Genomic DNA, 72,089 nt, shown 5'->3' on the forward strand with positions numbered 1-72,089 from the left:
CTTGATTTCTTTCTCATCCCCCTCAGCTCTCTCACCCCAAAGTCCCAACCACCCACCCATTCCACTGTGCTTTCTGGAATGCCTGTTCCATAAGCAACACAGTTTTCATAATCCTAAATCTTTTACTAATCTTTCCATCTTTTAGTGATCACTGAAACCTGAATTCCCCCAATGACAGTTTCCCTGGCCACCTTTTCTAGCAATGGCTACATCTTTACTTAATATCAGAAAACCAAAGTGCCACCATTTTATACTTTTTTGCAGGTGCCTTCTGCTATAGGTCTAAGTGTCATCTTCCTGTTAATTATGCTATTTTAATGAAATGCTGGGGAGTTTAAGCTTCATCCGATTGGCTATGTTAACTTCACATTTTGGTATGATAGTGTAGACAAGGAGGCAAATGTACTCAGAGCATCAAATATTTTTCCCCAACATTCTCCAGGTAGATCTTACTTTTGATTTGCGAACTATTGCCATCAACAGGAGGCTGTTGGAGTGTCCTAATTAATAAATATTATTAGAAACCCTATTGGAAGAAACCATTGTGTGGGTCATCCAGAGAGAGAGAGAGACTAAACACACACCAACATGTGATGTACGTAGACACAGTTTCACTCGTTCACAGGTAAGTCCATAAAATGTCCCAATAAAATGTTCCTCTTCACCTCACTAAAATGGCAGATGGGTTCACGTAGAAACCATATACAACTTCAGTTCAAAACTTCAAAATGTTTTCATCAGTAATTCATTTCACTCAATCAACATTCATCAAACAATATTAATCAAATGAGTACCATGTAGAAGGTACAATGCGGAAAAAGAAAAAAGAAAACGTCTTGCCCTCTAAGAATTTACATTCTACTGAGGGAAGTGAGAAGGATGATGATAAGACATAAATGGATAATAAATGTGGGGTAAGTACAAAGTTACCCAAAGCAATTTCAAAAGAAAGAGAGCATTAACTACTGCTAGACCTCAGGAAAGGTTACCCGCCTAAATTGTGGCACTTATGCCTTGAAGGAAGCTGGGGATTCTAAGAGGTAGAAGACGTGGAGAGATGTGTTCTAGCTGTGAGGGATCAGCCATGCAAAGACCTGGAGACAGAAGACAGTTTTACTCATAAATACAATATTTCTCTTATCAGATTGCAACAGATAACACGAGTTAGAAATCAAACTGTTGTTGAATTTCTTTTCTTGTGACTCACAGATTGTAATCTGTAAAATAAGAGGTTGGATGAGATTGACTCTGGGGTTCCTTCTGTTTTTAAATCTATGATCCTTTGTCAAGAAAAACTAAAGAGAATTACATGCTCCTTATTTTCTCCCCTCCTTGCTGAACACAGAAAAATGAGTGAGAATTAAGACTAACTAGACGAAACTCTGGTTTGCTCTTTGGTCTTTGTGCTAGAGGGCAGTTGGTAGATGGGAAATGGCCCTGGCTTTGAACTCAGAGGGCCTGGATTCAAATACCACTTCTTTCCATTCGGGATTTAAAGACCCTTAATCTGGGCTTCAGTTTCCTTATCCGTTAAACCAAAAGGTTCAAGAAGATTAATTCTTAGGGATCTTCCAGCTCGAAATCCATGTTCTTAGGATTCACCTCAAAGTTAGTGCTTGCTTGGTTAAGAGAAGGGAGTGATGTATGTGTCTTTGGACTTTGTCAGGACAGTGCCACAATGACCACTCTGAGGTGAGTCTTCTTGGCTTCCCATGTCTACTGTATTTATGATGTCATGGACATTGTGTATGCTACTCTTTGAATTCTGCTTTCTTCAATGTTAGTCAACATTATTGTGTGTGATTCTCTCCTCTGTGCACCTCATTTTTCTCTTCTGGAGGGGTGAATGACTTCCAATTTGCCTTGCAGATTTAAATCCTACGTTGCTGAGCCAGGGTTTACCCTAGGGTGGATATCCCTTTGTGGGCTGATTTTAGACTCAATTTCTGCCAAGATCTTATTAATTTCTCTTCTACCAGTTAAAGCTCTTGAGGTCTGAGGTTCACCAGGCAGCTGGATCCCAACAAAGGAAACACCAGTATTTAAGAAGTTAATCACTTTTATGCTTCCCATATTTAAGATCAGTGCAGGGATACCAATTCTGTTTTTCTCAGAAGAGTTGCAGAACCCGAGGCTTTCTTGGGAAGAGAAAGAGTCCAACTTCTTCATGATATGCATAGGAAGCTATGATGCTTGTAGGGAATCTCCTTAAGGAAGAGAGATGATCTTTCCTCCTGTCTTCTAGGTTCTGAGCAGGCACCTTGAGTTCTCTCCCTTTGAAAGAGTTAAAGAAGAGTAGTGAAGAATTCCCTCAGAGCTGGGTTCCACACGTTTTGGATAAGTGGAATTTTATATTATAGTCGATCATTAAAGAAGAATGGGCAAAAAGCAATACCTGATACTCTTTAAAATAAGTAGTTCTATCCAAGTGATGGAAGTGAATCTATAAGACACCAAGCACTAGACTTGACTAATAATTATAATTTACATTTATATTGTGATGTCAGCTTTGTAAAGTGTCTTATATTTGTTTCTTATGTCAACCCTGTGAGGTACGTGCTACAGACATACTTATCACCATTTTACAGATGAGGAAAATGAGGCTGGGAGAGGTTAAGTGACTTGCTCAAGGTTACATCATAATTGATGCAGAATTAGAAACCACTTCTTCCAAATTGTCAATCCAAGTCTTTATGCCTCTACCTATACTTAGATTTGGAAGGAATCTTAGATCTTATCTAATGTAAGCCTGTCATTTTCTAGAGGAAGAAACAGAATTGCTGAGTGGTTTTAAAATGATGGAGATATCAGCCCTCCCATGGAGAAAATGCTTCAATTCCAATCTTTTGATGGAGAGAAAAACACTCTCTGTAATGGAGAATGACACAAGGAGAGTCACAAATTATGCAAGCCATCCCATTTTCTGCAAATGGAAATGTGCTCAGATTAGAGTTGAGTCACCTGAGTTCAAGTGAATTTTCTATGTCTTGTATCTTGGTTACTTTGGGTGAATCATGTCACTTCTATAGGTCTCAGTTACCTCATCTGTAAAACAGCATAATGCTGAGGTGTTTGACTTGATGGTCTCTCAGGTTCTTAGATACCTTAGAACCTTAAAGTTAAATGCTTATTTGTCACAAAAGTTCTATTTCAAGGATGCTATTACCAAGGATTTCCTCAGAGGATTGACCAAGAAATTATTTCTGGCTCGCATTTTCAAGTGGTCTATTGTCCAATTACTGATGGGCACACTTTGGGGACTCTGATTCTTTCAGCAGATGTTGCTATGTCCGTGTTCAATTATAGGTTGGGGTAGACTAGATGGCCACTGGGGCCTCTTCCAACTCCCAAATTCTGTAGTTCTGTGTCCCTTTCTTTCATTCCCACAGTTTTTCTTTCTAGTGAATTGCTTCCTTCTTTCAGTAGTGAGTTGGAAAACAAACATTTCCTTGAAATTTAGAGCTATGAAAGTATTTGATGAGTTTTCATTTTATTCTTTAAATGTCTTAAGTTGAATTCTAGAATTTTTTTCGGGAGACTTTGAGTTTGGTTATAGAACATGTAGAGAAATGAACAAAACTATGACTTTGACTCTTAAAGGAGAAGTAACATTGCATAGAAAAGAGATTCCTGACCACTGAGTCAGGAAAGCCAGGGTTCACATCCCATTTCTGATACCTATAAGCTGTATGGCCCAGGGCAAGGCATTTTAACCCTTAGTGCCTCAGGAAACACTCTAAAACTATCTTGATATCCAGGAATAGAGGGATTTTCCTCAACAGCATTTCCCCATGCCTATGACATCATCCTATGACATCAACAAATCAAACCTCTGACATACACATAAAAGGCTTCTTCCTAATCCCGTGTGTCCATGATGAGCTTCTCTCTGGAATTGTGCCATTAGAGATTCACTGCTTTGATTAAACCTTCTAGGTATGGGAAAGCAGAGAAAATGTGTGTGTGTGTGTGTGTGTGTGTGTGTGTGTGTGTGTATCATACTGTGGAGTAGTGAAAGGAACCTTGGATTGTGCCTCAGAGGTCCCTGGGTTTTTTTTTTCAGCTTCGACACTAACAACGTGGCTTAAACCAAATCACTTCATCTCTTCACCTCCGAGACCCCCGTTTACTCCTCTATGATATGGAGATCATAGTGCTTGTGTTTAGTTTGGAGCAAGCCAGTCTAGGAAGGATGTTGAAAACCTGGAGGATGACAGAATGGAGGATGATCAGGGTGATGAGAATGCTTGAGAACTTAACATATACTGCTTAGTTGAAGAAATCGGGGTTGTTTAATCTGGAAAAGAGAAGATTTTGGGAGACAGTGGCCATGATGACAATCTTCATGCGTTTGAAGGGCTATTTGTGCAAGTATGATTGCAGGAAAATTAATTTTAATATTGTTAATATCAAATGTTATATTCCCTTCTCTGTCAAAAGGCCTTCCTGACAGTAAGAGAAGCCCTTCCCTCTACAGAATCCTAGGGATGTCATTGCTTTCCTGCTGTTAAGGCACTTTACTCTGGAGAAGTTGGACTGGATTACACCCTGGGAATGTAAGCTCTGTTTATCCAGAAAACAAAACCTAGCTTGGGCTAGTCATGCTTACTCAAAGTGACTCAAGTGTCCTTGTACTCTCTCATTAGAATTTGGAATAATTTGGATCATGAAGGAGAAAACGACTACAATGAAATGGGTCTTCTTTCTCAGATTGTCAAAGGTGGCTGGGATCTCATGACCAAGCTTTGCTCCTTATATGATTCCTGCTTCTGTTTTCCTCCTGAATGTATAAAAACTTTCTATAAGTTTTCTTGGGGGACACCCATGTATTCACAATATACACATTCACAAATATTCATGATACATGGGTAACCTAGGCTTACAAACTTCTTTATCTGGATTAAAGATGCATTTTCCTCTCTATTTTATTTATTTTGAGTTTGATTTATTTCAGAACTCGACAGTGATTACATTTGCTCTGTTTGGCCCCAGGGGAGAACTAGGAATAATGAGTGGAAAGTCCAGAGGTCCAGATGTCAACTTGAAGAAAGGAAATCTTGCCTTTTTGGCAAGTAGGTGATGCTGTGTTGGACTTTGAGTCAGAAAGTGAAGAGATCAAATGTTGCCTAGACATTTACTAGTAGAACAGCCCTAGCCAAATCATTTAACCTCTGACTCAGTTTCCTAATCTTTAAAATTGCAATAATCATATTACCCCATGGGGTTGTTGTGAGGATCCAATGAGATTATATCGGGTAAGTGGTCTTTAACCTTCAAAAAATTTAAAAGTTATTTAAATGCTACTTTCATTATTATTACTAATAAGAAGTGTCTCAAAGGTGCATGGACTGCTTCTAGGGATGGCAACTTCCCGCTCACTAGGTAACTTCAGTTGAAGGCTAGATGACCACTTGTCAGGTATGTGATAGAGGGAATTCTTGTTTAGGTATGGATTGGAGTAGAACCTACTGAGACTCCTTCCATCTCTGAAGTTCTGTATCCTGAGATTTGCTATACTGTGAAGAGAAATATTTGACTATTAGAAATGGGAGCATTTTTCTTCTTGAGAATGGGATTGGAGTTTCCTAGTACAAGATGGCTCAGTGAAAGGTTCTTTTTTCTTTGGTTGAGGTATCATTGGGCCATTCACACCTGGGTATTCCATTTGCCAATGTATTGAATAAATAGGGGCTCTGCAGAGATGGGATGAGTCTGTCTGGGAGAGAGGCAGGGATTATTTGACTTATATTTCTTTCTAAATGAAGAAACCATCTGTAGCTATTGTGGTTGAATTCTGGCCAAAATTAAAAAAAAAATAAAACAGTGTGATTTAAGGGTTCCAATCTCTCAGCTTGTGTCTTCTCCATCTCTAACACCCCCACCCCCTAATTTTACAGAACACAGGAAACCAATAAAGCAATTTAAGCTGAAATGTCGCCAGCTGACCAAACCTTCTTTTCTATATAAATATGTTTGCAAAATCTGTCCTCACAACAACCCTGTAGGACTGAGAGTTGTTCAGTCATGTCCGACTCTTCCTGAACCCATTTGGGGTTTTTGTGGCAAAGATATTGCAATGGTTTGCCATTTCCTTCTCTGGCTCGTTTTCTAGATGAAGAAACTCAGACAAACAGGGTTAAGTGTCCACGGTCACGCAACTAGTTAGTGTCTGAATCCAGATTTGAACTTAGGAAGATAAGTCTTCCTAACCCCAGGCCCAGCACTCTATCCACTATGCCACTTAGCTGCCCAGGGGACAGGGAAGATGGATACTTTTATTCCCTTTTAATAGACTTTAATAATATTCCCCTGAATAAAAGGATTTGTTCTATAAAACTTGGACTCAGTCACCCAAGGACCTAGGAGGCCACAGTTTCCCCACCCCTGGTGTAGACCAATCAGTTGGGTGACTTTGTCCAAGAGAATAGAGAATAATGTAAGTCATCACATTTCTGGTAAATAACATTGAGCTACATGACGAACAAAAATCGCACCTATGTATACATGCATACTCACACAATACGTGGATACATACACGTATGCACACACATGTATTTTGTTGTTATTCTCGTACATTCATGAGTGAACAAGGCAGAGTGTTGGGGTTGGATGCAGGAAGCCCTTTGTTCAAACTCCTTCTCTAATGTTGACTAGGTCTGGGTCTTTCCATAGGTGACATTACCTCTATGTTTCAGACAACTCCTTAGGATTCTGGCAGCGTAGCATAGTGAAAAGAAGGTTTGGGTAAATGGCCTGGATTGAAGTGAAAGTTCTGGCCCTTAGAATCTGTGTGACTTTGGGCAAATCATTACATCTCTCAGAACTTCAGTTACCTCACCTGCTGAGGTGTTTGACTTAATGGTGTCTAAGTTCCTTTATAGCTCTAAATCTCCCTAGGGAGATATAAACGCTACACAGTTAAGTGTGGAAATAATGCCGGTTTTGGAGTCCAGGGGGTCTTGGCTAAAATTGTGCCTCTGGCGTTGGTGGTGACCTTAGGCAAGTCATGCCACTTTGTTGAGCCTCAGTTTCCTCAAATGGAAAGTGAAAAGGTTGGTCAAGATGGTTCCTAAGGTCCCTTCTATCTTTATATCATAGACAGTATGGACTCTCTTGGTGGAGAGACTTCCTACACCAGGAGGTGAACTCTGCTTAGGAAATCATAGAGCCTCTTGTATTTGCCTAAGGTAATAAAACAAATAAGTGAGAATCAATGAGTTATATAAGAACACTAGACTGAGGGATGCAAATGTTATGTCTGAGTTCTTGTTCTTTCCTCTGTTTGTTTTGTGACATATTTGACTCTCTTGACCTTAATTTTCCAGATATGTCAAATGGGAGTGATACTCCTTGTTTTAGGTGCCATATCCATGTGTGTGTGTGTGTGTGTGTGTGTGTGTGTGTGTGTGTGTGTGTGAAGTGCTTTGTAGACCTTACAAAACACTTAAGCCAGAGATCTTTTAATCAAGAATCTGGTTAGATGTTAATGAAGATAAATATTTCTGACTGAAATAGTTTGAAGCTGTCTATTTTCTACATACTGTTGGGCATACGTAAGGAGACTACTTGTTTCTTTCAGCAGTTACTATCTTGCCTATCTGGGTCTTTGTTTACAAGGCCTACAGCACCTTTTCTTTTCCATGGGACTCATCCCATTGACCTGGTTAATTTATGGGCTTAGGAGACTAGAGGCTGCTGAGGTCCCTCCCAGCTCTCAGGTTCTATGGTTCTGTGACCCTGTGTTTCAGTCTCAGTTCACTTAGTCTTTGACTAATGAGTTAGGAAAATTGTCTTTTCCCAAAATTTGTGGCTATGAAAAATATATGCTATCTCTAGTATTTTATTATTTAAATATCTCAATAGGTTCAATTCCTTTTCTTTGGGGGGGGGGTGAATATTTACAGAACATGATGTGAAATGCACAAAACAATCAAGAAACTATGACCCTTAAGAAAGAAGCAACATTGAACAGAAGAGAGAGCATGGTCATTGAGTCAGGAAAGCCTGGTTCAAGTCTCACCTGTGATTCAAGGACTCTGAGCAAGGCATTCTACCCCTTAGAAGCCCAGAAAGTTCTTTAAAACTGTCCTGATCTCTGTTATTGTGCTATGTTGGTGCCTCATCGTGTTGACACTGAGAGAACCATCAGTCACTTAGTGATAGGATTTGCCCTACTGAGAGCAGATGTCTCAAAGGGAAGTGTTCTATTAGCCTCAGCCTTCCCAGCAACAAGCATTATAAGTTTGCACCACTGTGCCTGGCAGGGGATCTTTTATGAACTAGGCAAACAAGACGCACAGAGAAAGTTTGGTTTAGAAACACATTAAGTTCAACTGAAAAGTGTTGGGAACAGGGAGAAGGGGGGAGGGACTTAAAAGGGATGGAAGAGGTGGGGAGGGAATGGTCACAAGCTAAAAGCCAAACCAAACTTGAATGTAGATGGATTGTAAAGGTGGATCATAAAGGAGGGATTAAGAGGAAAGAAAGGAAGTAGGAGCCAGTGATCTGGGGCTTAACTGGGGGAAGTAGAGAAGGGCAGAAAAGGAAAATTAGACCATTTCAAGTATGAATTACTAGTATTGAGCCTATTCTCTCCCTCACCAGCTCCATCATTGTAAAGCGCTGGGAGAGTAAGGGAGGAAAAATATACATAGCATATGATGTGGAAAAGTACAATTAACAATAACTACCATGAATATGAATAGGATAAACTTATTAGCCATTGGCAGAAGGTGCCTGAATCAGAACACAACAATATATTGTTTATAAGGAAGACACTGGAAAAATGAAGATTCACATGGTTAAAGTGAAGGGCTGGAGCACGTCTCCAGACAGTTAAAAACAATAACAAAGATGAAAAGAAAACAAAACAATGGTGACGTTTAATCTCAGACAACACAATAGTAAAAGTAGTCATGGAAACAGAAAAAATTGCATTACATTTACGGGCATCATAGATCATGAAGTATTGTCAAATTTTTTTTGGGAGGGAGAAGGCAGGGCAATTGGAGTTAAGTAACTTGCCCAAGGTCATACAGCTAGTAAGTGGGTCAAGTTTCTGAGGCCGGATTTGAACTCAGGTTCTCCTGACTCCAGGGGCAGGTGCTCTACTCACTGTGCCACCTAGCTGTGCTGTCAGTTTTTAATATACGTGCACATAGGACCGTGCTAGGTGGCACAGTGAATAAAGACTGGGGCTACAACTGAGTTCCAATCTGACCTCAGACACTTGTCAGCTGTGCCACTCTAGGCAACTCACTTAATGGCTGCTTGCTTCAGTTTCCTTAACCATAAAATAGGGGTAATGATAACACCTACTTCCCAGATTGTTGTGAGGACCGAATGAGATAATAATTGTAAAACAGCACCGTGCACTTTCTACATTTGTCTACGAATGACAGAGCAATCGCTGTACAAATATTAGTTATTATTACTGTTATTTAAAGTGAAAGCTAATGCAAGCAGATGGGAAAATAGTATTATCAAAATAGCTGGGAGCTCAGTGTACCCATTTCAGACCTTGACCAGTCTCCTAAAGGTATAAACAAAGTAATTAAGAACCTGAAATGAAATTTAAATATTAAATATCTCTGATACATGCTAAATGAGAGTCAGAAAGAATATACATTTAAATGAGCTTAATATGGCGCATTTATTATAAAATGACTATGTTTGGCTGCAAAAATTTATAAATACAGAAAGAAATATTAAACATTCTTATGATAAAGGGCTTCATAAAGGATTCCACCTTACTTGAGACCAAATAAGCTTGAAGGATCTGTATAACAATGAACAAATTATAGAAACAAGAAATAATTTTATCAGAGAATATTACAAGTTAATATACCAGTAGAAATGACATCAAAGGAAAGGATGTACCATCTGTTTTGTTGCTACACCATGAGACCTTTCTATCTGATTTGCCACTGAAATCTTCCATGATGTCTTGTCTCTTCCATTAGAATTGGAGCTCCTTGACAGCAGGGGATGTGTTACTTATCTGTTTGAATCCCCAGTGTTGAGACTAGCCCCTCATATACAGTAAGTGTTTAATAAATGCTTCATTCATTAACTGATTCATATATGCACCATTACATATTTTGCATGTTTTAATAGACTGGATGAGTAAAATGATTCTGATACTCTGTTTTGTCACAGGATGTTGCCACTCCTCCAAGGTAGCCAGCCTAGCATGATTTTTTTTAATTTTCAACACACATATTTTTATGACATTTATGCTAATTAATAAATGAGGAAAACTAAAACAAATATTACAAGGCTAGAAGATGTCAACTAGTTTTAAGTAATAGGACAGTTCAGAAAAAGAGGTATTTTCTCACAGACTGCTTTCTTGGTTTTCCCCCAGAAAAACTGATAATTTGGGGAATATAAGCATTTTAATTAGTTGGGTGTTTTTAGAATTATGAGTGACTTGACCAAGATAAAGGGTTTAGAGTCCACGGATGGGGAAACTTTGGCCAGACCACATGTGACCATTTAGGTCTTGAAGTCCAGCCCTTTGACTGAATCTAAACTTCCCAGAACAAATTCCCTTAATAAAAGGATTTGTTCTGTAAAATGTAGGCTCAATCAAAATGCTGCACCTAAGACCTGGAAGGTCGGATGTGGCCTCAAGGCCTCAGCTGCCCCACCTCTGACCATAGCCTTAATATCCTATGTGGCAAATGTCACAGTAAATCTCAATGTCAAGGCTGGGATTGAAACATAGGATCTTAGATTTAGGGGCAGAAACATCTTAAGAGAATATCTATCTTCTTATGTTACACATGAGGGAACTGGGGACCAACAAAGAGTAGTTACTGCTTTATTACAAAGGAAAGCAGCATGGTATAGTGGAAGGATATTTTACTAGATATACTGCCTGTACAGTAGGGCTATCGCTTAACTTGGCTGAGCATTAGTCCCCTCACCTTGAAAATGAGGATACTGCTTAGAACTCTCTACTTGTAAAAGTTGTTACAAGGAATATATATATGTATCTATATATATATATAGATATGTATATATACATATACACACACACATATATATATATATATATATATACACATATATATGTACATATATTAAACCTTAAAGTTCTATTGCAATGGGAGCTATTATGGTGGACTGAATTGAGTATTAGAGATGCTGAATGACCCCGAGAGACTTTGATGCATAGGAATTTGCACATTCTAAGAATGGTTCAACAATTAAATAAAAATAATCCCTACAGTTAAAGAAAGGAAGCATTGCATTTTCATATTAAATGGAATCCCTGTAGACCAGTTTAAGTTATGAAGATGCTAAGTCTCATCTAATTAGTTTATTGCTTAATAGCATAGCTCCAAGAGAAGGAGACACTTGAGGGAGATTATCTCCCCAAGATAAAGGGGATAGAAGTATGCTTCTTGGTAAGAAAACTGCTCCCTCTTTTTCCCAAAGAAGTTTTACAATTCTGCTATGAAATTGGCTCTTCTCTGTGATGAGATGGTAGTGGGTGAGGACTAAAGGGTGAGGGAGGAAGGGTAAGAGAGAGACTTCTGAGAAAGAGAAGGCAGAAAACATTCGGATCACCTCTTGCTACCTTGAAAGGGGAAAAATCAAGAACATGTAAGTTGAGATATTTTTAATTTTTCCCTTCTTTACACATTTTAAGAAAGTCAAGGTGTTCACTAGAAAATAGTTGGACTTAACAAGGCATCCTTACCAAACTAAGGCATTCACTAATGAAGAATAGGGACCACAGGCAGCAAAAATGTGACCATCTTAAAGTTAATAAGCCACAGCATAGTGTTCTTTATTGGCCACAACTTGGTTTGGTCATAGCCTGTCCAAGACTACTTGTGGTTCAATTACTGATTTATTTCATTTCTCTCGATGGGCTTGGTTATTTAGAGTGAAGAGGGATTTTTTAGCCATGATGTTGGTGGGGCAGAGAAAATGCTGGGTGTAACTCCAAGTTTGCAAGGATAAATGCCTCTGAAGCACTGGGTGCTTTAGAAGTAGATAATGGAATTTTTTAGTTGAACTATGTAAAGTTTATCCACATGTTAGCACAAATCTACCAGCATCCTTCTTTTTTAACCCATCCAATAAACTATCCCTTTTGAAGGCAATAGAAAAAGCAAACTATCAGTATCCTTGAGATGTATGATAACAGGATGTCAGATGAACAAGCACTTATTAAATGCCTACTATATGCCAGGAACTATGCTAAGCAAAGGGGAGACAAAGAAAGGCAGAAACAGTCCTTACTTTGAAGGAGTTTACAGGGAGATGACATGCAAACAACTATATACAAACTATATGTATATGTGAATTGGAGATGATTTGAAAGGGAAATTCTTAGCATTTAGTGGGAAGAAAGAAGCCAGAGAATCCAGGAGATGGAGGTGAGTGGGAAGAAAATTCCAGGCATGGGGTACAGGCAGGGGAAGGAGTCACTACTTTAAAATCAACTTTACTGCTTTGCTTTTTTGGTGAACAAAATAATTTTATTCACGTAGTCATACGGTATATATACTTTCCTGCCTAAAGAGAAAGCATACACTTTAATTCAGGAATAGATGGATATCCAGTAAACATGCAATACATTCTCTCAGACCAGGTTAAATTCTGCTTTTATACATCTACCTTGAGGTGATAATGGTCAGGGATTTCATGCTGTTTTGCATTTTTACAAATGAAGAAACTGAGACTTGCCCAAGTTGATCCCACTGGGAAGTGTCCAATTTGTATTTGAGTCCAGATCTTATCCTCAAGTCCAATTCTGCCAAGCTATGCATCGGCTGCGCTGTCCTATAGAGGGCAGAATTTCACGTTTCAAGGAGCCTAGTTTCACAGTTTAAAGACTCACTCATTCACCATTAAAAATGCAATCTACCACAACATCTCTCCTTCGTAGTGGGACTTCCAAATAGGAAAGGCAGCCATCTATGCCTCTGCCATCTTCACCTGTCTAGGTGAAGGACAATCAACTGTGGGAGAGCTGTCGGAATGTTTCAAAGGAATGGTGCCAATAGAAACACTGAGATATAATATCCACAGGTAGAAATCTGGAACTTGATTTCAGGTTTCACCAGTAGAAAATGCTGCCTGAACATGACTCCTTGAAGTACAAGGACCTAAGTAAGGGAGCTGATAGTGCCACACCACTTTTTTGTGTTTGGATCCTGTGTGAAGTATCATAATAAACTCTGGGGTCCCCACTTTAGACAAGACAAACAAGAGACCATAAAGGGCAAGGTAAGGACCTTTTTTGTGTCTTGGACTCCTTTGGCAGCCGGGAGGAACCTATGACTTCCTCAGGGTAATATTTTTACGTACCTACAACAAAATATATAAAATTCACAAAAGGAATTTCAGTTATTTTGAAATAGTCACACACATATATGACACATACACAATAATTTACATAAAACACATTCACGTACCACTAGTTAAGAATTCTTGGATTAGATAAGGATCTTTCTGACTCTGAAATTCTCATTCTGTGACCTGGGATACATATGGATCGGTGATCATGCTACATAAAGATTGGTTGAAAGAAATGGGAATTTTTAGCCTAGAATCAGAGACACGTTCAGTGTCTTCAAGTCTTTAAAGGGCTCTCATACGTTAGAAGGATTATATTTGTTTTGTTTGACTCCAGAGGAAAGTTCTAATAGTAATGAGGGGAAGCTGCAATGAAGAAAAACCAGGTGTGCTGTCAGCAATTGAAAATCTCACAAACTGGGAAGTAGAAAGGTGCCCCTTCGCTGAAGGTTTCCATGCAGGGGCTATTGAGTAACCACTCATGAAGTGTGTGTTAGGAGGAATTCTTTTTCAGGTATGGATTAGACAGGGTATCTGCTGAAGTTCCTTCTGTTTTTTGTGATTTTGTGATTCTTGGAGACAGCATATGGAAATTTTTCACATTTTCATTAATGAGGAGAATGAATGGCTTTCAATGTTTCAAAGAATGTGTCTGTAATCACCATGCTTAAGATGCTGCACCTCAATATTTTAACAGGTGGTTTTTGAGAGTTCCTATGAGAGTTCATGACTCTGTGACCAATTTGGTGATGATGCCTATCCCTAATTAGCTAGCCTGGGCCTGAGTGGCCAGATGCACAGTCCATCCCTTGGCTTGTACTTAGTCTTTGCAGCTTGGAAAGACTTTCCAGAAATTGTCCTTTCACAGTAAAGCCTTACAGGAGGAATAGTAGGGCAGGTGAATGTCCTCAATGAAGGACAGATAACAATAATTATAGGTGAAATTTTGGGAGTGTTTTAAAGTTCACAAACACTTTACAAACATTACAAGCCTCACAGTAACCCTGTGTGCAGATACGACAGCTGTTGTGACCCCCATTTTAGAGATGAGGAAATTGAAGCTTTGAGAAGTTAAGTAACTTGCCCCTGGTCACATAGTTAGAAAGTTTCAGAAGGAGGATCCCAGTCTTGATGTTCCCTAAGCAAAGTCAGGAATTCTCTCTGTTGTGTCACATCATGTCCTTTAAAGAAAGAGACTATGGCTTTTTTAACAAAGGACAATAAAACAAAAACAAAATGCTTTATGTCCTCAGGGCCTGCAACAAAGCTCATGTTAAGTAGAATTTTTTAAAATTAAATAAAATATAATTGAATTGACTTGAATTAAAAATTTATTGGCTTGGTCAATAGAAGTGCACGCTACATCACAATTGCTTTGCTACTGCTTTTTCTCCCTCCCTCCCTTCCTCCCTTCCTTCCTCCCTTCCTCCCTCCCTCCCTCCCTTCCTTCCTTCCTTCCTTCCTTCTTTCCTTCCTTCCTTCTTTCCCAGTACTTTTTGATCTTTTGATTTTCACAGCAGAGACAACAGGTGCTCTCTTTTGCTATGAAATACACGTTCTGTGTAACTGTGTATCTTTTTTTAATAAACTTCATAGCTTCATTATAATTTCCCAAGGAACTTGAGCCTGTGACAGCTTTTCCCTGGGCCCAGATTTTGCACCAGTTTTCCTCACATGAGGGTCATTAAATTAGTGCTTCCTTTGGAGATGAGTGCCAGTAAGCTAAAGTAAAATCTGATAGACAGCAGGGAGGCTTCTTTACTCTGTAGAGTTGCTAAGGTGGCATTCCTGAAGCTCATGCGTATTCTGTCACGTTTTCCTCATCAAGGTCTAGTGCCTCACGATTTGCCTCTGGGATCAGTACAGGATACCACATAGGGGCACTTAAGAAATATTTATTTGATTGATGGGCTGCCTGAGGACACAAAACAGGTAAATGACTTACCTGTGCTTGTACTACTAGCTTATTTCAGAAGCAAAAACCTCTTTTATGTGAGAAAAATTCGCCCATTCTACCTCCTCCTTCCCCCTTCTCCCTGTGCATCCTTCTTTCTCCCTCCATTTTTAAAAAAGCTCATGCCAAAATAATTGACTCACACTCATGCCCTCTGTCTACATAGACTCCCACTAACTACCCTAATAATGATCAAGTTCTCAGGAATTACTCGAACTCAGGCGTTCTTGACTCTAAGTAAGGACTTCCATCACTCACAGCAGGCTCCCTATTTGCAGTTTTAGATTTTTGGAATTCCAAGACAAATATAACACGATCTCACATTGCTATAGCATTCTAAGTATATGTTGATCATAATAACCAATGTTTACCTAGCACTTTGCAGTTTGTGAAATAATTTTCATCTTATCTCATTTCAGCCACATAAGATAGGTGCTATTATTATCCCAATTTTACAGAGAAAGAAAGTAAAGCTGAAAGAGGGGAAGTTACCTGCCTAAGGTCACACAGATAATGCATGTTTGAACTCAGGTCTTCCTAGTGCTAAATCTGGCCCTCGCTCCACTACACTCCCTGTCTCATAAAAAAGGCAAAAAGCACTTTCTTCACAACAGCACCATGAAGTAGGCATATAAGTCCCATTATCCTCATCTTACAGAGAGGGAAACTAAGCCTGAGAGTGGTGTTGGGCTATTCTCTAGGTAAGGAGGCTAGCAAGTACAAGGGCCAAGACTCCAGTCTAAGTCTTCTGACTCTAAGACTAGTGATTTTGACTCTTTCCTGCACCATCACTCTTGAAGGATGCTGCTTTCTTCTTATGTGTTGTGATTTTTTGGAAGCCATTGTTCTCACCAGAGAAGTCACTAGGGTGGAATAATTGGTGTTTTGTTCCAGTGCATTAGCATTTCTGTCTTTTTTCATTTTATTGGCATATACCACACTCATTTTAAAGAACTGTTTGTTTTTAACATTCGTTTTTTTAAAAATTGAATTCCAAATTTTCTCCCACCCTCCTGCTCTTCCCCCACCCACTGAGAAGGCAAGCAAAATGATATCAATTATACATGTGAAATTACACAAGACATTTCCATATTAGCCATAATTCAAAGAAAGCAAAATTAGTCCTATGTTTGCTTTTGCTTGGTCTAAGATCATGAATGCCACCCCTGCCTTTTTTACTTCACCTGAAGCATAATAGATTCTGTTTCAGTCCACTATTTTAACTCTGTGTTTATCTTGTAAACAATATATAGTTGGATTCTGGTTTCCACTCCATTCTATTCTCTGCTTCCATTTTATGAGTGAGCTCATCTCATTCACATGTATGAATACTAATTATGTATTTCCCTCCATCCTATTTTCTTCTGTTTATCCTTCTCTTCCTCTTTTTATCCTATCCCTCCTAAAAAACCTGTTTTGCTTCTGACCACAGCTTCCCTTAATCTGCCTTGCTTTTTATAATCTTCCCTTATAAATCTTATCCCTGTCCCCTCTTATCCCCTATTAGGTAAAAGAGATTTCAATACCCAACTGTGTGTATACATATTGGTGTGTAAGTATATATGTGTATATGTAACACACACACACACATATTCTCTTTCTGAACTAGATCTGATGAGAGTGAGGCTCAAAAATTACCCACTGCCCCCTCCCTATTTTTTCATCCACTATAAAAGCTTTTCCTTGAAAACCTCTTTTTTTGTGAGAAAAATTTCCCCAATCTAACTCTTCCTTTCCTCTTCTCCCTCTTTCTATCTTTTTTTAAAAAACATCTCATTCCAACATAATTGACTCACATTCATGTCCTCTGTCTCTATAAATTCCTGTCAACTGCCCTAATAATGATCAAGTTCTTAGGAGTTGCATTACTCATCTTCCCATACAGGAATGTAAACATTTTAACCTTATTGAGCCTCTTGTAATTCCTCTTTCAGGCTTAACTTTTAATTTTTCTCTTGTGTCTTCTGTTTGAATGTCAGATTTTCTATTAAGCTCTGGTCTTTTCATTAGGAATGCTTAAAGGTCCTCTTTTTCATTGTATATCCATTCTCCACACCCCCTGCAAAAGACTATACTCAGTTTTGATGAGTAGGTTATTCTTAGTTGTAATCCTAGTTCCTTTGTCTTCTGGCATATCATATGCTAAGCCCTCTGCTCCTTTAACACGGAAACTGCTAAATCTTGTGTGATTCTATATTTGTCCCTGTGATATTTTAATCATTTCTTTCTGGACACTTGCATTATTTTTTTCCTTGACCTGGGAGCTCTGGCTATAATATTCCTGGTAATTTTCATTATGGGATCTCTTTCAAGAGGTGATCAGTAGATTTTTTCAATTTCTATTTTTCCCTCTGGATCTCGGATGTTAGGGTAGTTTTCCTTGACTATTTCCTGAAATATGTTATCTAGGCTTTATTTTTTTTTTGTATCGTGGCTTTCAAGTAAACCAATAATTCTTAAATTATCTTTTCTTGAACAATTTTTCAGGTTAGTTTTTCCTATGAAATATTTCAAATTTTCTTCTGTCATTCTTTTGACTTTGTTTTATTGTTTCCTGATGTCTTCTAGAGTCATTAGCTTCCTCTTCTCCAGTTTGGCTTTCTAAGGAATTCTTTTTTTTCAGTGAGTTTTTGTACTTCTTTTTCCATCTAGCCAATTCTACTTTTTAGGCAATTCTGAGTTAGGTTGGACAGAAAGGCAGTGTGGAAGACAGGAAATAGGCCCTGCATTTGGAGACTAGAAATTGGAACTCAATATCAGTTTCTCATTTAGTAGCTGGGTATTCTCAGGCAAGCCACTTCCCCTCCCTGAACCTCAGTTTCTCTCCTTATAAAAAGAAATGTTTGGATGAGATGGTCTTGAAGATCTGACTATAGATCATATGATACTACAGCTTTGCACAAACTACTTTGGAAAAAGTACAATAATTGAATTTTTTGACATCCAATAAACTTTACAAATTTTTACACCTAAAAAACATTTTAATATGCAATATGTCCTTTTATTATACTTACCTGTTTTGAGCTGATCTGACATTAGACTTACAATATTTTAACATATATTCTTCAGTTCAGCATGAAATTGCAATTTTACCATATTATATATTAAGCTCCCTGTGAAGAACAATACATATTCCCAAGTACACACTTGATAATGGTCCATAGGCTTTCAATTGGAAATTGAATTCCTGGCCAATGACAAATAATTTTTATTCTTCCATTGGATATATTTTTTAACCTTTTATGATATATAGTATGCTAAAAGATCATATTACAATATTTGATCCACATTTATCAATCTCTATAATTTTGAAACAATTCTGCTTTTCAATACATCAACATATTTAGCAGAATTTATCATTCCCTCACTATGGGACAAGATTTTAGCCCCAGGAGAATTTCAATAAAATATTCCTGACTGCAATGTATAGTCTGATGAACATGCCTATATCTAATAGTTTCAAATAGACTTCTTTGACATCAATTTTTATAGCCTTGAAGGAAAAAGTGAGTTTTATGTGGAAAAAATGACCCCTTTTCAATCTTCTGTAATCTAGTCTCTTAATTTTCTTGCCATTTGATATTTGATATCCTGCCCATCATAACAGTGGTTAATAACTCTTTTGTTATTATTATAATTGTTCTTATTGTTTCACTGTCTTAAAACTTTAAGAAGTTCATGTCATGTTGAAAAATTGTTAAAAACCACTCCGTTTCCATAGTCCCAACCAATGTCTTCAGTTATTTTGTGGGCATTAAATAGACTGCTTCTTGTTAGCCTGTCAGGTTTTGCACTTTTAATGATACATTCTTTTTGCTGAAGTGTAACTGCTCTGGTCATAATGTGGTTTTGGGTGATTCTTGAAATACTTGACTTTTCAAACCCATAGCCATGACAATATCTCTAATAGTCACTGAAGTGAGGTCTTGAAGAGTTGTAAACTTTGCATATCATTTTGAAGTAACATTCATTCTTAAAAAACACACAATTTAAAACACAACAAAGGAAATCCATAAAACAATGGTGCATTTCATGAATTCCAAACTGAACCGATAGAGAACTAAGTAGCTGTGGACAAACCAGCTCAATCTACTTTCATTTGGCTAAGGTCAAATAGCTTTAGTCAACTTAATCTCAATACAAACACATGCATGTTACAATTGCTATGACAAAATGAAATCATAGCCAAATCATTGCTTGTCTCAAGTAATTCACACACTACAGTAATTTTGGAGTTTGGAGAACTGAGCAAGATGACAAATTCCTTTGGCTTTTCTAGCATTAAATCAGTTGTTCCAAATTAATTATCATTTATCATCCTTCTTGTTATATTCAAAAAAATTAATGTAAGTACTGACTCAACTTTGACCTCATAAATTTGCAACGCCAGAGCTGGAAACACCACCTCTACCACCATCACCACCGTCACCACCACCACCATTGTTACCACCATCAGTACCATCACCATTACCACCACCACCACTACCACCACCATCACCCCAACAATTATGACAATGCCAACAGCATCAACAAAGCAAAACAAAACAACTCTCTCTTCCCGAGTGATGGTGGATATGTCTTCATAGATATACATTCATATGATTGAAGCTGTTGATTCAAATGACAGGGCAGTAGAGTGGGTTTGAAATTAAGGTTCCTAGATTTAAATCTTGACTCTTAATTATGTGATATTAATGATCATAAGCCTCAGTTTCCTCATCTGCAAAGTGAAAGGATTGAATTAGATGAGTTCTAAGGTGTTATCCAGCTCTACAATTTGAACCATAAGATCCCTCCTACCTCAAAATCCTAAAGCCCTATGATCATATATGTTTATCTTTCCCTCAGCAGAAAGCACCAGGAATAAATGGCCAGTGGAAACTACACCAGAGTCACTGAGTTTATTTTTGTGGGCTTGAAGTATCATCTGAAGTTGCAGATCATCTTTTTCCTTCTGGTTCTACTTTTTTATCTCATTAACATGACAGGCAATTTGGGAATGATCATCCTCATACGAGTGGATGCCCACCTTCACACCGCCATGTATTTTTTTCTCAGCCACCTGTCTTTTGTGGACATGAGCTTCTCTTCCACAGTTGCTCCCAAAATGCTTAAAGACATCTTTGAGGAGAGAAAAACCATCTCTTTCCTGGGCTGTGCCTTGCAGCAATGGTTCTTTGGGCTTTTTGTGACCACTGAATGTTTTCTCTTGGCATCCATGGCCTATGACCGCTATGTTGCTATCTGTGATCCACTGCTTTACCCCATTGCAATGTCCCAGAAACGTTGCAACCAGCTGGTGGCTATCTCCTATACTGCTGGGTTCATAAATACCATGATTCACTCCACTTTTGCTTTCCGTCTCCCCTTCTGTGGCCCAAATGTCATCAATCATTTCTTCTGTGACATCTTTCCCCTTTTCTCCCTCATATGTGCTGATACCAGCATCAATGAGTTATTAGTTTTCGCTATTGCTGGAATTGTTGGTGTCTTCAGCGGCCTGACCATCCTTGTCTCCTACATGTACATCCTCACAGCCATCCTGAGGATCCACTCTGCAGAAGGAAGACAGAAAGCCTTATCTACCTGCTCTTCCCATCTCACTGCTGTCACCATCTTATATGGGACGCTTTTCTTCATTTATGTGCGGCCTAACTCAAGTTTCTCCATGGACACCAATAAACTTGTCTCTGTGTTTTATACTTCAGTTACCCCCATGTTGAACCCCCTCATCTATAGCCTAAGGAACAAGGAGGTCAAAGATGCCATTCACAGGACCATTGCTAAAAGGAAGTTTTGTATTAGAACATGAAATTTCTGGAATGGGAAATTGAATATCATAAGATTAACATGACAGACATATAAGAGAGGTACAAAATTAAAAAAAAAAACAACTTATGGGGTTCAAGTGTGAGGTTAGGGCATCACTATCAAGAAATGATTCTTGAATGATCATAAAACCACAGAACACAGATCTGGAGCTGGAAGAGACCTCAGAGGTTATCTGCACATGTGCAGATACAGATGCTAAAGTCCAGAGAGAGTAAATGCTTTGCTTAAGGTCACAAAGGTAGTAAATGGGAGTTTGAGGATTCAAATTTAGATCTTGTGATTCTATGTTCAGAACCGGTGTCACTTGAGTTGAGGTTTCAAGAATATATAGACATTCACCCGACAAATAAGTGGAAAGCAAGACATTCTAGATGTTAGGCATTTTTTGAATAAAAGGGGGTCACAAAGTGTGTTGGGGGTGGGACCCAGAACAAACCTGAAACAAAGAATGCTTGGAGGAGAGCAATATAAGACGAGCCTGGGAAAGTCGCATGCTTCCAGATAGTGAAGGGCCTTAAATGCAAGATAAAAAGTTTAATTTTTAGTTTAGTAACACAAGCAAGGGGAAACCAGGCGGCACAATGAATAGAGTGCCAGGCTTGGAGTCAGTAGACTCATCTTCCTGAGTTCAAATCTAGTCTCAGACACTTACCAGCTGTGTGACCTTGGGCAAGTCATATGTATATATACACACATATCCTGGAAGGGTCATGGAAGATGGATTAGAATTTAGGGGGAATAGGGGCTAGAATGGAAAAAGGAATACCTGTAAGGAGGATATAGTAAAAGTCTAGGTGGGTAGTAATGATTGTAGGGGAATTGAGAAAAGGAACCAAATTTAGGCACGTTGCAGCGGTGGAATCAACCAGAACTGGTCATTGATCAGAGAGGATTTGAGGGAGACATAACTTCATCATTTTAAATGTGGGAGACTAGATGTATTTATGACAAAGTTGGAATTAATACGAGGTGACTGGGACTTTGCTCTAGATTCTGATTGAGGGAATGCAGTCTTCCTGTACTTGGGGATGAACTTTGTCACCTCTCCTCCAAACCCTATCTCAGTGCTAGACCTTACCAGGCCCAAGCTGCTCTTCACCTCACTCAGGTCCTATATTTATATCTCTGGGTGCCTTTTCACTAATGTGGAAAGGTTACAAGCACTACCTTCTCTCTTTTCAGAGTCATATAGCCTAGAAATCCACATAGATTGGGAGGTTTAAGTTCAGCAGCAGCTGTGAGGTCGGCAGCAAAGGCAGATGGTCCCTGGATATAGGCTCCTGCTTCTCCTTCCCATCCATCAAATAGTAATCACAAACCTAGACCTATCCAAGGCACTATGACCTTTGACCTCAGGGAATCTTCCTCTTTTGTGGTTCAGGGGAATGAACACTGGATTTATGGAAAAAGGACCTGAATTTGCTTGCTGGTTCTGACACTTTCTACCTATGTGTCACTAGGCATACATGATTCTAACCTTTTCATTTTTATGTAACTTCATTCCTGAGAATTGGCCCACGTATACCCCAACTCCATTTATCCTGATTAATAATTTTCTCACTTGGCCACTATTTCAGGAAGGTCTCAGTTATTCTTCATTTCATTATTTCCTCCTTGGCCATTCTTTTCCACCACAAAAAGACCTTCTATAAATGTTTTTGTATACATGGGTCCTTTTCCTTTTCCTTTGTCCTCTTTCGGATTCAGACCCAATAGTGGTATTGCTGCCTGAAATGGTATGCACAGTTTTATAGCCCTTGGGGCATTGTTCAAAATTCTCCTCTAGAATTGTGGGACTAGTTTAACTCTACCAATAGTGTGTTAGCGTACCAGTTTTTCCACATCTCAAGAATTTGTCATTTTACTTTTAACCAATCTGACAGGTATGAGGTGGTGCCTCCGAATTGTTTTAATTTGCATTTCTCTAATAGTGACTTAGAGCATTTTTTTTCTAGTAGACACAGATAGCTTTGAATTCATCCTCCAATAACTGCTTGTCCATATCCTTTGGGCATTTTTTAACTGGGGGATGGCTCTTTAAACAAACGGAACAGCAACCTCTATATTTGAGAAATGAGGCCTTTGTCAGAGAAATTTAATGTAAATTTATTCCCGGTTTCCTGTTTTCTTTCAAATTCACTATGTTTTGCGTAAAATCTTTTTTAATTTCATGAAATAAAAAATTATCTGTTTACCTCCTGTGATCTTCTCCGTCTCTTGTTTGTTCATAAACTCTTCCCTTATCCACAGATTTGAAAGAAGCATTTTCCCAGACTCCTCTAATTTAATTATGACATCACCCTTTATATATGAAGCATGTACCCATTTTGACCTTATCTTGGTATATGGTGTGAAATAGCGGTCTATTCCCATTTTCTGCCAAATTGCTTTCCAGTTTTCCCAGCAGTTTTTGTCAAAAAGTGAGTTCCTTGCCCCCAAAGCTTGGATCTTTGGATTATCAAACAGTAGATTACTATGGCCATTACTATTGTGTATCATGTACCTAATTTGTTCCACTGATCCACCATTCTATGTTTTAGCCAGTACCAGAACTTTTTGCTGATTATCATGTTGTAATATAGTTTGAAATCTGGAACCGCAGCTAGCTTTCTTAACATTTTTTTTCATTGATTCCCTTGATATTCTTGACCTCTTGTTTTTCCAGATGCATTTTGTTATTATATTTTCTAGCTCTATAAAATAACTATTTTTTTTAGTTGGATTGATATGGCACTAAATAAGTAAAGTAATAGGTAGAATTGTCAGTTTTATTTTATTGGCTCAGCCTACCCATGAGCAATGAATATTTCTCCAATTATTTAAATCTGTGTTTACTTCAGTGAAAAGTGTTTTGTAATTGTATTCATATAATTCCCTGGGTTTTTCATGACAATTCAATTCCCAAGTATTTTACATTGTCTACAATTATTTTAAATGGAATTTCTCTTTCTATATGTTGCAGCTGGTTTAGCATATTGAAATGTTGATGATTTATGTTGGATTATTTTATATTCTGCAACTTTGCTGACATTGTTAACTGTTTCAACACTTTTTAGTTGATTCTCTATCATCACATTATCTGCAAAGAGTGATAGTTTTGTTTCCTCATTGCCGACTTTTATTCTTCCAATTTCTTTTTCTTCTCTTATTGCTATAGATAAGATTTTTAGTACAATATTAAATAATAGTGGTGATAATGGATGTCGTTTCTCCACCTCTGATCTTCCCCAATAGGGAAGGCTTCAGGTTTATCCCCATTACAGTTAATGCTTGCTCGTGATTTTAGATAGATACTATTTATCATTTTATGAAATGGTCCCTTTATTCCTATTCTTTCTAGTGTCTTTCATAGGAATGGGTGTTGTATTTTGTCAAAGGCTTTTTCTCCATCTATTGAAATAATCAAATGATTTCTGTTGTTTTTTTTTAATAATATGGTCAACTATGCTAATGTCTTCCTAATACTGAATGAATGCTGTATTCCTGCTATAAATCCTGCTGTATGAGCTCTGTGATATGTACTGTAATCTCCTTCCTATTAATTTATTTAATTTTTTATTCAGTAAGGAAACTAATCTCTAGTTTTCTTTCTCTGCTGTCACTCCCCCTGGTTTAGGTATCGAAACCATATTTGTGTCATAAAAGGAATTTGAGAGGACTCCTTCTTTACTAGTTTTTCAAAATAATTTATACAGTATTAATCCTAACACTCTAGTAGTAAAGAAGAAATAGGTAAAGAAGGAGTCCTCCGAAATTCTTTAAGTATTTGGTAGAAATCACTTTTAAATATATCTGGTCCTGGGGATTTTTCCTTAGGGCATTCATTGATGGTTGGGCCAATTTCTTTTTCTAAGATAAAATTGTTAAGGCATTGTGTTTCCTCTTCTGTTAACCTGGGCAATTTATATTTTTGTAAATATTCATCAATTTTATTTAGATTGTTAGATTTATTGGCATACAATTGGGCAAAATAACTCCAATAATTGCTTTAATTTTATCTTCATTGGAGGTGTATTCATCTTTTTCATTTTTAATATTAGTAATTTGGTTTTTTTCTTTCTTTTTTAATCAAATTATTCAATGGTTTATCTATTTCATTGTTGTTGTTTTTTTCATAAAACCTGATGACCATTAATTGGAGAATTTTTGAACAAGCTGTCATAGAATGGTGATGGAATACTATTGTGCAATAAGAAACGATGAGCAGGAGAGTTTCAGAAAAAACCTGGGAAAGCTTATGTGAACTTATGCAAAGTGAAGTGAACAGAAAGAGGAGAATATTGTATACAGTAAATGTAATATGGTAAGGATAATCTAGTGTGAAAGACTTAGCTTCTCTGATCAAGAAAATGATGCAAGACAATTCCAAAGGCCCCATGATAAAAGATGCTATCCACCTTTAGAAATGGAACTGCTGAACTCTGAGTACAGATTGAAGCTCACTTAAAAAAAAAAACAACTTTATTTTTCTTGTTCTGTTTCTTTTTTCTGTGATTTCCTTTGCAACATAGCCAATATGGAAATGTTTTCTTTGACTTCACTTGCATAACTGATATCAAAATTTTAGCCTTCTCAAAGAAGGGGGCAGGGTGGGATGGAGGGAGAGAATTTAGATCTCAAAAATCAAAAACAGATGATTGTTAACTATCTTTTACACTTAATTGTGAAATATTTAATGAAATAAAATATATTACAAATAAAATAAAGCAGAACAGAAATGATATTACTGGCACTGCCTCAGAAAATTATGAGGAATATGTTTAGCAAACCTTAAAGTAAATGTGATTGGCAATCAGCATTATTATTCCTGCATAATTCTTAAGTAATTTGAAAACACAATAAGCCTCCTCTGAGAATCTCAGCTCCAATTTTTCAGGAAAGCAACTAATGATGACTGTTTCATTTGAACTTTCTTCATCCCCTGAGACCAGAGATGCCCAGGAGAGCAGGTCCCAATGCCAGCAGGTTGGTTTATGTGTCCCCACATTTGGAGCACCTGAAGAGATGCCATCTTAGGATGTCAGTCAGCCTGGAGTTGATGGAAACAGGACACCTCTGAATAATATAACTTCTCCTAAAATGAAGCCAATTTCCCATTATTTCCAAAGAACTGTATATGTTTAATGTCTTGGAAGAGAAGAAGAGCCAGGAGGAAGAGTGTCAGAGGAATAGAGGGGCTTGTTCTGAGGCTGGGCACAATCCTTTCACCTAGGAGGCTCTGCTGAAGGGGTGAGTAGCAGGACTTCTGACATTGTTGAGTTACCAAGTGACCTGCTGGGGAATGGATACATCACCCCTGGGAGTCAGGGTTCTTGGAATCTATAGCTAAAAGGTGCTGATAGGGGATCCAGTCCATCCTCTTCATTTTGCAGGAAAAGAAACTGAGGCAGCTAGTTGGCTCAGTGCATAGACTTCTAGACATGGAGTTCAATTGGCCTTATACCCTTACTAGCAGTGTGATCCTAGGCAGCTCACGTAACCTCTGTCAGCCTCAGTTTCCTCATTAGGAAAATGAGGAGAAAAAAGAAAGATATTCCCTTCCCTCTTATCTTCCCCCATATAGGTTTTGGAGATGGGTCTAAGAAAAGCACAGACCCTGTGGCAGACATGCCCTTCTCTTAAAGGTTTCAACATCCATTGGGCAGAGTAGTAGGAAATAATGCAAAGAGCACTGAACGGGGTGTCTGGACACCTGAGTTTCTCTTCCATGTCTTCAACTGACTCAGGACTGAGAGCACAGAGAAGGTTACTGTGACTTTGGACAAGTCACTCGACCTCCCCAGGCCTCAGCTTCCTCATCTGTGACTCAGAGAGGCCGGGAAAGCTAGCTTCCATGTCACCTTTCATTTGGGCCATTCTACATCCCATGGTTTAGGGGCCCTTTGTTCAACTCTAACATTGTACGTACTAAGGGCCCGGCCAGCTCTGACCTTTAGACTTGGCTTCTTTGGATTCTGCCAGCTTTGAAATTGTGTGCTTCTCTGAAGACAAATGCCCCTTCCAAACTCATTGTTTCCATCTATTCAGAGCTACCATGCCAGAGTGGATATCTGGACATTTTGGGTTCATGTCTTACCTCTGACACATACTGGCAAAGTGACCCTGCACAAGTCACCTTACTCTCTCACTGCTCTCTGCAAATCTCCAAGATTCTCCATTGCAGACAAAGTGCAGACCTGCATTGACAGAGGGAGTTTTCTCACCTGGGCTACCCTTTGTCCAGTTTAATCACAAAGCCCATCCCTACTGAATCAACCAGCCTTGATTAATCCCCTACTGAGCACCATTGGTGGGAGTAACCCGTTTTAGAAATTTGAGGGGATTTGGCCTGTGAGAAGAATCAATGCAGTAAGTGGACTGAGTTGCATTTTCTGTTCTCAAACTAGAAAAGGAAAGGTACAGGGAATATACTTATTGTTTTCCAGACCCACCTTTTTTCACTCAGTAGGAACTTATCCACTAAGATCCAGCCACCCGTAACTAAGTGGCTCCAAATAACTTTTATATTCTAAATGTTCAACCCTCCTGCAAAGGGGGAAAAGGAGATTTTCCACCATTTAGTGGTAGAGATTCTAGAGATAATTGTGATCTAGAAGAGCAATCACATCTGAAGAAATGATTGATGATTGAAATAAGTGTACCAGTTTTTAGAGGCACTTCTGTGAAGGGGAGAGATCTAATTATAATGTGTAATTCCTGGTATATTTGCAAAAAAGTAACTTCTGGATAACATCAACAGAGCTCCACTGTAGAGATTTGTAGTTCTGGTGTAAGGTTCATATAAGATCCCTCTTCAGAAACTCGAAATCCTTAAGAAATATCTTTGCCCAGGCCATCGAAGTATTGAGAGAGTCAGAGATCCTGAACCAGGTTACCTAAACATAGATTGGTGATCAGCCTTAAGCACAGCAGGCTATATACGATTTCTAAGAGAAAAAGACAGACTTAGAAGCGAGAACGGCAAGATTGGAAATATATTTAAGGAAATGAGGAAGCGTGGCAGGTAGAGTGCTGGGGTTCATATCTGGCCTCAAACACTTAACTGTGTGACCCTGGAAAAGTCACTTAACCTCTGTCTGCCTCAGCTTTTTCATGTATAAAATGGGAAAATAATCACATGTACCTCCAAGGCTTATTGTGAGGATCACCTCAGCACATGTGAAGAGCTTTGTAAAACTTAAAGCACTGTGGAAATGCTAGTCATCACTGGTGATTTGGACACAGACAATGTGGCCATTTGGTTTGCTTGACTCTGAATATTTGTTGAAAGAGGCTTGTTTGGTTGTTTAATTTAGAAGTAGTGTGAGAGTGGAAATAAATGCTTGTTTATTGAAAAAAAATTAAATAAAGAATAGCATTTACATTTGATAATGACATTTAGAACTAGGAGAGGCCTTAAGGAAGGATCCGTCAGTCTAACTCATTCACTTTATAGGTGTGGCCCCATTGCAGCTGTGGGCACTGCTGGGGAGTGAAGATTTCCTAGCCTGAAAGAGGGGGTGAAGGATTAACTAGCTGGGATCTGTGTGAGTCTGCTGAGAGGGGACACAGAGGGAGGAATAATGGGAAGGGCTGACCTGATCCCAAGGGAAGGACTTGGCTTCTCCAGATTGACCAGCATAAAAAGCAGCTGGAACCTCGCCTTGCCTCCAGATCCATTTAGGGAGTGATATGCTAGGGTACACCTTCCTGCTTTCATCACTGTACCTCACAAAGCTGTTGAGACTTGCTGAATGTAACCACTCTCCATTTCTTCTTCATTTTTCACTAAAGATAATATTTGTGAAGTCTTTAGCACAGTGTGTGGCACATAGTCAATGCTATATAAAAGTTTATTCCCTTACTCCTTCCTTCTTCTCTCTTCTCATATTTATCTTTGTTACAAGAAAAGGTTCTTTGGGCAGAGGAGGGAGGATGCATATATTCCTAAATGAAGTTAATGTAAAAATAAAGTATCAATAAAAATAAAATTATTTAAGATTAAATCATCATGGTAGGAAACTAAAGGGGATTTTCTTTTTTTTCTTTTTTTTTTTTTTGCAGCAGGGAAGGCAGGGCAATTGGGGTTAAGTGACTTGCCGAAGGTCACACAGCTAGTAAGTGTGTCAAGTGTCTGAGGCTGGATTTGAACTCAGGTCCTCCTGACTTTAGGGCTGGTGCTCTACTCACTGTGCCACCTAGCTGTCCCTAAAGGATATTTTCATTCCCAGTCATGGGTGCTTATAATTTTGTCTTTGTCCTTCTTTTTGCCTCTTTCATCTGCAGATCTCATGCTAGTCATGACACAAGGAAATGGCACCACAGGGACTGAATTCATTCTGCTGGGATTTTTTGTTCAGCAAGAGGTGCAGTACGCTCTTTTCCTTGTGTTTCTCATCATCTATGTCATCTCTCTAGTAGGCAATGCTGGAATGATCCTCCTCATCAATATTGATTCTCGCCTTCACAGCCCCATGTACTTTTTCCTACAACATTTGTCTTTTGTTGACCTGTGTTATACATCTGCTATCACTCCTAAGATGTTACTAAACTTCTTGGTTTCCCACAAGTCTATCTCCTTCTCAGGATGTGTGTTACAATTAGAGGTTTACGAAATTTTTGCCAGCACTGAATGCTACCTTCTCACCGCCATGGCCATAGATCGGTATGTGGCCATCTGTAAACCTCTGCGCTATCCAATGATCATGTCCCGAAGAGCCTGCATGCAGCTGGTGGCTGGATCTTATTTCATGGGTTCTGTTACTGCATCCATTCAAATTGGCTTTCTCTTTTCCCTATCTTTCTGTAACTCCAACATAATCAATCACTTTTTCTGTGATGCTCCCCCACTTCTTGCCCTTTCCTGTTCCAGTATTGATATGAATGTCATGACGTTAATTATCATTTCAGGCTTCAACCTGTGATGATTGTATTCTTCTCCTACATGTACATCCTGTCTGCAATCTTGAAGATGCTCTCTGCCACAGGGAGACACAAAGCCTTTTCCACCTGTGCCTCCCACCTGACAGCTGTCACCATTTTGTATGGGACTCTTTTTTACATGTATTTACATCCTTCTTCCAGTGAGACCCAGGAAAACGACAAAGTAGCCTCTGTATTTTATGGCATCATCATCCCCGTGCTAAACCCCCTCATCTACAGTTTAAGAAACAAGGAAGTCAAAGAGACGGTGAAAATTCTAGGGAAGAGTTGCTCATGATTCCAGCCTTCTGTTCCAATGGCTCAGTTCAGAAAAGCATCCAGAGAAAGACTATCCTAACTCCTTTCTTTAAAAGATAGGCAACATCTCAGCTTTGGGGGATGTGACAAATTAGGGACAGAAGTTGCAAAGATCCAAACAGAATTAACCTTCGAATAGCTTATGAAAATAATCAAAGAATTTTCAAAATTCTTAATATAATTATAATAGTTAGTAGCCTTATTGATGGATACAGTGGTGATAGCAGTGGTTCTGGCTTTCTTTTATTTATCGCTAAGATGCTTTCACATTTTAGCAAAGGAGGGAGACTCAAAACAGCAAGGTAGTCAGTGTAGAAAACTCCCACAGGAGAAACTGCCTCCAGTGACCTCCCCTAGAGCAGAAGATGAACTTGTAACATTTCTGACACTACTGGTACATCACACAGTTTCTGGGGAACAATGAGGAGTTTAGTGACTTGTCCATTGTTGCACAACTGGAATGTGTCAAAGACAAGACTGGAATACAGATTGTCCTCACTACGCACCATGGCCTAAAACTTCTCACGTGATTTATTTAGCTCTCTGCAATTACACTCTTAGGTAGTTAGTACAACATTATTTTCTCTACTTCATACTACGAAAGCTAAAGATAAAAATATCACCTAAAAGTAATTTTTTTCCATGATTTAATGGAATGTTAAGTCTGGCAGGGATCTTACCTCATGTTACCAAGATAGAACTTAATTCCAAAGAGAGGAAGTGACTTATTCAAGGCAATAAAACTTTTTGTGGAAGTAGAGACATTGTTTGTCCAGATTCAAGGAAAATGGAAAGCTGCACGACCAGACTACTGGGAGAGTGTCCATTCGTGGTAAGTAGGGAGCTGCATGATGCACCCAAAGACGTAAATTGTGAAGGTTCAATGAATAATTGGATTGTCACCACCACCAGCCACTCAATTTAAAGCAAGCGAAAAGATACTTAGTCTTGAAACATTTACAAAATGGCATATTTTGATTATTCGCTAGGCATAAAAAGATTTGGCTACCTCTTTATATTAACCAAAGGCATTTCAATTAGGGGCAATGGGAAGTCCCTTCTGATTGGATAAGAGACTTGGTCACTTCCCATGGATCTTTTCCAAAAGGCTGATTCAGAGCTGAAGAGAGAGCTTTTTGAGCTTCTGATAACAGAGGTAAAGTGTAGCCATCAAGGGCTGAGACAGAAAGAAGGCATCTGGAGAAAGGAGAAAGAGAAGATAGGACTGAGCTGTGGTAGAAAAGGGAAGTTCTGAGAAAGACCATCAGGTCTATAGGCTTCTTGGAGTAGAAGACTTGGTCTGACTCCCCTGGAGATACCCATCTCCTCAAGAACAGAGGGAAGCTCCAAGAAAAGCTTTGCTTTTTCCTCAGTTTCCCATCCCAAGGTCTATCTATTAAGAGATGATTATACTTTGCTGGTTATTTTCCCAAACATTTTCAGGAACATGAATTTTGCATCAACCTCAAAGAGGACAGAGAAAAATATAAATGTCAAACCTTTGCCTAATTTTTAGGACTTTTCCTAAAAGGGGGATCAAAGTGATTGGGTTGGTATTCATCATTTTTCATTTAATATAAAATCCCTAATGCAACAGAGGAGGAATGCACATGGATAGGATACCACTGCTAGGCTTAAAACAGTTTATTGCAATGTTATATGAGTTACATAACTTCCTTCGCTAAAACATGGCCCATTCAGATCAATGTCCACCAGCCTGGTTCAGTCATCTGACCATCAAAGGAGATCTAGGACATTTTGGGGGATAAGAATGAGCAAGAAATTTCTGCAAATACATCTTGACCAGTAGGAACCCAAACTCTGGTTCCCTGGGTGTCCAGGAAATGTTTGTTGAATGGACTTGCTCTAGACAACTGGGCAATAGCCAGAGGTCTAAATATCGTAGAGAGGATCTCAGCTTGGAAAAGACCTCAGAGGCCATCTATTCAAATACTCTCACTGAACAGATGAGAAAACTGAGGCACAGAGGCTAAGTGACCTTTCCAGTGTCACGTAAGTAAGAAGGGGCAGTATCAAGATTCAAAACCAGGTCTTCAGACTCAAAGTCTGGAACTGTGTCATTGTACTAAGGGTTTTTATCTGTTTGTTTTATGCTGAGAGGCCTCCATATGACCCTATATCACTGATGCTAGAGAATTTTAAGTTTAAGCAAACAGATTCTAATGTCCCTTTCATCTACACATCATTCTGGGTGCCTAAGGAGCTTTGCTAAGTACATTGAATATCCTAATAGTGCCATGGTAGAGGTTGCATCTAAATGTGGAAAAGCTCCTTTTCAGACCTCTCCAGTCCTATAGAATAATGTAATAGAAACAAATTGCACTCTAATCTAAACACATGTTTCTTTATCAAAATGCATTACAGGTAAGTGGCTTCTCAAATGGTCTCCTGCCAACAGTCCTGAGATTTGTTTGTGTTTTGGTCAAATAGAAACACATCTGCAGTTGGTTAGTGAAGATTGTGCCCCAAATACACCCGGGTTGGTTGTTTCTATATAGAGTCCACTCAAGAAAGAGCCACTCATGGTGGTCCCATCATAAGAGTTAGTGACTGGCCCATTCTCACCACCCTCCTCTATCAGAAATCTGACCTATGTGGGGAGGACCTTGAGGAGAGTCCTTGGACCTTGGAACCCAAAGCCCCTTAGAGTGAGAAACCCCAGATAATGTCCCCATGACGAAGGGACAGAAAACTTAGGGGTCTAAGCTCTGGGGTTGGAGACCCAGCAAAACCTCATGGCACTTTATATTTGTTCTATATCGATTTGCTGTCTCCTTCAATAGATTGAAAGCTTCTTATGTCTAGAGATTGTTTGATTTTCTGTGTTTTTATGCCTGACATGTAGCATGGTATGTGACACATAGCAGCACTTACTAAATGCTTATTAATTAATTGACTCATGGCACATGATAAGCACTTAATGAGTGCTTGTGGATTGATTGATCATAGTGAAGGATGAGGGGTAGCTGCTAGGGACCTGAACAAGGTAGGGTTGGACCAGGGGCTAAAGGCTTTACAAATATTACTTCATTTGATCCTCACAAAACTCTGGAAGGTAGGCCGTATTAGTATTCCCATTTTAAAGATGAGGAAACTGAGGCATTCAGAGGTTCAATTATTTGCCCCGGGTCATGTAGCTAGCAAGTGTCTGAGGCTGGATTTGCTGACAGAGAGGGAAAGGGATGTTGTGGGATCTAGGTCTCAGGGAATGTCACAAAGAGGAGAGAAAGTAGTCTCAAATGGAAAGAAGTTTGTTAATCCCTTTGGTTAAGAATTTAGCCCTAAAAATGGAAATAAAAAAAACTCTAAAATTTCACCTCACTCCCAGAAAACTGGCAAAGTTGATAAAAGATGAGAATAGTCCTTGTTGAAGGAAGTGTGAAAAAACAGACACTATTTTCAATTCTTGTCGGAGTAGTGAATCAGTATATGCCATTCTTGAAAGCAATTTAGAATTATCCAGATAAAATGGCAAAAATATCCATATCCTTTGACCCAGAAAATCCCATTGCTCTTCATACACCCCAAGGAGATCACTGATTTAAACAGAAAGGTTCCATATTCACAAAAATAAATATTGTAGCTTTTAAAAAATATGAATATGAACAACCTGGATTCGGTGAGCATTATCAGGTTTGACAAGTGTCAAGATTGTCACCATTACATTCCAGGGGCATAGCTCAAGAAGACAAAAGCCCTCTTAATTGTCCACATCCAACTGACACAGGGCTCTATTAGCAGCACAGAATATGAGAGTTTGGTACTTAAAGACTTGAAGTTAAATCTTGCTTACTAGCATTAGGACCACTCAAAAGTCTCTCAATCTCTGAGACTCAATTTCCTCACCTGTAAAATAAAGATATATAATTTCTGCAAGCAATCCTAAATCATAGGAGTTTTGTGCACCTCCATTGAGATAGTGAATTTAAAAGCTCTTTGCAAACTTTAAAAGCATGTAGTATAGATTCCCATTGTCATTGTTATCATTATTAATCAACACTGTGCTTGTATTTTTCCTCTAACAATGAACTGAGGACTTCTCTCCCAATACGATCTATCAATTCTCTTTATTATTTCTTTTTTTTGTTGCTTTTTGGCAGGGCAGTTGGGTTAAGTGACTTGCCCAAGGTCACACAGCTAGTTACATGTGTCAAGTGTCTGAGGCTACATTTGAACTCAGGTCCTCCTGATTCCAGGGCTGGTGCTCTACTCACTGCGCCACCTGGCTGCCCCTCTTTATTATTTCTTAGAGCAGAAGGAGTTGTTTCCTCCTAAAATGTCCAGCTTCCCATCTACAGAAAGACCTCAGAGTAACTAGCTGTGGAAATCCAAACATTCAGTGGTCATTCTTCTTCCCTTCCTCCTCTGGGTCATAGTTTTCTACATTCCAGCCTGCTGATTTGGGTTAAGCAGAAAAGTCCCCCATGCCTCTATCATCTATTTTCTTCATTCTTCCGTGAAGTATTTCATTCTTTCTATTACATCATAAAGTAGGAATGCTCTTTTTAAAAAATTTATTGTTTAGTTTTAGTTTACAACACTCAGTTCCACAAGTTTTTTGCATTCCAAATTTTCTCTCCCTCCTTCTGCTCCCCCCTTTCCCCCAAGACAGCATGTAATCTGATATAGGTTCTCCATATATCTTTGCATTGAAATTATTCACATCACAATCCAGTTTTAAAGAAGAATTATAACCAATGGAATGAATCATGAGAAAGAAGAAACAAAACCAAAAATGAACAAAAAAAGAGAGCAAATAGTGTACCTCAATCTGTATTCAGACTCCGTAATCCTTTCTCTGGGTGTGCATAGCTTTTTCCATCATTAGACTTTTGGACCTGTGCATTGAACCTTGCATTGATGAGAAGAGCCAAGTCTATCAAAGTTCGTCTTTACAGATAATGTGTGTCCGTAATCATGTATAGTGATCTCCTGGTTCTGCTTCCCTCACTCAGCATCAGTTTATATAGGTCTTTCCAGGTTCTGATGAAGTCCATGTGCTTCTCATTTCTTATAGTACAATAGTATGCCATTCTTATAATACAATAGTATTCCATTACATTCATATGCCACACCTTGTTTAGCCATTGCCCAATTGATGGGCATCCCTTTGATTTCCAGTTCTTTGCCACCACAAAAAGATCTGCTATCAATATTTTTGTACATACTGGTCCATTTCCCATAAAGTAGGGATGCTTTTGCCAGCCCAGCCTTTTTACTTTCTCTGTAGGATGGATACCAACACATGCTTTGTGATGCATAGTTATGGCAGAAGCATAAACATGGAATGTTTTCTGTTAGTCACTTCAAAGTTCCCCTTGTTTTCTATTCTAACTTTCAAGTAAGATCCTCAGTCCCTTGTCTTCTTTTTGGTAGATCTTTTGCATTACTCCTGGAACAAATTACCTACTTACAATTACCTGTTCTTTGTCCCAGGGGCTCCAACATAAAATAAGACTTCATTCTTTCTTCAGAAATTATCTGGTACAGATTTTGAAGAAAACCTGAGAAAATCATCTGAAAGACTGAAAAATTCCACCTCAATCCAGGATTAAAGGAAAGACCTTTAGGGATTTCATCTTAATATTCCCACAACTGAGCATTTTCTCTTTCTTAGATTGCTGTCTCTTCCACAAATCAGTATACCCACGGTCATTCCATTCTGGGGAATTCCTCAAATTTTCCAATTGCCTACCAAGGACTTGGCACTGGGAGTATGAAGCCAAACATGACACACACCTGCTTTCAAGGGATTTCTCTTCTTCTGGGGAGAGAGTTTTCACCAAGAAGTGAAAACAAGATAAGCTGAAAACAGAGGGAGCTCTATCACCTGTTGTGCAATAGGGAAGTTGTGTTTGATGAGATGGCATTTGAGCTGAGATTTCAAGGAAGTTAGGATACACAGAGAAAAATTGTAGGCATGAATACCAGAAATGGAGAATGCTTTGTGCAAAATGCGTGAAAGGGGGAGATGAAGTGTGAGGATTGGAGAAGATTATATTGCAAGCTGAATGGAGGGTGCATTGGAAAGGAGAGAGACTGGACGTAGGGAGTCCTTTTAGTAGGCTGTGACAGTAGTCTAGGTAAGAGGTGATGAGAGCTTGAACCAAGAATTTGGCCATGTGAGCAGAGAAGAGAACAACTGGGAAAACGTTGAGGTAGAATTAAAAGGGCTTGACAATAGATTTGATAGGGAAATGAGAGACAAGGCTGGGGTAGAGATAGAAAAGGTAGGGGGAAGTCCAAATCCATACACATCTCCCATTGTGAGATGTTTTTCCCCATATCTTTCCAAAAATCCTCCACAGAAGAACTATCAAATATGCTATATACTTTTCTCTAGGGGGCAACAAAAAGTGCAAGGCTGTTTCTGTTGTTTCATGTTTTCCTTAGGAGTTTGGCTCTAAAAGGAAGGAGGAATTTAGGACTATGACTTAAGGGAGCGTTAAGGTACAGGTAATGTTTTATAAAGATGGGGGATATCTCCATATGCATGTAGAAGGGAAGGAACCTATGGATCACAGAGCTCAGGCCTGTTAATTAGCACTTACATAGTACAGGTTCCCTCCAGCCCCCATATGATGCTGGAACCTCTCTCTACTTCCCAGATTTGAGATGCTACTTTGGGTCATCAGGTATTCATACCTCCAGCTGAATCCCCTGTGCACTGAATCTTCTCACGTATTAGGCCAGTTCGACATGTAAAATCATTCAGTAAAAGATTTCTAATGGAAATGCAATTGCACAGTCAATCAAGAACATTACAACCACATTGCCTGCTGTCTTGTTGTGTCCTGGCAATGCTTGTCTTAGGACTCTTACTGATTATTCTGTCTCTTCAACATAGTGAAAAAGCATATAGCAAGTCATTCCCTGCAGGAGTTGTCTCAGGTACTGGGATCATGGTAGATTATTGTGGGTTTCCCTCATCAAAGCCCCTGCCATGGTCTCTTGAGAAGATGAGAAAGGCTTATTAGATGTTGACTTAGTTCTAATCTAGTGCAATTTGGCCCTTATTGAAATGCTTGATTTCTCTATTTTACATGAACACAACCATACTATTAAGGCTCTTGGGAACTTGATCATTGTATGTGCTGCAGTTACAAAGACCTCCACCTATATTTTATTCTTCTTCATACTATCTCATTTAGTTGAGTTCATTAGCCCCTACTGATGAAATTATCATCTCAATCATCACTATTGACTCAGCAATACCACTACAAGGTTTATTTCCAAAGATGATTAAAGAAAAAGGAAAAGAACCCATATGTTCTAAAATGTCTATAGCAGCTCTCTTTGTGGTGGCAAAGAAATGGAAATTGCAGGGATGCCCATCAACTTTTGAATGTCTGAACAATTTGTGTTATATGATTTTGATGGAATACAACTGTGCTATAAGAAATAATGAGCTCAGTGATCTTGGAAAAACATAAAGTACCTTAGAAATGTAGTTTACAATCATTACTGCAAAACTGCCAAGTAACTGGAAAACAACAGCACACCTGGGAGGTCAGAAGTAGAGTAGCTAATGATTACTCCTTCTCAGGATCTTTCCTCATCCTCTGGGCCCAGAAATGCCCAGGAGAGCAGGTCCCTATGGGTCCCTATGCTGTTTGGCTGGCTTATATGTTTTAACATTTGGAGTACTTGAAGTGATGTCAGCTTAGGACTCCAGGGAGCCCAGACCTGATGTGAGCAGGAGAACTTGGAGTAAGATTATTTTCCCTAAAGCCAATCTCTCGTTATTCCCAATGAACTGGGTGTGCTTGGCAAAGTGTCTTAGAGAAGAAGCAGAGCTTGGAGGATCAGGGTCAGATATACAGAGAGGCTGGTTCTGAGGCTGGACACCCCCAGCAAAGCCACAATGAAGAGGGAGAGAATGGTGGATGAGTAGGTAGGACATCTGACCTTCTGGAGTTATTGACTGACCTTTAGGAGAAGGGAGAAATCACCCTCAGGGATTAGAGTTTAAGGTTTAGAACTTCAGTGACCTTAGAGATCACTTAGCCCCTTCATTTCTAGGAAGGAAAGATCTAGGATTCCTATAGCATCTTATGGTCTGTAAAGCACTTCACATATATTACCTCATTTGATCCTCAATAACCGTGGGAGGTAGGTGCCATCATTCTCCCCATTTTAAAGGTGAGGAAATTGAATCCAGGGGAGGTTAAACAACTTGCCCAGGTTCACACAACTAGTAAGTGTCTGAGGCAGGATTTAAGCTCAGCTGTTCCTGAAACCAAATCCAATACTCAATCCACTATACCTCCTTGATGTCTATAGGAAACTGATAGAATTGTATTCATGTTACTAAGTATTTATGGAGCTATATGAGAAGGCTGTTCTCAATTACCTCTCAAGTTCCCTCCTGCTCTTAATTGACTCTCCTGTGTACTAGTCCATGCAAGGCCTAGTGCTCAGGGCTTGGGATACAAAGATAAAAAGCACATTGTCCTCGTGCTTAAGATATTTGCCTTCTCTAGTGGGGAAGATGCAGGATATGCCATTTACAGAAAATAACATATGGAAGTAGTGAGTGATGGGAGGCAAAAGATAAATAGAGAAGGAGGAAGGGAGGAAAGGGGAGAGAGACAGAGTCAGAGCAAGTTAGGGCAAGAGAGAAAAAAATCATAGTAAAAATTGAAGAGGAAAATGATCGAAGCCTTGAAGGAACAATGGGGAAAGATGAGATAAGGAGGCAGGGCATTTGAGAAAGGAGAAGCTTGTTCGTGTGCATGGAGGCTAAAGAAGGCAGGATTACTTTGGAGGAGAGCTGCCAGTACAGTGTGGCTGGTATGCAGACTATATAAAGATTAATAATGAGAAATTAGTCTTAGAAGGAAGTTAGAGTGAGGTTTTTAAATACCAGATGAAAGCATTTGCATGTTTTTCATACTATCAGTGGCAATAGGCAGTTATTGGATATTCCAGAAAAGAACGGGAGCCTAGTGTGCCTGAAGCAGGATATTTTGGAAACTTTGTGAAGAATAGTTGATTAAGGAAGACAATGGAAAGAGAGAGAATCCTCAGGAGGCAATATAAGAGCCCAGATCCAGGGTGATGAGGGCCTGAACTCTCAGGATGGTTATGTGGCTAAAAAGCACAGGACAGAGGCAAGAACTGTTTTATAGGTAGAATTGATAGGACCTGGCAACTAATTAGATATGACTGATGAGGGAATGAGAAGAGTGAAATGACTCAGATTTGAGCCTGGGAGATGAAGGGCATTGAGATGCTACCAAAAGAACCAGGTAAGTTGGGAGGAGGGACAGGTTTGGTGGGGGCAGAACCAAGATGGATTCAAATTTTCCCTTTGACAAGTCACTAACTAAACTCTGTGATCTTTCACCTGGAGAAAAAAAATTGGGGTTTTGGATAGCAATGAAGCAAAGAATAGTTGTAGCAAGGTGACATTCTGACCCTGGTGGCCAGGAGAGGGATGGCCCAATGATGAGGCAGTAGGGATGAAGTGATAATGGGGCATTAATTAAGACATAAGAACCCAGTTATTTCTATGGGCAAGCACTGCAGAATTTTGACTTAGGTATTTTTGTATGTATGTGACATATGGAGTAGGGGAAGAGAGATGTGTGCAGCCGCTGGGAGGAAAAGGAGCATAAGGAAGGTGAGGGCACAGGTAGAGGACAAGAAGAAGGAGAGAGAAGGTGATTGTGGCACATGCTTGTAATCCCTGTTATGGAGGGATGCTGAAGTTTATGGATCTCTTGAGCTCTCTTGTGTTCTCAGGAGTTCATAGTGGTGCTAGAGCCATTTGGCTATCCCCAGTAAGGATAACACCACCAGAAGGAGCCATGGGCCACCAGGTTGCCCGAGGAGGTATGGACTAGACCAAATCAGAAATGGAATTACCAGGGACATTGGGAGATAACTGGCCACTGTACCTCCAGCCTGGGAAAGATAGGGAGATCCAGTCTCCAAAAGAAGAGAAAAAAAGCAACAGGTACTGGATTGGATGTAAGGGTGGCTAGCCTCTAGTCTAGCTCTGCCAATGGCTCAGAGTTGGGAGATAGTTTAAAGTGATCTTAGACAAATCACAGAAACTCCCTGTGGCCTTTGTTTTCTAATCTGTTAACGCAGAGACTTGGCTAAAGGATTTCTAATGCACCTTTTGGTTCTGGCATTTTGAAATTACTCACAGGTCTTACACCATTCTATGTTCGAGGTTCCAGGGTCCTTTCACTCTGAGTTTCCTGTCCTGAGCACCCTCCTAGCTCTGACCACTGGGCTAATTTTCCAGCTCTAACAACCAATCATTCTCAGGATCTAAATATCCCTTCATACTCATCTTTTACTACTCTAGCCAATGAAAAAATGTCACCAGAGCACCTCCAGGATATCAGCACTACCAATACTAATGGTTTGCTTTAGAGTTCTTTGAGATTATTTTTAATATCAACCAAGAAGAAGGCAGCTAGGTGGTGTAGTAGATAGAGTGCTGAACCTGTAGTCGGGTAGTCTTGAGTTCAAAACCTGTCTCATACATCTGTGGTGAAACTTTGGGCAAATCACTTAACCTCTACCTGCCTAATTTCCTCTCAGGGCAATTATGAGGGCTAAATTTAAAAATAAATGAATGTAAAGTGTCTTTCCAACTTTAGGGTGCTAGATAAATGTTATCTTTTAGTATGATTTACACAGCCCAGCAAGGGCTTTCCCCTTCAGAGCGGCACTAGGGAGACTAGATATTTATTCTTCTTGTGCCGTTATTACTGAGAACAAACATGCCAGGTCTCCTTGTGAAACCTTTGTTGAAGAGCCAGGTTAAAAGTCACAAGGAAACTTCTGATTCCTAAACTGCCTCAGGTAGGATAACCATAGAAAACATAACTCAGAGCTTGAGGGGAAAAGTCAGAGTATTCTGAGACAGACTCGGTATGTTGGTTGGTTTTGCTGAATTCTTTTCTTCTCTTTCTTTATTAGTCTTAGGGATACAAGGAATGGCTTTTTGGGTCAGGTAGTGGGGAGGGATAAATTTAGAAATAAAGGTGATGTGAAAACACAATATTTCAACAAAATAAGACCCAACATTAAGCTGAATTCCATTTCATTCTTAATTTGAGATCACTAAAATCTCTTGCTCCTTCTCTCTGTATCCTTCATTTGCAGACGATATGAAAGCCATGATCCAAGGAAATGGCACCAGAGTGACTGAGTTCATTCTACTGGGATTTGCAGTCCACCAAAAAGTTCAGTACATCCTCTTCCTTGTGTTTCTGGTCATCTACATAATATCTCTAGTGGCTAATTTTGGTATGATTCTTCTCATCAAATGTGATGCTCGCCTTCACATTCCCATGTATTTTTTCCTCCAAAACTTGGCTTTCGTTGACCTCTGTTACACATCTGCTATAACTCCCAAGATGTTACTAAACTTCCTGGTCTCAGATAGATCCATTTCTTTCTCAGGGTGTGTGACACAATTATATGTTTATGGTATATTTGCCACGATTGAATTATACCTTCTGGCTGCCATGGCTGTAGATCGTTACGTGGCCATCTGCAACCCACTCCGTTATCCAATAGTCATGTCCCAGAAGGCATGCATCCAACTGGTCACAGGATCCTATGTTATGGGTTCCCTGAATGCTACCACTCAAGTAGGCCTTCTCTTTTTACTGTCCTTCTGCAATTCCAACACTATCAATCACTTCTTTTGTGATTTGCCCCCAATCCTGGCCCTTTCTTGTTCTAATATTGATCTCAATGTCATGTTGTTAATTATTTTTGTGGGATTTAACCTAGTAAGCACCTTGCTGGTTGTATTCTTCTCCTATGTGTACATCCTGGCTGCCATCTTGAGGATGTCATCTACTGCAGGGAGACACAAAGCTTTCTCTACTTGTACCTCCCACCTGATTGCTGTCACCATTTTCTATGGCACACTCTCTTACATGTATTTACAGCCTTCTTCCAGTGTGTCACAAGAGAATGATAAAGTGGCCTCTGTGTTTTATGGTATCATCATACCCATGTTGAACCCCCTGATCTATAGTCTGAGAAACAAGGAGGTGAAAGAGGCTGTGAAAGTTTTTGTAAAAAGTTGTTCATGAATCAGGCCTTGCATTCCAGTGGAGAAGGTCAGAGGAGCATCCAAGCAACAAGCATCTCATTTCTTTCCTTTAACAGCTAACTACTGGATCAATTCACAGAGCAGTCCATCTCATTGTTTCAATATGTAAACAACATCTCAGTTACAGGGGATATGACAAACTAGGGTTTAAATTAAAAAAAACACATTGCCTCCTTGGGCATGTCTAGAAATATGTAGCCTACTTGAACCCAGCAAGGATGCCCTTTGAGTCAGTCATCCCTGCAATTCTTCAGAAATCTTGGTGTTATAAGATTTGTGATCACTCATGTTTTAATTGAGAAGAATAGTCTTTGCAGTAAGGTGCAACTTTTGATCACTAAGTGCAACACAGATCATAGTATTCCTCCCATTCAATTTTGAGTTCATTTCACTGTTTATATTCAGTGCTTCTACCAGTAATTTTGTTGATGTGCTAATTCATACAACTATATGTCATTGTTTGAACTATAAATATTTATATCATCCATTTCATTGTTCCTGTATGAATTGCTAAGTTGATCTCTTTTAAATAATCAATTTCAGTAAGTAGGTTTAATGTAATCAGTACATCATTATATATAAACAGGAACATCCAGAAGACCTTCCTATTTATGGGGAATCTTTTTTTTTTTGTCTAAATAGCATGTAAGATATTCTAAATGACAATGGTGAATACCATTGGAAATAATTTTTCTCTGTATTTTATTCCTCATTTGATTTTAATAATTAAGTGAGGATTGAACAAAGTTACCTCTGTGGTTGCATTATCTAAGAATCTTTCATGATCTTTCCCTTTGGTGGCACATACTTCCCCTTGAATATCTTACAGATATGAGTAAGCATGCACATGGGTAATTCATCATCGATGCCCATTTTATTCCCTTCTCGAGTAATAACACTATCTGTCATTTATTGCAGTCATTCGATATCTTCCTCTCCTGAAGATATCTTGAAAACTGATTCCTGATTACTTAAAATTTGACTTTCCACTATCTTGGAATTCTTCAAATCTAGATGCTCTTCCCAACTTTCAACTCCTAGTGTCATTTTCCCTTGTACAAATAACACAACATGTACTAAGGTGTTAGCATTCGAATGTCATAGTCAAAGATGATCACCTTGTAATGTTGGGAGATCTACTCCGTTTCTACCTTTGTTAAAGAATCACAATCTGACTTCCAACTCCTCTATTCTCCTGAACCTGCTTTCTGCATTATTAACTAAATGTAACTGGTGAATTCAATAACTTTTTTGTAGACTTCATTATCTCTTACCTCTCCCCATACACACTGTTGACCAGCCTCTCTTGGAAATTTTCTGTTTCCTCGGCACTTAGTGTCACTTACCTTCCCAGATACTCCCACTGTTTATTTACCTGGGGGGGACTTTCTTTAAAATTTTCTTTTAGATCTGATCACCCATCTCCTCCCAAACCTGAGTGTCCCAAATCTCCATACTGAGAGCTTTTTTTCAAATAAGTTAACATGTGAAAAGTGCTTTGTAAACCTTAAAGTGCTGTATAAATGCTGGCTATTTCTATTATTATTAAGTTCTCAACCCTGTCTCTCTCAACTCTGTCTTCCTTCAGAACTCAGATCAAGTGGCATTTTCCTCCATGAAACCTTCCTTGACCCTCTACAACTGTTATTATTTATCCTTAACTTCTCTAAGTACTTTCTATTTACTTGTATGTCTATTTGTTATACCCTCCAAAAAGTTAGAAGCCCACTGTGGCAAGGATGCTTTTATTGTTGACTTTGTGTCCCCTGTGCCTAACACAGTAGATTGCCCATAGTAGAGGGTTGATAAATATATGTTGAATTCGAAGCACTGCCAACATCATAGAGGTCATATCCATTAATGGATTGAGGGCTGTTGCAAACATCAGAAATTGGCCAGCTCAGTTGGGAGAAGTCTCTACCAAAGATCTAAAAATGTTTGATTCAACCTTGGCTTTTCCTGGAAGTTTTAAATCATCTACCTTAGTTCCTTAGGTTTTCTTCCAAGTCAGCTCCTTGAAAGTTGCTGAAAGTATTTCAGTTGCCATTAGGTAACTTGGCCATGGGCAAATTTAGAAAGCAAGGACAAATATGAGGTGAGTGAGCAACAGAGTGTGGGTGGTACTTGTTCTTCTGCCTTTATCAATAGTATGTATGTATCCATAAAGGGAAAAATGGTCTCTATCCCTAGGAGAAAGGAAAGGGGGTTGGCGCAATTCACCTATATTCACTAGTTTATTAAGAATTTAGTTTTCCTTAAAGGAATGTAGAAAGATGCATAGTGTGCTATAGTGGAGAAAGTATTGAATTTTTCCAAACGGAGGACATGGGTTGAAATCCTGGCTCTGCTACTTACGATCTGTGTGACTTTAGACAATTCTAGGCCTCAGTTTCTTCATCTGTAAAATGAGGGAGTTGAAGTAAATGACATCTAAGTTTCTTTTTAGCAATAAAATTGTGATTCCATGACTCTACATGCTTCAAGGAAGAAAGAAAAAGAACATAAAAGGTAAAACAGAATCTCAACCCACATAATCATTTTTGAGAGTTGAGAGGCAAGAGACGGGCTTCTGTTCACTTGAGGTCATTTAATAAGCATCAGGCTCTTGCGTAGATAAGGCAGGCTCGTGCCACTCACTCGGTACACATGTAACTTACCCTGATCCCAATATTGGGAGCCTTCACTATTTCCAGGGTCCACCACGTTATCAGTCACCAAACCTCTAGTTTAGACTTCCACCCAGTGTTCTTACACACCAATGAGTTTGACTCATGGAATCATCAACAAAATATATTTAATAGAAACAAGCTACAAAGAAAAATCAAGGATACTGAGTTAGCCACACCCCTACCCATGTTTCAGGAAACACAAATTTACTTATGAGAAAGTTTTAATACAGGGTCTAGGAGCTTTGTTGAGATTACTATTCCTCTCCTCTTGGCAAGGGAGTTTTATTACCTTCCCCTTCTGTTGGGAGATAGGAGAAGGAATAGAAGTATCCTTAGGACTCCCCAACCTACCATATTAACCTGCACTATTCATAGACATTCAAACACTTTTATTCTGAGGGCCAGGGTTCAAATCCCTGTTTGGTTGGAAAGTGCTTTGAAAGGTAGGATAGTATAATGGATAGAGTCCTAAAGCTGGACTCAGGAAGACCTGGCTTTGAATCCTGCTGTAACACTTATGAGGTGTATGATTCTGGGCAAATCATTTAATTTCTCTGTGACTCTCATACCTCTACTGACTTTGCAGACTGTAACCATATCTCAGCTTCCTTTTGACCCCGGAAGTTCCCTCAACCCCTGGGTCTCCTCACCCTGGATGATCCCTCCACCCCAAGGCCCCTTCTCTCTTAGTGAGTTCCTCAAGAATGTCCATTATGAGGGCCCAGGACAGCCATCTTTTATTCCTTTCCTAGCTTTGCTTCTGATTCTTCAGACTTTCCCACCATGTCTAGGTGACTCCCTTCAGCCCTGAATTTACAACTCTTTCTTCTGTGTCATCTTCTCCCATTAGAATATAAGCTTCTTGAGGGCAAGGGCTATCTTTTTTTTTTAACTTGTACTTGTATCCCTGGTGGTTTGGACAGTGCCTAGTACACAGTAGTGCTTAATTAATGTTTGTTGACTTGTCTTGCCTCAATTATCTTATGTAGAAAATGAGTGGACTGTATTCAATGATCTTTAAATTTCCTTCCAACTGTAAATCTATGACATCATGAAATGCAGTGACCTCAGGAACTGCATATTATGTGTGTGTCAATGTCAAAGTTGCCAGAGGCTCCTCATAATCCACTTTGTTTCATAACTTTGGTCCCAGATCACCCCCGTATCATATCTGTGGCATGTTCCAGCCAAGTCCCAAAGGCTTTCTCTTTTAAAGAAAATGGTCTATCCTCTCAAATAGAACATTGGTTTCTATTTTGAATCCCATGCCAGTGAAGAAGTGGCCTCTAGTGCTTCAGAGTGTCACATCCTCTGCTTAGACACTTGCTAGGAGTACTGGGGGATAAGTGACTTGTCCCTCGGGGTCATGTAACTAGTAGGTTTCATGGGCAGAACTTGAGTCCTGGTTTCCTACCTCTGAGAACAGCTCAATACCGCTACTCTGCCATGCTAACTCTCCTAATCACTATACAGCTAAATCCCTTAGTAGTTAAGTTTGAAAACAACTATAATGAAGATAATAATGGGAATTCCACTCTAGGAGGCTCAGCTCTAACTCTGAAGGAAAACAGATAATGATCACTGTTCCTCCCCTGAGGCCAAGGATGCTCAGGAGAATGGATCCCAAGTCTATGGCCTGGCTAATTAAAATCTGCATTGGGGCACTGCAGGGATGTCCTCTGAGGATGCCAATCATCCTGTCCCCACTATAAACAGGGAAACCCAAAGTAATGTTACTTCCTCTGAAATGAATCCATTCTCCCACTATCCTCAATGAGCAGTGGTTGTTCCAATATCTCAGGAGAATAAGCCTGAGGAGCCAGTGTGGGTGAAACAGAGGAGATGGTTTGAGATTGGGTAGAGTTTATTCCTCAGTAAAATCACAATGAAAAAGGAGTAGGAGATACTCCTGTTGGGATGAGTGGGTAGGACTTCTTATATTCTTGAGTACTTGACTGATCTTCACGGAAACAAATAGGTCCAGGAGTCAAGCAATCTAAAAAGAATCCGAGACACTATAGGTGAAGTTGTTTTGAAATTGTAAAATGCTTTAATAAGAGATAATATATGTAAAGGGCACTGAAAAGCCAAACTATTGATAAATGCTGGTCACAACCATTATAAGAATTTAGAACTGGATGGATCTTAGAAATCACTTAGTGCAAACTATACATTTCAGGACATTGAGGCACAGAGGTTTAATTCAAGTCAAAAAATGTTTTTTTTTCCAATCTGTACCAGGCACAGTGGGGTTTATGAGGTGTTCAGGGAGGACTAGCAGCTCTGGTGTGAGTGCTGCCAAGCTTTTTTCATGGCTGCTCATCCATCTTTGGCATCTACTTTTCACTCCAAGAAGCTGTAGCATGTGCAATGGCCACACCCCAGTAAAACTGTCTCAGCAGATGGGCTAAACCAGATTGAGAGTAACTGACAGGTCTCAAACATATAGGTGAGTTAGAGGAGTGTCTACCTTAAGCATGTGAAGTTTTCCCCAGTGGAAAGGATGGATGAAAACATTTCGTTTTAATGACCATGAAGGCAGCTGAAGCAGGCACCGTGGAGGCTTTAGAGCTTGGTTAGACATCAAAGAGGTCAAGGTCATTCACTGGGTCATCCTGAGTCATCACCAGTAGTCCTGACTTTTGTCTTGCCACTGTTCTTTGATGACTCTGGAAGAGCAAGAGTGAGGCATAATTAGAAAAGAAATGCTATTTAGAATAAAAATTTCAAAAAGAATTTAACACTATAGTCAAGGATAGAGAGCATGAGGGCTTGAGCTAGACCACTAGGTGGCTGTGTAAATATAGAGAAACAAATAGATATAATTGACTTAATGTTACAACTGATGGGAATTACTGGATAGGAATGAGAAGAAAGAATCAAAAACATCTCCATGATATTGAACTGGGCTGATAAGGAGTATTGTGTGCCATCAGGAGAAATAGGAAAATGGATAATGAGCAACAGGACATTGTATAAGCCCCTAATGTCTTTGGGTAGAGGAATAACTAGGAAATCTTTCACCTGGGTTAAAAAAGAGTTGGAGGCCAGTGCAAAGGTTAATTTAGAGGTGGGGGGGCAGTAGAACAAAGATCACTGGAGCCATGGATGCCAGCAGCAAGAGAACAGACAAACAATAGATGCAGTTGTCAGGTAGTTTTGTCATATGTATTTTAATGGCAACCCCCAAAAGGTGAATATCTCTGCAATAATTTATTTCCCTTTTTCTGCTGAGAGTGTTTTATAGTTGTTTCTAGAAATCTTCTCTGTGTATTTCTGGGTTAATGCCTAGATATGTGAGGTTTTTATGACAATGAATATCCTGTTTCTCCTCTTTCCAACCTACTTTGCAGAAATTTTAAATGGAGTTTCTCTTATTGTTGTATCTGCCAGGTTTTGTGAGTCTTATGTTTGTGAGTTCCTGGTTTTTGAGAGAGAATGAAAAATCTGTGAATTTTTTTTTTGTCTCTGACAAGCTTGCTAAAGCAATTAATTCTGGCTAGTTTTTCACTGATTTTCTAAGGTTTCCCGAGGATAATACCTTATTGTCCTCGACTTGAGATATTCTGTCTCTCCTTTACCAATGTTTATCCATGTCATTTTATTCTCTTTAGTATTGCTAAAGATAGCACTTCTAGGACTATGTCAAGTAATTGCGGAGGGACACCCCATATAATAATTAATGCTGAAGGTGTTCTTGAGGATGAAAGTAAGTACTTGCTCATGTTTTACCAAAGTACCTTCACATACACAATCTAACTACTTCTTCAGAAGAACCACATTCATTAGGTAGTATTATCCCTACTTTATATATAAAGAAACTGAGTCTCAGAGTTACTGCATTATAGAATGTTAAATCTAGTACAGATCTTAGTGGTCATTTAGTTCAAATCCTGCTCCCACCCCATACAAAAAGTAAAATTAAGGAATGGGACAAGCAATGACTTGCCCAAAGTCATACAGCTTGTTAATAAAGAGAGATTGATAGATGAAATCCTAGGAAAATGGTAGGCATGTTTCCATGATACCAACTGAGTGGTAAGTAGAAAGCCTTTCTAACCATTTTAAAAAGATAATACTCTATATCAAGGGTTCTTAACCATTTTTGTGTCATGGATTCCTTTAGCAGACTGGAGAAACCTATTGATCCTTTCTAAGAATAATATACATTTTTAAAAATTCTTAAGGAAGGAATCGCTATATTTCAGTTAGAGATTAATGAAGATGAAGATTCAGTTTTTCACATCCAAAATTGTAGGTCCTCTGAAATCTATCCATAAGCTGGTTTTATGACCACAAGTTAAAAACTTTTGTTCTGAGACAAGTGTCCAATACCCCTGGGTTATTGTCTGAGCATAGTGAGACATCCAGAAAGTCACAGTGAAGTAAAATAAACCAACAGATTTGGCCGTGTTCTTCCCATAAGATGAAGGGTAGGACAGGCCTCTATAGAACTAGGCATTTAATGGATACTTATTTAATTGACTTATGCTGAACAGGTAAGCAGAGGCTAGAGTTTTGCCTGCCAATATTCCGGGCTCCACGAAACCTCAAAATGCTAACATCTAGGGCTTTCTACTCCAATCTGTAGCAATGCTAAGCAAACAGATACCAAGACTTCTTTTCATTTAGACTTCCCTATAAGTGAAGAATAGCTTTGCACTGAGTATACATCGACAATCTTAATAAGGCATTGTAGGGTATTGCCTAGAAATGAGAGAGGGAACTGTTTTGAGCCCACTTCAGTAGTGTAAAAATAATTTGTCAGCTTAAAAATGAGACATACATTGATTGAAATGCCTTCTGATTTGTTCATTAAAATAGTTGCCTACGGATGTCTGATTCTCCTCCCTGGAGGGGCAGCAGTAGGCTCCTGCCAGCAATTCTGGCGCCCCTTGCTTGCTCTTGCATCAAGCAAAGACATATTTTGTCTGTCTATTATAGATAAACTAACCAGAGATGGGGCAAACTATCTCCACATGCAACCCCCTCCAATAAAGGCCGCTGACTGGAATCCCGTTAAAAGAGTTGATGGCACCAAGATCACCCCAACCCACTTCCACTCCATTCAAAGCAAGAACAGTTGTGTCAGGAAACAGCTAAAAGCTGCAGTGGATAGTGCTGGCCTTAGAGTCAGGATGACTGGATTCAAATCCTGACTCAGACATTTTCTGGATTCCTCACTACTTCTCCCTGCACCCCATACCCAAATTGTTGCCAAGATCTGCCTGTTTCATCTTTACATCATTTCCCTACTATGTCCCCTTCTCTCCTCTCACTCTGCGACCACTTCACTACAATCCATCATCACCTCACCCCTTGATTACTGCAGTGGCCTGCTCATGTGCTCGTGGCTCTGCCTGCCTCCAGCCTTTCCCCACTCCAATTCACTCTCTATTTGGCCACTGAAGTGATTTTCCTAAAACACAAATCTCATCATACCACATTCCTGCACACTCCAGTGGCTCCCTATGACCTCCAGGAGCAAATACAAAATGTTCTGTTTGGCATGCAAAGCTCTTCATCACCTAGTCCCCTCCTACCTTTCCAGTCTTCTTACATCTTCCTCTCTGATATGTATCTTTCATTCTAGTCAGTGACACTGGCCTCTTGGCTGTTCCATAAACAAGTTGCTCCATCTCTCAGCTCCACATATTTTTCTCTGGCTGTCTCCAATGCCTGGAATTCACTCTCTCATTCACTTCAACTACTGACTTCCCTGGCTTTCTTTAAGACCCAGATAAAATACCACCTCCTACAGGAAGCCTTCGCCAACCCCTCTTAATTCTAGTACCTTCAATCTTGATTATTTTCTCTTTATCCTGCATGTACCTTGTTTTGTATTTGTTTGCACGTCGTCTTCCTCACTAGATTGGAGGCTCTTTGAGGGCAGGGACTGTCTTCTATCTCTTTTTGTATCCCCAGCGCCTGACACAAAGTAGACACTTAATAAATGTTTAATGAGTTGAATCCATTTGGGTAAATTTTGACTATTATTTTGGTTTATGTGAATTATTATTAACTTATCCTCATCTTTTTTCAATGGGCTTCAAATAGAAATGGCCATGTGACAAGTAGTTCTCCTGTCATTATTCTTTTATTTTTACTGTTCTATTCAGTATTACACATATGTATAACTGTTTTTTTTGTAATTGAATAGAAGAATTCATCTTCTTTATGTTCGTTGAAATCATTGTTGGCAGTTCCAGCTGTAGACACCACAAGTGGGATAGTATGATCTTCACCCTGTCCCCCTATGATTTTTACCTCCTTGGACTAGTCTTTATACTTTGAAAGCCTGGCCTGTTTATCATGTGATGATGTTGATGATATCATAGAGCAATTTCCTGTAATATTTTGCAGTAAAAAATTGATTTATTGTTGTTTTGAGATTGGATCACCTTCCTTGCTTATTCTGGGAGTACATTGGCCACTCACAGGCCAAATCTCACTACTGACCAGTTTGGGAGCTGGTTTTTCTCTCCTCAGGCAGCCTAGTTGCCTGCAGATCCTAGAGCCTCTCCATATTGGTGCTTCCCTTAGTTCAGTCAATTGTGTCAGTCTACTGCAATTCAAAGCAGTCTACCAGCATCACCCTCCCTAGTAGCAGTGATCAAATCTGTGTTACCAAGACAAGTGTAACAAACACCTCTTAAACACTTTGTTGACTCTAGGTAGTACAGAGGATAAAGCACTAAGTCTGGAGTCAGGAAAACATCTCTGTGAGTTCAAATCAAATCTCAGACACTTAGAAGCTGTGTGACCCATAGCAAGTCATTTAACCCTGTTTGCCTCAGTCCCTTATCTGTGAAATGAGTTGGAGAAGGAAATGACAAGCCACTCCAGTAGCTTTGCCAAGAAAACCCCATGTGGGATCAAAAAGAGTCGGCTGTGACAGAACTGATTAAACACTATGTGGAAGCCACTGTGCTAAACTCAGTGGGTACAAAGCCCAAAGTGGAATATTCTCTGTTTTGAAAGGGTTTACATTCTCCAGGAGGGCAAAAGGGGTTACAGAGATAAATAAATACAAAGTATATGCCAAGTAGTTTCAGGAGGAGGCTTTCACTGACAACTGGGAGGATTCAGAAAGGCAGCAGATAGGAGATGGCATTTATTTGCTTTGAAGAAAATCCAGGATTTTATGTGGTAGAGGATATTAGAATATATATTCCAGACCTGGGGGACCAAAGGCAGAAGACTGTTTTCCATGTGTGTAGAGTAGCTCTCAGGCCAGTGTGATCGAAATGGGCAACAATCAAAAGTTAGTGATAGGAAATGAGATTTTTTTGAAAGGTTAAGAGTCAAATACAGGAAGGCTTTAAATGCCCAGCTGAGGATGCTGTGTTAAATCCTTGAAGTAATAGGGAGCCACTGAAGATTTTTGATTTTTTCATATCTGTTTTAGCAATAACATTTTGGCAGCTATGTTGGGAGAGCAGAGAGGCAGGAAGCCAGAGAAGGAATTAGGATGATATCTAAGGAGTTGAGGCAAGGAATGATGAGGAACTAAAATAGAGAGGAAGCATGTGAATGATAGAAGATGGTGAATGTGACAGATATTGTGGAGGTAGAATTGACAGGACTTGGCAAATGATTGGCTACAGGAGTGAGGGGAAGAGAGAAGAGTTAAGGACAGAGATATCTGAGGATCCAACTCAGTCCAGCTCCATTTCCCATTCACTTTTTCCAGTGTTCATAATGGATAGATTCATAAACGATAACCTTTGTTGTAAACATCTTGAGCAACCAAACATAAAATTCAGAAAGAAGGGCTTTGCTCCTATTAAGCACCGGCTGTGTACAGGGACATGTGGACTAGACAGCTACAGAAGTCCCTTTAAATTCTGAGATGCTGCGACTCTGAGCAGGGGTAGGTGAGGGGTTCAGGTGGGCTACTGCTAGACCATGAGTAAACTATGCTTTGGTTGATTACTCCGTGAAGAGGCTAGCTTGATACAGCTGCTATAGGTGACTAAGGGCAGTGTAACATAATATATGCATATATTTCTCTCTTTGGGAGGAAGAGCAATAGAGCCCATGGCCATTGCAGGGTCCTATGATTTGTTACCAGAGGCCTACCAGAGGGAATAGAGAAGGGCTCAGAATATTGAGGTAGGAGGGCACTGTTCCCTGACCTTGCGACACAGAGACATCACTGCCCTTTGAGTATCTCTGATCCGAAGGCCTTAGGAAGCTTGCAAAACAGCTGCATAGATAAGACATACACAGCCCAGTGGAACAGGCCCAAAGGGAAAGCCACTTACTTAGGAAGAGTCATCAGAGCTACACTGTCGTGCTGCAAAGAGGACACATTTGCTTCTGCTAAGATAATGGAAGTATAAAAGCACCGCACTAGGGTGAGTTTGGGAACACCAGCCCAGAGGATTTGGATGTTCTTAAGTTTATCCATTGCCTCCAGGTGACCCCAGTGGGAAAGAGGATGGGACCCATGTCAGTAGTTGTTGCTATATGGCCCTGGCTACTCATTAGACAAGTAGAATGCCAAAGTACCTGCCATTGTGTCTGTGTGTGTGTGTGTGTGTGTGTGTGTGTGTGTGTGTGTGTGTGTGTGTGTGTGTGTGTGTGTTGCATTTATAACTTTCTATAAGACTCCAGGTAGCATATTTTGATATCTGGCCTTAGCATATCCTTAAACTTCTTTGAAAAGCAGCCTACTTTTCATTTCCTTAGCCTTTTAATTCCTAAAGGAGGAGGTGGACAGTTCAAACTGTGCAAACAGCAGGAGACAAGTATCTATGCATGCTCAGTCAGGAGGGCTTCTTTATGGTTGAAGAACCAGATTCCAATACTAAATTTTAAGCACTGCGTCAGGAGAACTGCGATAAAGAAAAGAGACCTTAGAAGGCACTTTCCCAATGTTCGCCAGGTGGTGATTTTTTATTTTTTGACATAGATTTTTGCGACTGTATTTTTGGAAGATTCTGGGAGAGAGAAGCTGGAATCTTGGGTGCACAGACATTCTTGTCCCCAGTCCAGAGGAGGAAAGTCAGGCAGGGTTATGCAAGGCAGCTCTTAGGTGCCGACTCCTTGACTCGAAGAGTTTGAAATGTAGATGATGGGAACGAGAAGTGACACTTCCCAGTGACTAAGAACTGATAGGCATTTTGGTGAGAATGTAGAAGAGCCATGTGGAACTTTGCCTTTCTCCTGACATGGATATCAAAGAGACTAGCCCAAAGCTGGCATCTCTGGTGAGGTAATGGGTGATTTGGGAGACACCTGAGCTCAAAAGAAGCTGATTAAACTTTGACAGTCAGCAGATGAAGCTACCAGCTGCTTCCTTTCCAATGAACTGTTTTCCCAACCCCCATTTCTCATTGATTTTCATTGATATCATTATGTTCTCTTTTGTACAAAAAGAAATCCAAGGCCCACTAAATCCTTGTCTAGTATGATTAATATTGGTGGGGTTAGCTATTTGGAGAGATGTTTGGATCCCTGTAGAGGGGAGATATCACAGCTTTAGCATTACTGAGGAAGGAGAAGCAGACCCTGATGCCAAAAGGGAAGAGGAGAGAGATTGACTCAATATAAGAGGAAGCTGGGCAGCAGAGGGGAGAAAATGCAGATAAGACCTGAGTTCAAATTCAACCTCAGACATATTAACTGTATGACATTGGACAAGTTACTTCTGTTTGCCTCAGTTTCTTTAACAGTAAAATGAGGATAAAATAGCACTTCTCTTGCATATTTTTTGCAATGAACAAATGAGATAATATTTGTAAAAGTATCTATCAGGGTGCCTGCCATATATTAGCACCTAGATAAATGTTTTTTTCTCTCCTTTCCAGTGTCTAAAATCCAAATGAAATGGTAATGTAATGTTTTCTGCCTCTATGTCCTAGAGATTCTATGACTGTCTCTATTTCTCTTTTTCTCTCTGTAAATAAAATGTATGCATGTATATTGTGTATATATTTAGTTATATGTGCTATATTATACATGTATATTATTTAACTTATATGTATAATATATGCCAAACATATTATGGATATAAATATACATGCATACATGTATACCCCTTGTGATAAAAGTTAACAAAGCTCAGGAAGTGTTGCCTGTAGGACCTCTGCACACTAACCCTCTGGTTATAAAATGAATAGTCTTTAAATTCCTTGCATTCCATCCAAATAGAGACTAGGGCTTCTACTCTTAAAGGAGAAGGCGCACCCCTAAATTCTACATGAATAAGTTGTACATACTGACCTCTCTTGTTTATTGCTTGCAAATAGAGAGCTGGAAAGGACCTCAGAGGCTCCCTAGTTCCATTCCCTCCTTGTACAGAGTAAGGAGTGTTAAGGAACTTGCCCAAAGTCTCAGAGACAGTAAGAGTCAGAAAGGCTATTTGACCTCAAGTCCTCTCACTCCAGAGTCATCGCTCTTTCTATTGTGGAACAAAGAAGAAATTCTAAACTTTTATACTAGTAAAGGTAAAAGGAAGGATTTTATCCCAGGTCTTCTGACTCTAGAACCTTCCATTTTGGGATCTACTACTTGGGGCCCCTTCTATGAATCATGTATATCAGAAATTTGAATCTTGGCAAATACCTGACCTCCCCCAGCTGTTGGCTGAGCCAGGAGAAGCCACCATTTCTGTAAGCACTTTAAGGTTTATGTAGCAATTTTTCTCCTAACAACCCTATGAGGTTAGTAAATAATGTAAGTATACTTTTTTACATTTGGGGAAACTGAGGTACAAAAAGACTAACCCAAGGTCACACAGTTAACCTTATATCTAAGACTGAAGCCCACATATTTTGACCCTAATTAGTACCTTTGCCACTATACCACACACAGCTCCCATCCAGGCCTCATCAATGTGAACAACACACGTACCCTACTCTTTTACGCTGGGTAACCCATGGAACTAGAAAAAGAAAGTAGATTCTACATACAAGTGCTTTCTTGGTTTTATTTACACTGCTTATTTATTTGCACCTAAACCCACCATTTAAATATTTGTCCATTTGTTCTGGTCAATCAGATTAACTGATCTTTTTGAAGAGAACCAGTGTCTTCTGGGCCAAAAGCATCTCCAAAGATTTGGGTAGAAGATCCAAGATCTGGATATATGATCTCTAACATTTTCTTCTCCCTTTCCTTCTGTAATTCTTTGTTTCTCTTTTCAGGCAATATTTCTCTTTCCTGATATTCGATGCCTCATCATCACTATGAAGGGACTTGTGGTTCTCCAAGGCTACACCAGCAGGGCACAAATTCTGCAGCTTGTAACTAGTTGAAAAAGTGTGTATAATCCTGGTAAGAACCTTTGTGCTTATTGTGTGAGGACTAGACTAGCTACATTTATAGAGACTCCTCACCAAGAAGTTTGCTACCTGGGTATGCATTGTTTTGGTCATAGCAACCCATGAAAATCCATGTAAAAGATATCAAAGGGATGAGGGTCCGTGTGGGTGAAGGGAGCAGCTGTATGGAATAAATCTTAGCCCTTTTAAACTGCTGCAGGAAGCACTTAGCATCTCCTATTCAGTTTTGAGAGATCCCAAAAAGCAAAGGCTTATCAAGAAGGCAGCCAAGCCTTTACCTGAGCAAAAGAACACCAATGGAGAAGGAAACTCAAAGGACACTAGAGGAGGCAGATGCCTGTGGTTTTCTGTGAGGTGGGCAGGAAGGATCTAAGGGTACACACAGAGGGATGAGGCAGAGGGCCCAAAACAATCAACCTTTGAACAGACAGAGCTTCCTTACTGGCATAGCTGGAGTCACCTAAATGGAACAGCCAGAGCAAATGTCTGATGTATGACTAATTTATTAGAATTTAAAAATCCCTTTTAACTCTTGGTCAGAGCAGAGCCAGAAGAGGAGGACTGATGGATGAGCAGATATGTTAGCAATAAGGTTCCATGAAACCTACTGATAGCCAGAGTGCTATGTTAGTCTGTCCTATCCTGGGATTGCCTCCAAGCCCTAAGTAATCCCCCTAGTTTAAACCCCCTCCTTTCATCAGTTTAATAGGATCATTCATCATGCTGATTTCTATTCCTACCTCATATCAATTAATGTCCCTTCCCCCCTCCAACTTCTGTTATTTCTCTAAAGGAATTAAGTATTGGTTCCATTACCTGCACAATGGGGTTGGGACTACTGTGGAGATGAGTTGCCCAATTAGTAGTTAGTCTTCAGCAACCCTGGATTTATTGAATGTTAGAGATGGGAAAGACCATAGAATAGAGAATATCAGAGAAGGGAGGGACCTCAGAACATAAAACATCAAGGGACATAAAAGATGTTAATAACATAAAATGTTAGAGATGCAAAAGAACTTAGAACAGAGAACATAGAATGTAAGAAGTAGGAGGGACTGTAGAACATAGATGTCAGAACTGAGAGCAACTTTGGATCACAATTTCTTTAAAGCTTGACTTAAACACCAACTTCTACATAAAACTATTTTGACTCCTCAGTTAATAAAGCTTTTTTCCAAAAAAAAATAACTTATATCTATTTTGAATATATCTGATATATTTAATTTATTTTGAATATATCTGATACATTTATATCTGTTGTCTGTTGTTTCTCTCGGTAAAATATAAGGTCCTTGAGGGCATGGACTGTTTCCCTTTTGTCTTTGTATTTTCAGCTCCTAACCCAGTGCCAGGTATATACTAGGTGCTTAATAAGTAATCCATGATTGATTGTCCACAAAATGTCAGAGATGGGTGGGATCTAAGAGAATAGAATGGGGAAGCTCAAAAAGACCTTAAAGGATCCAATCTTGGGGAAACAGGCCTCTCAAAGAGAGACAACTTGTCTAGGGTCACACAGCTAGTGCCTGGTGGAATTAAGGCATGAGCTAAGGTCTTCTGCCACCCAATTTTGTACTTTTTCCAATAATGGTTCCTTTTCAATAACATGCAAAATTGGAGGCACTGTGATGTTCCTCTTGGTTCTCAACAACCCCATTAATGAAGAAGCATTCATTAAACACCTACTAAATGCCAGGAACTGTGCTAAACACTGGGGACTGTGCTAGCACTAAGTCCTTGTTCTCAAATAGCTAACATTCATTTTTATCAAGAAAAACTTTAAGACTCTTCATACACCCTCTGCATGTCAGCCTACTCTTTCCCATCAGTGGGAAAGTTGCACTTTCATCTACTTCCTGGGGTGATGAGAAATAATAGAAAGAACATTAGATCTAGCGCCAGATAACCTAGGTTTGAATCCTGACCTTACCACTTACTACCTGTATGACCTTGGACAAGTCACCTCCTTTCTGTGAGCTCCCAATTTTCTTCTCTGTAATAAAAATCTCACGTTTCTCTAGTATTTAAAGGCTTTTGAAGTGTTTCCCTCTTAAGTGCCCCTTGAGGAATGTTGTGCAGGTATTATTGCCACTTCCTCTGTAAAACAAGGGGATTTACTCTGCTCTGCGAAGATCACATTCAGGAGACTGGTCCAGTTCTTCACACCACAGTTTAGGAAGGAGGGGGAACATGACGGAATATGCCCAGGGAAGGCAGCAAGGAGATCATGACATACAAGCTTCATTTGAAGGATCTGGGGATATTTAGCTATAGGAAGGGAAGATGTGTGGTGGAGACATGATCGCTATCTTCAATTACCTGGAGGCCAAGAATAGGAGCAATAAATATGTCTCAGTAGAATTTAATAAAAGTAAACTGAGGTGTGGAATTCCAAGCTTTATCGCTTTATTAGCAGGGCATGAACCTGTTAACAAAATTGTCAAATGGCTACTTTGTCAGGCCAGTGAACCAGAGGAGGAGGTGCAGTTCCTTTTTATAAGCATGGGGCAAAGGACAAAATAATACAATTGGTTATAGGGTTGACAGCATGGAGGTGAGGACAACACGATTGGTTACATTAAGAAGAGTAGGCTAAAACTCATGGGGCTTGCAGCTCCCCCTCTCTGTCTTATGGGCATGCTTGACTGATTTATGGGACCCATCTGCATCCTGAAGCTATAATAGTGGACCAGGAATAGCAGACTCACTGGTTCTTAGACAGGAGATAAGACACTTCTTAATTGTACAAGGACAGGAAAGGCTGGATAGAAAGATAGAAAACAGATATCATGTAATTTTTGAGGAGCTTGAGGTATGAGGGCTAACAAATTTTCTTTTATCCAACTCAGAAGGGAAGCAAAAGTCCTGTGACTAAGAAATGTTCATTGTTTGGTCCAGCTGCAAGGTCAGAGATGGTGGACCAGACTCCCAGTGTTCACCTGCATCTCTCAAGGATAACATATTTAATTGACACAGGAATAGAACAGTAATTAACAGGACAACTGAACTTCTAAACTTAGCTCATAGACAAAGAAACTAAGAAATGTGTCTTGACAAATCCTACAAAATGGGGCAGTAGTACCAAATAGTATTAATTACAGAACATAATTAATTATGAAATGATATAGAATTAGTTTAAGTTCTTCAAATAGAAGTGCAAAGATGCAAGTTTAGGTTCAATAAAGAGAAAAACTGCCCAAACCTTAGGGCTGTCCTAAAGCAGAATGAGCTGTCCTGGTAGGAAATTTGTCCCCTCCCTGAAAATCTTTGAGCAGAGATTGGATGAATGCTTGTCAGAGATGTCACAGAGGAAATTCTTGGTGAGGCCTAAGTTCAGCTCTATGGTCCGTTCTGACTCAGAGATTCGGAGGTTCTGTGACCATCTCATTAGATGTTCTCACAGATCCCTCTGCCTTGAAATCCTATGATTGCTTCTAATTCATTCATTCCGTAAGTATTTCCTAATCCATGCAATTTAGATATTATTTAGGTGCATAATGCTTGGGAAGCTGGGGAAAAACAAAACTTTTATAAAGCATAGGGACCTATACGGTTAAATTTATGCTCCGTGTGCTAGGATTTAAAGAAATTAAAGATAGGGGTTCGAAGACCTCTCTTGCCAAATTTTCGAACAAATATTCTAAACTCTTAAATGAGCTTTTCTCAGTTAAAATGCAGCCCCCATAATCAATGATTGAAAATGACACAGATCCCACAAGATTCTATTCATTTCACACCAAAGAAATCTGTCTTCAATGTTAATAAAACAAAGCTGGGAATGAGGGAGCCAGAGGAAAGGTGTAACCAGGGTGCCCTTATACAACTAGGAAGTGAATCCTCATTATGAAACCAAGAGACACCTGAGAATCCCTGGCAGCTGATACATTTTGGATTTGACTTTCCCCACAAAGGAACGAGGGCAGCATGGTGAGGAAAACAGGCAGCCTCAGCATCAGTAAGACCCAGGTTCAAGTTCTACCTCTAACACATATTGGCTGTGCAATGAGGAGCAGGTCACTGAATCTCTCAGTGTCCCTCGGAAAGTCTCTAGGACTTAGTTAATGAAAGAAGGAGAGAGAGAGAGAGAGAGAGAGAGAGAGAGAGAGAGAGAGAGAGAGAGAGAGAGAGAGAACGAGGAAGAAAGGAAGGAAAAAGGAAGAAAGAAAGGCCCACCCTCATAAAACAGTCAGTGTTTTAGACACTGTAGACAAGTCTTCATTTCCTGCAAGGCAGGGGTTCCTGCCAGAAGAGAAGGGTGCCCACAGTGACTAATCGGGTTAAGGTCATGGATACCAGGAAAAGAAAAGGTGCTTTTGTCACCGTCTGTGACTTGTTTAATATTTCATCAAAACTCTGTGTGTTTCTCTCTGTGTCTGAAATCCTCTGCTCTGGCTTATTCAAGGCCGTTGGGCATTTAGGTCATTTCACAGTGGCTCCCGTCCTGTGAAATATTAACTCCCTGGGTTCCCTTGGTCAAAGACTACCATCATTTGTCTCTGTTGCTGGTGTGAGACAAAGATCCAGCAGAGGCAAGTGTGACATTTCTTTGATACTCAAGGTTTGGAAGAGCAGCAGCAGGAGGGCAGCCTTGGAGTCAGGGAGACTTCCAGAATCTCAAAACTTGGAAAGCCATAAGCAGCCATCAAACCAAACCCTAATCAGAACCAGAATCCCCTCCACAATGTATACAACAAGCGGTTGTCCAAAGAGCCTCTTCTTGCAGACCTCAAGTGAGGATGAGGAGAGCCTTCTGCCTCTTGAGGTTATCCATGCTGCTTTGGAGTGCCCTCCACCCATTTCAGTGAAGACCTGGAGTTGGGTCTTGCCTCTGACACAGACTAGCTCTGTGATCCTGGGCAAGTCACTTAACTTCTCAGTCCTCCCAGACAACTCTAAGCCTGTGAGCTATGGTTAAGTTGCTGATCTGCATCAGTGGAGGGAATGTCTTTGTGGAGTACCTTTAAAAACATAGGAATGGACTAAAGGCAAAATATGTTTTGAAGGAGCAGGACTTAGAGACTTCAACCCTGGAACCTTGAGCAGCAGTACCTAGAAAATGTCAGTAGTTTTTGTCTTCATGGTTTTTACACAGTTGACAAGGTATATTCCCACAAAACCTCTTGACATAAGGGATGTGAGGATTATCCTACTTATTACACAGAAAAGAAAACTGAGGCTCAATGTTGGCTGAGGAAACCTCTTCATAGAGTTAAACATAGACCTAAACCGGCAGGATTAGCACAATCATGGGATCGTGGATCAAGAGCCGGTAAGAGTCTAAGAGATCACTGATTCTAAACAGCTGATTTTACAGATAAAAAAAATGAGGCCTGAAGAGAGGCCTAAATAAATAATTCTATGTTTTACATATACAGTATTTATTTCTGTGTATTCAGTCTTCCCTGATAGAAGGTGAGTTCTTCAGGGCAAGGACTCTTTGGGTTGTTTTGAATCTTTATATCCACAGCACCAAGCACAGCTCTTAGGTCAGAGCTGGTGCTTAATATATACTTCTTAGTTGATTGCCCAAGGATATACATCTAGTGAGCAACAGCCAGGATTTGAACTCAAGTCCTCTGAATTTCTCAGTTCATTGATCCTTTGCCATGTATCAGGCTACTTCCTCTTAGTCCATAACATCTAAATGGAGTTTTTGATTTAATATTTTATTTTTTACTGAATTGCATGTAAAAACATTTTTAACATTCTTTTTTTTTATTTTAGAGTTCAAAATTCTAAATTTCCTTCATTTCTTTCCTTCTTTTGAGTGTTTCTTAATTTCACTTCTTTGGGGAATTTAGTGTTCTAAGACCCAGGGACATAAGACAATATCAAAAGAACAGTGGTATGTAAAACACGTAAAACCTTTGTTTTAAGGAAAAATTTGGGGATTCTTAAAAGAAATCTATCATTTCTCAGAGATGACCCAGGCTGCTTTCCTCCTGTGAGAAATAACTCATTCAGGCTCAGGAGGTATGAAAATAAAAGATAAGTTTATTACATGCAACTGCAGTGGAGGGTTGTATTGGGAATCAAGATGGACTCTTAGCACTTATTCAACCAAGTGCCCTTGAAGAGTTTGACCTTTGTTTCTTTGATTAAATTAGGAGTCTTTGATGACCTCCTTGCCTCAAAGGAAAGCCTAGTTTACATGGGTTTGAGTGACATGTTTGTGACATCAGAGGCTTTTAGACCACGTGGGTTTTGTGACGATTTTAGGTCATGTGGGTGAGTCGCATGTGTGATTAACCTTTGACCCTGAACAAGAAATATAAAACCAGAGTCTGGCTTTCTTTTTTCAGAGTTCTGAGCCACAGCAGGAGTGGTGTGCATGACTCTGGGCCAGCTGTTTTTATGAACTCCCTGGCTTTGGAGAAAACCCGGATGTTTGGACTTTGTTAAACCCTGGTATCTATGCATTGAAATTTGAATCAGACAAGGTCTGTGTGTTGTTTGTAATTTGTTTGTATTTGCTCTGAAGTTCAGGATGCTGGCTTTTTCCCCTGAAATAAGCAAATGATATTTGTATGCTGGATTAAAGTAAGCTTGTTAATCCCTTAATATTCCTTTCCTTAGTAAAGGAGATCAAAAGAAACTGGGCTTGCAGCATTCTGTGTGCTGGTTGTTGCTGGTTTTACACAGCCACAGTAGCTGCTAGCCGAATTGTTGAAACAAGGGTGTCTTAGAAAATAGGCACACCCTAAAGAAACAAAAGCAAGCCTTAAAAACCTATGCCCAAATTCCAAGTCCCTCTCCTGTCTCCCCATTGGCTGGGCAATACAGGGCATAAACTTTCTGATATGCCTACTACACAGTTCCCCTTGATATGTCCTACCTCCTACTATATGCATTGTATGACCATTAAAATGAACCTTTAGTCCTGTCAAAGAAGGAGAAGTTAATATTCATAAGTTTATTATGCACAAGCATTCCAAGCAAGATTTAACTTTTACTCTACTTAGCTGACTCGTGACCTCAAAACAAGCTAAAACCAGTTAGATACTTGCTTTGCCTGTTATCATCTGTGTGAGACATAACTCATTTGTTATGTCCCCCATTCTGCTGATTGTTATTCTGAAGTTATGGAAACAAATTTCTCTGTTTTATCTTTCGATTCCCCTCTTCTTCTGCTAGAAGATAATCTGGTACTAATATATGTTGCTAGTGTGCCTGTTTAAATGTCTCATCCTTAATAGCCATAGGCAGAGAAATTCTCTTAGGTATGCTGATTAGCCTGTTGAGTGAAAATGTTTAATCAACATCCCCCACTGCTTTCTTCTACAATCAGTTTATTTTCCTGCATTTGCTGCGAGTCAAAAGACATTTTTGCATTTATGGATCCCTAGATTCTGTAAGTCATGTATTACATAATTTCTGTGGAAACAAAAATTTTAATCATTCCTCACTCTCTTACTCTTCAATGCTGTGTCCAAGTCATCACTTCTCTTGACTAGGGTCTAAATAACTGTCCTTATCTAGCCTGGGAGCCCAGCCCCCATTTGTGAAGTTGTGTCTGTGGGAAGCCAAGTTCTGAGTTCCAAATACCTTCCTCAAATTCCCAAACATTGCTGGTTTCATTCTCCTGTCCTTCCCACTAGGCTCGCGAATATCTAACTCTCTTCTCTATGCCCTGGAATATAACATTGCCTTGTGTGACAAGGATCCTCCCACTGGCAACTAAAATAAGACATGAAAGCCCTGCCACATCAGGCACCTAATTATCACGAAGTTTTTGTTAGATTTCTCAGTCGGCATTGATTCAAAATTCTGATGCTAATGGGAAAGTTTCCAAATTCCAAACCCATGCTATATGGTCTCTTGTGGCTCTGATGACCTATGCTCTCTATTCAAAGGCCACTCTCAGTTGGGGCATTTTATGTTAAATTCGATTCAATAGGCCTTTATTAAGTGCAGACTGTGTGCCAGACACTCTGCTAGGCACTTATAATGCAAAGATGAAAAATAACATAGTCCCTGACCTCAAAGAGTTTCCAGGGAGAACCCAGTTTGAACATAGAGAAATATGACATAACGCAATAATACCAATAACTAGTCCTTATGTGGTGCTTTAAAATTGATAAAGCATTTGACATTTTTATCTTCCTAGCCAGTTGCCCACGGTTTCCACACCATAGAACCTTTACCCTTCCATCCTTCTCGTCCTTTCCTCAATAGCTTTTGTTCTTGGCTCCTGAGACCCTGAAATCTAATATGTGAGTTTTCGCCTTATTGTGCTTTTAATGATGCCTTCATGTTAATTCTTGGCCATTTCCAAGTCCTGTTACCACATTAGTAGCTCTCCCTCTTTCACAGCTTTCCTTCATGTGTTGTCTTCCTCTATTAGAATGCAAGCTTTTATTAGGAAGGAATTATTCTGTTTCCTTGAACCTGGTACAAAGTAATCACTGAATAATGCTTTACCATTAATTTATCCATTAATTATCCTACTTGTGCCTCACAACAACTGTGATATAGGTGTACTTAAGTATTATTATCTCCATATTATAGATGATGAAACTGAGGCTTGAAGTGGTCATGGGATCATTGATGTAGAAATGAAAGTGACTTTAGAAGATATCTAGTCCCATCTTTTCCTACTAAAAATGAAGAAACTGAGGCAGATGACATGATGAATGATACTGAAATAAATATGTCTCTTCCTCATCCACAATATAGTAAAAAGAACACTGCACCTTTAATTAGAAGAACCCTGACTTCCCATCTGGGTTCTGACACTGACTAGCTATGAATAAGGGTGAGTGATTTACCTCCTATGGACATCAGATTTTTCATTTAAAAAATGGTGATAATTGTAGCTACTTTACAAGGGTTATTGTGAGGGAGGAAGAAGACAATATGGAGAAAAATCACTCTCTGCACATTAAAGTGTTATATGAGTTGTTATCAAAAGAGGAGCAGCCAGTATGGGAAAATGTGGTATGAGATGTGATGCCTTTAAAGGCAGAGGTTTTTAACCTGGGATCTGTGAACTATTTTTTAATTTTAAAAATTGTACTACAATATAATTTATCTTCTTTTTAATCCTTCATATTTAATTTTATACATTTAAAAGCATCATTCTGAGAAGGGATAATTAGGCTTCACTAAATTACCAAAGAAGTCAGTGGTACAAAAAGAATAAGAACTCCTGTTTTTTGTTCCCTCCAAAGCTGGGAGGCTTGGGAAAGGAAGTATGTAAAGATGAAAGGAAGCTTGGTAACAACTTACAATATATACTGCTACTAGTTCTATAGCAGCTCTTTTCATGGCAGCAAAGAATTGGATACTGGGGGGATATCCAAAAATTGGGGAAGCTCTGAACAAGTTGTGGTATATGCTTATGATGGAAGACTAGTGTGCTATGAGAAATGATGAGGTGGAGATTTAGGAAAAGCCTGGGAAGACTTATATGAACTGATGCAAAATGAAGTGAGCAGAACCAGGAAAACTATTTATACAACAGTAACATTGTAAATTTTTAGTTTGAAAGACTTAGTAACTTTGTAAATCATTTACCCATATGCAAGAGGACTTAAGATACCCACCTCCAGATAGAGAACTGATGGACTTAGAGTATGGATTGGACCACATTTTCTTTTCTTTTCATTTCATTTCATTTCTTTTCTTTTCTTTTCTCTTCTCTCCTCTCCTCACCTCACCTCTCCTCTTCTTTTCCTTCCCTTCCCTTTTGTTCCCTTTCCCCCTTTATTCCTTTGTTTATTCCTTCCTTCCTTTTTTCCCTTCTTTTTTTTCTCCTGGCTAATTCAGGAATTTGTTTTGCATGACTGAAAATATTGTTAATATTGTAATGGGTTCTGTTTTACTTGTCTTTTCAATAAATGTAGGAGGAAAGGAGAGGGAAAGAATTAGGAACAGAAAATAAAATAAAATTGGATAAAACATGGAAAATGTGTGGTGGGGAACATGGATCTAGAGGATGCAGGATACAGGCTGGGGAGGACTAGACATAGAGATGATGTTCCAGTCCTTTCTGTCTCTCAAGTTCTTTGATCCTATGACTCCATCAACAATCACAATTCTAAGTGGAAGTGAAATGTAACTGTATACGGAAGTGTAAACTCATGTTCTCACCCCTAAGCTAGCAAGTCCCTCTTCTCGTAGCCTCACCTGGGATGGGCTTCTCTGTGATGCCCTGCTATGAATGACCCTATTTCAGAAGTCTTGGAATATCTGTAATCTTGGATTCTGGCTCCATATCTGTCATTAAATAGGTTTGTGATTTGTCTCATCTCTTAGAATGGTTGAAATCATTCATCTATAACCTACCCCATTGCAATGTTGAGAGGATCCAAAAAGAAAAAGTATAGAAAGCATTATTTTACTACATAGGGTAATTTGATTGATTAATCCCTTTGAATATAGAGTGATACAAATTTTTTTTTAAAAAAGTCATATTCAGTTGGCAATTTTTTAATCTAAGAGGATGAAAGGTGGACATCCAGGTGATATAGCAGACTGAAATCTCAGGAGCTAAAGTGTTCAACAAAAAAAAAAGAAGCATCTCCACAAAAGAAAGAAAGTTGTTCAACCTTTTATCCCAGAATGGAGATTATCCTCTTGAATTTGGATTTTTAGACTGTGTGGGAAGATATGTCTCTCAGCAAGTCTGTATCCTACTCCATTTTAAAACAAGCACTGGGATAGGCTTGAAGCCAGAGACTTTGACACTGGGGGGAGCAGCAGAATATGAGCCAGCTCACTACTCTTCCTCTCCTCTATCCCTTTAAGCAGCATATCAGACAGGTCCAGAAATGCGAGACATTGTTAACATTAACAATCATTAAATGGAACTATCAGGGGATATGAAATAGGATATCAGTAGAGTCCAAGAAACCAGTCAATCCAAAGAGGCCCAGAGGATCATGGGATTCAAACCTGGAACAGGACTTTTTTTTAGAGAGAATACATTTTAATAATATTTCAACAATTAAAAAAAATCTTACCAATCACCTTAACTTTATACATCACCTTGTGCATGTGGAATGCTATACCTAAATAAATTATGGTAACATCTTGGTTCATTTACCATTTAGAGGAAGACTTAGTAATGACTTCCATTTACTAGAAACTGAGGAAGTCTTATTCTTTGATAGAGCCTACTGAACAGGCAAACTAACTGATGGATTTTATCTATGGAAAGGGAAGATATCTGCAAAAAAGAAAATACAAGTCATTTAATTCCAAGTTCATTTGATGGAAATGAAGTTTAAAGGATTTCCATATTTAATCCCCTTGTGGTTGATGGAGGTCATTACTTCGTTATATAAAGTGTTCAGGGAAAGAATAGTGAGGTTAAGGAGTCTGAATAGCTCACACAGTGTTGTAAAAATTACAACTGACTGCCTTTTAATAAATAAAGTAATTGTATAGGGTTACATTTACAGAGTGAGAAGTGAATACATAGCACTTCAAGTTCAATTCTGTGGAAGTACCAACGAGTACTAAACCTTAACAAGATACACTAGCTATTTTAGAACCTTCCATCATTAGCACCAATTATAAAGATTCAACAAAATTACCTTTATTCCCACAACATCTCAAAACAAACTCCCAAATTCTTAATGAAGTTTATTAAGTGCAGTTGCAGACCTTAAATATTCACATTGTTTTCTATTTCAGTCTGAAAATAAATTCACCACTTTTTCTGGACATTCTTTACAAAATCCTATTAAAATTCCTGGTATTATGGTTCTGCATTATACAGTAGCACAGCAACCCTATATTATTTCACATGATAGCTCCCTAGAAGTTCACATCTACTTACAGTTATCACTTTATGAACAAAAACCTGCCCTGCCCTCATCTTGCACACAGCTCAGTTAGTCCCTGGTTTATATACAAGGAATGGGACTTTTTAATAAACAGTTTAATGAATGAGGAAACTGAGGCCAAGAGAAATCAAGTGACTTGCCCAAGGTCACAAAGGCCGTCAATGTCAGGGCTGGAATGTGAACCTTGGTTTATTCAATAAATTAATCAATAATTGTTTTTTATGCATTTACGTTATGAATATAATGAATGAAATAATTCCTATTCACAAGGAACTTATGTTCTACTGGCAGAGACAAGGATAAGATAAATTTACAGGGTATCCCAAGAGTCTTTAAATTATTCAGGCACTAAAACTTTGGTGGCATGCTGTGTGTTTATGTGTGTATATATACAAATACATACCCACATATAAATATATAATATAGAGGGAATAAGACTAAATACAAAGTGGTTGAATACAAGGAAATTTAAGAAGTGAGGCATAGGCAATTGGGGGAATTTTGAGAAGCTGCATGTAGAAGGTGAAGCTTGAAGGAAGAGGAGGTTCTTTTAGAAAGAATGCATCCTAAGCATGTGAGACACACAGTACAAAGTCGCAAAGACCAGAAATAGAGTGTTAATTACAAGGAACATAGATAAGGTGAGTTTGACTGTATCATGGAGTTTAGAAGGGGGAATAATTCTCAATGACAGTGAGGTCAGAAAGACAGATGAGGGCCAGGTTGCTAAAGACCTTAAAAGTTAAACAGAGGAATTTATATTTGATTCCAAAGGTGACTGGAAGCCACCAGAATTTATTGAGAAGACTGGCAAGGTCAAATCTGTCCTTAAAGAAGATCAATGTTGGAGAAACAGTGTTGAGAAAATCAAGGAAGAGATAGCAATCATAAGGCTATTCTAGTAATATAATGGAGAGGCAATAAAGGCCAGGACTAAGTGGTAGTTATGTGAGTATGGAGAAGGGATCAGGTGCAAAAAATATTGTGATGGTAGAAATGGAATTTGGCAACTCATTTGATATTTGAAGTACAGGAGAGTAAGAAATCAAAGATAATGCCAAGGGTATGAACCCTGGAGACTGGAATAATGGTTGTGTCTAAAATAGGAATAAATATATTTAAAAGGAGAGGGTTACAGCAGCTTTTTGTGATGGAAAAAAAAACAAACCTGACTCCAGGTCTAGTTCTCTGTCCATTATGCTATCTGGCTGCCTCTGAAACAAAATGGAAAAGTTAGAGTGTAAGCATATTTTGAAGGGCCTTAAATACTCTTTTCTAAGAAGATTGTGTTTCACTTTATAGATAATCAGGAACCACTTGATGCTTTTGCATAAGGCAAAGGACATCATGACCAGTGTCATTTGATTGACATGATCAGTGCCATTTGACTTACGTGATAAGTGCCACTTGATCAATGTCAGCTTGATTGTGTGTTGGTAAAGATTATTTTGACATGTGTGTGGAATATAGATTGGAGAAGAGAGAGACTGGAGGCAGACACATTCATTGGGGGTCCATTCTAATAATCCATATAAGTTCTTAAGGGCCTGAACTTGGGCATAGAGATGCTGGTATAGGTGTAAAGGGGATCAGTATCAGAGATGCTACAATGGTATTCAACAAATGATTGAATGTGGAGAATGAGGAAGAAGTAAAGACCAAAAGACAGGAAATCCCAACAGGCAGCTGGAAATGCTGAGTTAGGGAAAGGGGATATATTGGGGCTAGATATGGGATTTGGAAGTCAGGTGCAAAAAAGTAATAATTTAAGAAGGCATGACAAGGCAATTGGTAAAATCACCAAATGAGAGTGTTAAGAAAGAAGAGAAAGTGAGCTAGGGCAGAGCTTTGGAAGATATCCACACTTCAGGGGACAATAAGACAGTGAAAGAGACTGACAAGAAATAAGTCAGCTAGAAGGAGAAGAGCAGTTTCCTGGAAGGCAAGGAAAGTCTCTAGACAGCACACATTATCTCTCACATTAGAACATGAGTTCCTTGAGAACAGGAGATGCCTTGATTTTCTATTTGTATCCTGACCTCTTAGGCATAGCACTTTGAACATAGTAAGAACTTGATAATTACTCCTTCATTCTAGGTTCAGAACAGTTGAGGTCTACTCGAAAACGTACTAGACTTGAAGTCCCCGTTCTAACTTTACTGCTTACTAGTGGTGTGATTTTGAGCAAACACTTTCAGCATCTGAGTCTCTTTTATTGCCTGCCAAATGAGGACAATAATTCTTGCACCACTAACCTCACAGGGCTATCTCAAAGAATAAATGGGAAGACGTATGTGAAGTGTTTCGTAGAAAGTAAAGTTCTATATTAATATTAACTCTGTTTCGTACCTTAGCTGTGATGGACTCTCAACATCTATTCTAAGTAATTTTAGCTAAATTACATTAAAATTTTGCCAATATTTTTGTGTACAGTATCTCTGTTGAGGTTCACAACTACCTTGTTAGGCAGACATGATTTTTTTTACACACTTTTGAATTAAATTTTAATGTATCCTCATTTTACAGACAAAGAAACACACAAAAAGGTTATGGCTTTCCCTTGGTTGCACAGGTCAGACATCAGAAAGGAGATATAAGGGAGCTAGAGCAGATAACTTCTAAGGTCCATTCCACTTCTGATATCCCACCCTAATAATGCATAAGTCTATGATTTGATCCAATCCTACCCAGCTGCTGATGGGAACACGTTTCCAGTTCTGGCAATTTACATTCTCATACGTTTAATTGAGCCCATAAATAAAGCCCTAAAGGATAATACTTTCTATTTGCTTTCTACTGGATTTTACTTCTCTGGTTTCTCTATTAATCTTCCTTACTTCATTTTCTTTTCCCTGTAAATCTGGTGATTGGTGGTTATCTTTAAGTTAATTTCTCTCTCATTTTTCCTTATCTTTAGAGTCTCCCAGGAATACTTATTTCCACTTTTAACAACAATAATAAATCTCACATTGAATAAATTCCTTGGGAATGACTAATTATCCTCTCTTCTCTGTAGTTCCAGACAAGCCTCCATTCTTTCCTGATCCCCCCATTTGAGTAAATAAGAGTCACATGATTGGGGCAGCTAGGTGACACAGTGCATCGAGCACTGGCCCTGTAGTCAGGAGAACCTGAGTTCAAATTCGGACTCAGATACTTGACACATGTACTGGCTGTGTGACCCAGGGCAAGTCACTTAACCCCAATTTCCCTGCCAAAAAACAAAAACAAAAAAAGAGTCACAGTATTTGTACTTTTAAATAGGCCTTTACATTAAGTAGTTTTAGTATTTCTCTTTTTAAAACGGTTTTTTTATCTTACCACAATACAGATACAAAATAGAGAAAAGAAGCAAAAAGCATATCATAAACTTAAATATTGAAACTTAAATATAAAGTAAGAAAGAAAAAAAGCATGTCAGGTGCATAGCAGAACATAGGAGAGGATTCAAAATACGTAACAATCAATTTTCATTTCAAGAAAGCCTGTATGATAAATAATACACCTTGTGTTGAGAATTGTCCATCTTTTCTTTGCTTCTTTGTGTTTTCTTTTGTCTGCTGTGCCCTTTTTAACTTTGTTCTTTTTTCCCCTCCCCCAACCCCCCAGAAGGCTACAATATAATTTAGATCTTTATTGATATATACATAGACATACAGATATATACATACTTATACATATATGCGTGCGTATATAGACATATACTTTCCCAAACATAATCTACTCTTGATCTTTTGTTTTTTATGTGTGTACATAGCTTCTGTTTCCTATCCTTCCTGCCCCCTCTACTTTACTTCTACCTGCTACATTGCCTTACTATTACTTGCCTACCCACCTCCTCCACCAACCACCCTGCCCTCCTATTACTTGTCTTCCCCCCTCTAAGGATCCCTCCCCTATCCC

At 39.2% G+C, this 72,089-nt stretch overlaps 2 protein-coding genes and 1 pseudogene across 2 annotated transcripts; all 3 read left to right on the forward strand.

Annotated features, from left to right (window-relative positions):
• The first annotated feature begins 20,138 nt into the window (after positions 1–20,138).
• LOC118855174 (olfactory receptor 1009-like) lies at positions 20,139–21,083 on the forward strand. The gene has a single exon (XM_036765266.1). The coding sequence runs from the start codon at positions 20,139–20,141 to the stop codon at positions 21,081–21,083; it is 945 nt and encodes a 314-aa protein (XP_036621161.1).
• An 8,299-nt stretch (positions 21,084–29,382) lies between these two features.
• LOC118855360 lies at positions 29,383–30,302 on the forward strand (annotated as a pseudogene).
• Positions 30,303–41,484: 11,182 nt separating this feature from the next.
• Positions 41,485–42,414, forward strand: LOC118852624 (putative olfactory receptor 5AK3). The gene has a single exon (XM_036762285.1). The coding sequence runs from the start codon at positions 41,485–41,487 to the stop codon at positions 42,412–42,414; it is 930 nt and encodes a 309-aa protein (XP_036618180.1).
• Positions 42,415–72,089: the final 29,675 nt, after the last annotated feature.

The sequence above is a fragment of the Trichosurus vulpecula genome, chromosome 6 (genome assembly GCF_011100635.1).
Source record: "Trichosurus vulpecula isolate mTriVul1 chromosome 6, mTriVul1.pri, whole genome shotgun sequence".
NCBI lineage: Eukaryota > Metazoa > Chordata > Mammalia > Diprotodontia > Phalangeridae > Trichosurus > Trichosurus vulpecula.

Coding starts and splice junctions, on each gene's coding strand:
- LOC118855174 (XM_036765266.1), top strand. CDS start 20,139: ATGGCCAGTGGAAACTACACCAGAGTCACTGAGTTTATTTTTGTGGGC.
- LOC118852624 (XM_036762285.1), top strand. CDS start 41,485: ATGATCCAAGGAAATGGCACCAGAGTGACTGAGTTCATTCTACTGGGA.